At 42.3% G+C, this 72,089-nt stretch overlaps 3 protein-coding genes across 5 annotated transcripts; all 3 read right to left on the bottom strand.

Moving 5' to 3' along the window:
• Positions 1-6,360: 6,360 nt before the first annotated feature.
• On the bottom strand, positions 6,361-39,551 carry LOC137280702 (uncharacterized). The gene is made up of 14 exons (XM_067811921.1): positions 39,379-39,551; positions 33,434-33,503; positions 32,490-32,882; positions 30,927-31,271; positions 29,736-29,791; positions 29,321-29,417; positions 29,140-29,205; positions 28,748-28,804; positions 28,332-28,387; positions 27,931-28,039; positions 7,807-7,839; positions 7,514-7,563; positions 7,185-7,233; positions 6,361-6,931 (listed from the first exon to the last, which is right to left on the bottom strand). The coding sequence occupies exons 2-14, from the start codon at positions 33,495-33,497 to the stop codon at positions 6,516-6,518; spliced, it is 1,791 nt and encodes a 596-aa protein (XP_067668022.1). The 5' UTR covers positions 33,498-33,503; positions 39,379-39,551; the 3' UTR covers positions 6,361-6,515.
• A 1,906-nt stretch (positions 39,552-41,457) lies between these two features.
• On the bottom strand, positions 41,458-48,545 carry LOC137280710 (multiple epidermal growth factor-like domains protein 10). Of its 2 annotated transcripts, none has more exons than XM_067811934.1 (7): positions 48,188-48,545; positions 46,802-46,849; positions 46,067-46,345; positions 45,704-45,748; positions 45,157-45,292; positions 44,665-44,703; positions 41,458-43,330 (listed from the first exon to the last, which is right to left on the bottom strand). In XM_067811934.1, the coding sequence occupies exons 2-6, from the start codon at positions 46,833-46,835 to the stop codon at positions 44,694-44,696; spliced, it is 504 nt and encodes a 167-aa protein (XP_067668035.1). In that variant the 5' UTR covers positions 46,836-46,849; positions 48,188-48,545; the 3' UTR covers positions 41,458-43,330; positions 44,665-44,693. The 2 variants fall into 2 exon arrangements, with proteins under 2 accessions (XP_067668035.1, XP_067668036.1); XM_067811935.1 differs by having other exon boundaries at positions 46,067-46,342; positions 48,188-48,505.
• Positions 48,546-62,510: 13,965 nt separating this feature from the next.
• Positions 62,511-67,802, bottom strand: LOC137280698 (uncharacterized). 2 transcript variants are annotated; one of them, XM_067811912.1, is made up of 5 exons: positions 67,727-67,802; positions 66,150-66,208; positions 65,101-65,958; positions 64,352-64,496; positions 62,574-63,920 (listed from the first exon to the last, which is right to left on the bottom strand). In XM_067811912.1, coding segments are annotated over exons 1-5 (2,220 nt in total). In that variant the 5' UTR covers positions 67,729-67,802; the 3' UTR covers positions 62,574-62,764. The 2 variants fall into 2 exon arrangements, with proteins under 2 accessions (XP_067668014.1, XP_067668013.1); XM_067811913.1 differs by lacking the exon at positions 67,727-67,802 and having other exon boundaries at positions 62,511-63,920; positions 66,150-66,236.
• Between the last annotated feature and the right edge of the window lie 4,287 nt (positions 67,803-72,089).

The following is a 72,089-nucleotide window of genomic DNA, read 5'->3' on the forward strand; positions in this document are numbered from 1 at the left end:
ATCAGAACCACATTATTTCTACGTTTTGTTTACCCACGGAGTATCAATGGAATAAGGCAAGTGCTAGTCGGTACTATATTGACAAACTGCACTGCAAGAAAATGTCAGATACCTTCTCCTGCATGTGTAAATACCGGAGCCAATCTATTCACAGGTGAATCCTATCGGTTTCACATCTGTTTCCATGATAATTCCTTGCATCATGGCATCGTTGTAACCTATATCCTGGTACCATTGTGTGCTGGTGTCCTGGTATCGCTATAACCTGGTATCATGGTATTTTGGTATCCTCCATCCCGATACACTGGCACCTTGGTATCCTGGTATCCTGGTACCTTGGTATCTGGATTCCCTGATAAACTGTTATCCTCGTACCCTGGTGTCTTGGTATCCCGGTATCCTGTCAAACTGGTACCCTGGTATCCCTTTACTCCTGTTGTCAAGTCATGGATGTGTAGAAAATAACACAGGAGCTCATTCCACAACACACAAGTTTTACTCCATTATGTGTATTTTGTGCCGCCCCAGGATCTATACCGAATATTACTGGTCAACGGCATCGACACCGTGTATTTACGTGGTTTGGCTTGGTGAGTGATAGTACAAGTAACTTTGTCCTGACTTCACGTGTCACCGTGCTCTGGTATTCCGTGTCATTTTACACTGACAATACGTGTCACTGTGCCTTGACATTGCTTGTCACTGTGTCCTATTGTCACGTGTCCTGACATTACGTATCACTCTACACTAACTTTTCATGTTACTCTCAACATATATTGGGTATAACTGTGGCCTGACATTGTGTGTCATTCTCAGCTGACATTGCGTGACACTGTGTGAGGGCCCGTTCCACCAAGTTGTTATCGGTATATGGCTCAACGCGATCACTGCGACCAGTTCGATCTGAGCCGGAGTTTTTACGACCGATTGTGACATGTTTTGACTTTCGATTACACCAGGCCAGCTGTGCGATCCCACTACGACCAAAAAGTGTTCACGGGTCATTTCTTGGACGAGCGAGTTGAGACCGAGTTGAGAGGGATGCGATAGGTCGTCTAGTCGTCGCAATATGGTCATACTGTGGTACGTCAATATGGTCATACTATGGTACGACAGTATTGGCGATTTTCCATGCGAGCAGCCACGACTGAGTTGAGACCAACGCGACAGTTTCTTCGACTGACTTGCGACCAGAAGACTATTGACACGTCTTATTGTAAGTGCAGTCCATTGGGACAACAATCTCTTACGCAATGGTCGAATCATTAAATACACTCGCAGTACCCCCTGCGACAGAGGGCGAGCGAGTGCTGGTGAGGGAGATCGTGTCGGCGAGTATGCTGAGCTTCCTCGGAAACGACGATCTCAGTGCGAGTGTGCGTAAGTGAATGCGACCGAGAGCCATAAACCTGTCGCAGTGGGGTCGCAAGCTCGCTCGATGTAACGGTAGTATTAGTGTGGATAGGAACTCGCATCTGGAACTTAGGCTACGGAATTTCACCAGTTACGATTAAGTTGAGGAACTATGCTTAAGTTACCTGCCCTTTCTTGATGTTATGTTCCATTGTAAGACTATGGGATTTATTCCAGAGTTTTCTATAAGGTCGCAGTGTGGTCGCAGGGTGATATAATGGTCTTATTGTGTCTGGAACTGTGTGCTAGGTATATAAGCGGTGGATGGTGTGGAACTGTGTGCTAGGTATATAAGCGGTGGATGGTGTGGTGTACGGGGGACTGCTACATTGTCTGTCTACTGACATCGACATCTCAAGACCTCGTCTACATTCAACTTTCAGCCGCTGTCAACAATCGTCAGTCAATGCATGGTTTTGTTTATCGGAATACCAAGACTTTATTGAGTTTATATTTTAGATGAGTGACCCAGTATTTTAGGTTTGTATTCCAGTTTTAATCCATTCATTGTGTATAACGCTTTGGAAGTCCTTTACCTTCAGGTATTGTCTGTTGGGGTGTCACCCCGGGAAAGCCACATTTTAAAAATGACATATACCGCGAGAGCCACATTTACGGTTGATTGCATTTCACCTACTCTGGACCTTAATTACCTAATCCGATTACCGTTACCTGTAAAAGAGCGTCCCGTCTTTTTTTGTTTTTAGAGCGTCTCGGTGTGGGTGATTTCAAATGAAAATATCCTGTTGGGAGTAAGTAATGAGTTAGAGATCAAACATTTTCTTAATTGACATTGAGTCATGGGTGATTTCAAAACATCCTACTGAAAGTAAGTAACGAGTTAGAGATCAAACGTGTTCTTAATTGACAGTGAGAATATGCTGTTAGAAATAAGATATATAAGTGACATTGCGCTCACTAAGTGTCACAATCATGGGAAATGCACAAGTTGAGATCAAATTCATCGAGAGTGTTAGAGGTGGTGTACATTTGCACTATGACGGCTTCAAGTTTCGGTGCAGAAGTAGTCGCCAGGGGAAAAGGTACTGGTCTTGCGTTGTGAGGGAATGTACTGCCAGGCTCACAACTGAGGGCGAGATACTCTATGCCATAGAGATTTTTGGACACTCCCACGACCCACTTCCCTTCGAGTTTCAAGTCGACGCCTTCAAAGCATGACTGATGGAGAGAGCAAGGACAGAGAAGACTCCCATACCTACTATTTACGGCGAGGAGATCTCAAGACTGCGTCAGAACCACGACATCATCTCAGACGACATGCTGAAGCAGATCCCATCATTCAAGTCACTGAACACCATTCTGTATCGTCAGAGACACAAGACCTTGCCCCGCCTTCCTGAGATTCGACCCGAAATCAACCTTGAAGACAAGTACCCAAAGACGGAAGGGGGCGATCAGTTCCTTCATCGTGTCAACGCCGACATTCTGATCTTCACTACAGACAAGAATATCAGACAAGAAGATCATAGAATCAGCTCGCTATTATTGGCGTGTATTACAAGGGATATGCACATTAAATGAAACACCGAGCTAGAAGAGGTCAGTTTGATCCAAACACTCATCACGTACCGCGCGTGTATTTATGTTACTATTCCAACTACTGCGCTTACTCCCTTGTAATACAAACCAATAACAGATATTTCAATCTATGATTCTGTCTATGATGGTGGCCGACTTCCAGACCTCGTCTACGTCTGTCATTGAGTCTACCATCGTCCACATAATATTGTCACTTATTCTCCCATTAAACCCTTAATGTTTTTTTTTTCAGACAAATTCAGATCGGTGAATCATCCTTCAACAAAACATTCCCTTAGGTGGTAACACACACACCCACTCGCGGTGGACACCATTTCACGTTGAACACACACAAAACCACGGTAAACCACAGTAAAAGCAGTCAGCAGGGTAAGAAAAAATACCAGTTGCTTCTTGGTAGGGTCTACAAAAGAACTTTCTCGTAACGTAGTGTCTACAGGGGAGTAGCTGCCATTACAAACAATACCTGGGCTGATTGCTGCTAAAACCCTCACAATACTGTCTAAATATAAAGCTTTGCAATCTAAAGAGTTTCCACGAATCAAATTGGCTTGCTGTGCGCCTGGTCTACTCTCAACTGTTCAGGCTAATAACGTAGAAAATAACGGTCAGATTGACCGACGTCCAGACGCTCTCAGACATGCAGCCAGAATGGAGACAACACGCATGCGCGTATCTCACGTGGATACTAATGACGTCAGAGACGAAGCAGACTTACAATGCATCATGTTTCTATGTGAACATTTGGAAATAACACTAAAAAGATACAATGTTGTAATTGTTTGTAGTGTAACTTCAGAGAGTGAGTGAGATGAGTTTTACGCCGCACTCAGCAATATTCCAGCTGTATGGCGGCCGTCTGTAAATAATCCAGTCTGGACCAGACAATTCAGTGATCAACAACATGAGCATCGATCTGCGCAATTAATGCAAACTTCAATTACTGAAAATATATATGTACTACAATTGAACGAACAGTGAAACCTATTGAGAAAAATCCATTGTTTTCTATGGAACTATTTAGTCTCGCGTAATATAATGCCTGTTTAAGATAGCGGTAAAGCAATGAAATTCTGGAAATGAAGCCACATCACACGCGTTGGTATATGGGGATTCCCCACGTCACAGATTTTCTCACAGAGAAGCTGCTGTTTTCATTTTAGCGTGTTTAGATGTACAATAAAAATAACAAACTGTTTGAGAGGCATTCTAGAAGTTGCTGAGATAAAGATGACAAGAATTTTTATGGATGATCAACTTCTTTATTGCAGGGTAGCGACGTTTCGGTATAGATTCTTATAACGTTTTCAAGCGTGGTATAGATTCTTATACCGTTTTCACGCTACCCTGCAATAAAGAAGTTGATCATCCATAAAAATTCTTGTCATCTTTAATAAAAATAACAGCCAACACCATCTCTCCCATATTATATTAATTTCGTGATTTCCGAGCCTTGGCGATAACCCGCTGCGAGAGAATTACCTAATTGATATAAGATAATCTGGAAGGATAATCTGTCATTCCCCGTCTTTCGCTTTTGTCCAAATCCACACACCAATGTCGTCTTTTTCCGACGTTACTTATACACAAAACAAGCCATGACGCCAACTAACGTGGTGTCTCAGTAGCAGCAGTACACGTGATGGTGATGCTGGTACTCTGTTGATAATGGTGCAACATTGGTCAAAATACATCTTCACAGTCAAGAGAGTATGGAAGCATAAGAAATAGTTTACATGGTGAATAGAACCATCCATTTAACTCGCCACACCCTTCTCGTGCTTTCTATAATTGCTTATAATTTGTGACACTTCGTATTCGGTTACAATATGGATTTTTGTATTGGTTACTGTGAACAACACATTGCGAAAATTAAGTGTGCGTGCGTGCGTGCGTGCGTGCGTGCGTGCGTGCGTGAGTGTGGTCTTTGTGGACGTTTGACGTCGGAGAGGAAAATCGGGGCATATATGTCCTTCCTTCCTTGTACATATATACCACTCATATATAAACACTTCACAGTTTTAAATTCTGCGAAAAAAATCCCTGTTTCTTGATGCTATCCACTATTATCTCAGACCAAGCAAAAATGCTTAAAATTGCCTTTCAAAATAAGCTTCAGCGTAAATGTCGTCACTTTTCAAACTGCACAAAATTGAGATTCACAGCGTTATTTGCAGTACTATATGTTTTGAAATGTGAAAATCGGATAATTACCGGGAGTAATGATTTTCAAAAATAACATATTAATGGTCACTGATATCAAGTTTTCATGTAACCAGTAATGATAATTCTGAAACGTCGCCGATGAACCCAGAATCGGTTGGGATGTTTTCGAAAATACACTTACACGAACGCCGAAGTGCGCTTTCCACCATATTGGTTAGTGTTTACAAAATCACGTTTCGAGAAGGCCGGTATTGAGACGCCTATTGCATCACGTATATTTCATAGTCAGCTGCAACAAATGCATCATTGAATTCCCCACACATCTTAGAATCAAATCACAAATGGTCTTTGTCACCAATACCAACTGTCTAGATAAAACGAAACGAAAGATAATTGGTATGAAAACGAACGCTGTGCTCGAAAGACAGCGCTTGTTTGAAAATTAATGTAAACAAAGAAAAAATCCAATTTTACACTGCGTAGCATTTTCGGTAATATTCCAACATCCAGCCGTCTAATCATTGCTTACAATGGCTCAATACGCTTGGTATATTCAGGGGAAGAGTATCGTAGCAAAAAATAGCAAATTAAAAATAGATACAATGAAATAATTTGGTAATTCGTAAGAAACTGTCAAACTTTTAGTGCAGCGTGACGCCATGACTGACGCAGTTTCACGCAGACTTTAGGAAACGCTTTATGAGTATAGTTTTACGCCGGCCTTATTAATATCCCAACAGTATTACGGCCTTCAACATCGGTAATAGGCATCACACATCGTATCCATGGGAATCCAAACCAGGTACTCGGCGTGCTGTAACAACAAGGATACCCTGATCCGCCCAGTGCTGCTCTACACAGGTGCTACCGTAACCGTGACACTAAGCAGCACTGAAACACAAGGCACAGACAACACCTGGCCACTTCGGTGCCTTGATCACAACACCGTGACGTCATCAGTAGTGTGACGTCACTGCATTTGGCGCCGCGCCAGCTGGCTGAACCTCGGCCCAGTCTGAGGTCACAGAGTGCAGCAAGATGTAAACAAACATTTTGTTGTTGTGTATTTCACGATTAATGAGGAAATTATGACACATAATTAAAACAGAACTACATCACGAGATGCAGGGTACATATACCAACGACATATCATCAACATTTACAGTCAACAATGTCCTTACCTGATTCTGTAAAGTTCCATAAACAACAAAATGTCTGAAAATATTCTCAACAAAGTTTATTTCTCCTCAAACACAACAAATATTCTCACCTTGATACTGAATTATAAACAACGCGACGACGTGAACGGCACAAACCACGACAGCGTCAGTAACGACATGTCCTCCATCAGTGTCTACATCAACACTACCGTCACTTCACTGTGTACCACGTGACACCAGGAAATCCGACAGTTGACGATGTCCCCAGTCTCTCGCCACGTCGGCGGCGGTCTGCCCGAAGTTGTTCCTGGCGTTGACGTCCACCGCGTCCAGAGACAGCACAAACTCCACCGTCTTCATGTCTCCTCCCTTACAGGCGTAGTGAAGGATGTTGTTACCGCCATCGTCCACCAGTGACACATCAGCGCCTCGACTCACAAGCAGCTCCACCACATCTCTGTGTCTCCCAAATGCTGCCGCCATCACCGGCGTCCACCCGCCTCCATCTCTACTGTTGACGTCAGCCCGACCTGTGTCCAGGATCCGCTTCACCTCCACCAGTTTCCCCTCCAAGCAGGCGTCACGGAGGTCGGCGTCTGCCCGGGCGTCTCTACGTGAGGGAGTCGGTGTCGCTGTAACACAGAGTAAACTCTGTACACAGGTCGGACATCTTTATCTTACAGATACATTGTTCACATCTTACACTGATGATACAAAACTCTTGATACATAATCTATACATGTATCATGGCTGACAACAAACTGTCAGGGAATGACAAGAACTAGTTGATGTTTTTACACGTTAGATCATTAGAATGTTAACATCGTGAGAATGTAAACTGATAGTTCTCCCCACTACAACACACGTGACATTGTCTCCACCCACCTCGTGTGTCTTGATGGTGTCCCAGACTTCCGTGTGTCCCTGCTCGTGGCTGTGGAGACAAACATGAGGGTTAGAACAAACACCAGATTCATTACATTATATTACATTACATTGATTGCGTTGTTTCTTTATTACATGTATCATCGATGGTGTTATATTACAAATATATAACATGTATATCAATGAGCAGAATGTATGGTACAGTTTTCGAGGAGAGATGACACCGGGATTGTGTTTAGAAAGGACAAAGGTTTCTGACAGATCTGAGAGCCTGACACCATGGTATACTAGTGACTAGAATATCTGCTTCACCATACCCTCCCACCTACCAGGTACTTCGGTGTTCGTCCAGGTTTCAGTGCTTCCATCTCGCTCCAGGCTGTAACACACAATATGTCATGTAGTAGACTTCAACACAGAATATGTCATGCAGAACACACTTCAACACAGACTATATGTCCTGTACTAGATTTCAACACAGGAATCATATATTGCCCAGGAAACAACTTACACAACAATGTGGAAGCATTAACATATGTTGACTTGCAGTGGTATTATTATTTATGGTGGTTTCACCTGAATTGACATCATACATCAACTTATATATAATGCTGTACGCTACCTTGGCTGTCTGCCTTCTTCCCTGTGACTGGACCTGTAAATAACAAAACAAACATCCAATCAACTGTTATATGTTTATATGTATGACACCCAGTCTCCCCTGACAACATACATCTAGGGTTGAGTAGGTTCTATTCTGGTAGAATGGGGTCCGTCAACCCTAGTGCTTGTGTGCTTGTCAGAATATTGGCGTATTGTTTTACATACAACAGGTTCACATAGTTCACATGCATTTGCCAGGACGTTCAGTTATTGTTCATTACAAACAGTGATATAGAAAACAGAGCGACGGAGGTCAAACTGACTCTACTGTGGTATATACCGTTTAATATCTTGCCCCTGGATATAAAAGCAAAATTGTCATACCCACCATAACAGGGCATCCACATCGGAAAATAACTAAAACATGGGGTTCCTTTGTAGCCTGGGAACGTTTGTTGGTGGCAGGTTAAAGTGGAATTCAACACACTTGGCGACATCTTCACTTAACGGGTCCCTGTCTTCGTAATTATTACAGGATTACAGACAACAGGTGTATTCTACAGTGAGCTGTGTAGACTTTGACAGCTCCACACTGAAGGTGTTAAGACTGAAAACATCACCTTCTTGAAAACCCCACTAGCTAACACTACAAATTCACCGCCGTGTTTGTAAATCAGATATTGCTACGCTTTACAAAATAGCGACGCTACAGTCGCCGTCCAATGTAAAACATGGACACGCAAATTATTTTTGTCTTGTTTAGTCAATGTAAATGTAGCCTTCTAAACATATTTTATTTCTAAAGTCTATCAACAGTCTATCAAGTTACATTTATTATTTTGTAAATGCTTATGAACAGAGCAAACTGGAGAAAGGTAATGGTGGCGGCTGTTTATTGGTGTTAGGAGTTTCTCCACGACCCCATAAGTTTCACAGCATTTTCTACTCATGAAGCTACCGTGCACACGAACACTCAATCCAGGGTTCCCACGGTCAGGGCAGACCAAAATTATCTGACTTTGCCCTGACCTTTTCCTGATAACTACAGATTTTCTTCTGACAATATATGCAAGTGTCAAAAACTATCCTCCTTCGGCCCTTACAGCAAGTCCCAAACACTTATCCCGTCATGCGTGTTATAAGTTCACGCAGTAGATTGTACTTGTTTTGTTAATTTATTACATTAACCATGGTATCCAGTCACATTTTAACATGCAAGTACCTGTTGCCTATATCCCACAGTAGTATTGTCCACTCAGCTCTGTTCATGGCTGCACCTGTTTAACTAATGGTTGAAAATACAGTGATAACAAACTTACCCCGCTTCCGTCCTCACACAACAGACACCTCTCATTGTCAGCCTGGAAATGCCCAGACCAGCGACACTGGTCGCGCTAAGGTGCGAGTTATGACGTCATTGTGACGTTTCATGTGAGGAGCAGCACCGAGTTTGGCGCTCGATTGCATGTGGTGCCCGGTAATCCTTGCAGCACGCCACGCTAATGAACGACAACCCCCGCCCCCTTCCCCACACCGCCACACCTGAATCTGCCCGATATACAACAGTCAACATTTACTGTGCTGCTTCAGCATGTATTGCAGATGTTGGTGACATTGATGATAAGTTGCGAGATCTAAGGCACGGCTGACTTAAATTTATGTTTTACATTCACTAGACAGGTGCACACATCAATGGACTGAATAACGAAAGTAGCGTGGATTTGTCTGCTGAAGTCTACGTGTTACCCGAGATATGTGCTTATATGTATCTCTGTAGCAATTATTACCAACACCTACACTCAGTAATTACTACCGCAATTTTAAGACAGCAGGTAATGTAACTTTGATGTCAGAACCGCTTATCCTTGTGTAATACGAGTTTAAGGAATTTTTAGTACAAACGCCTCCGCGAAAAAAAATGATAGCTCTGCCTTCAAAATACTATGGACATTTTCACCCGAATCGCATGGGGCAAACAAAGGTTATGTTGCGTTCTATGTCTTAGTTATCTGGTTGTACAGATTCCATATGGGGTAAAACTGATCATTGTCTCTACAACATGCCCAGTGTAACGGAAACACAGATGCAAAGGTATAAAACACATCAAATGTCGTAAATATTTATCACCAGGTGTAACTGACTTCACGTTTTGTGACGTACATTCTCTTACATTCAACACATGCTGACGCGAGGTGCACACACCAAACAATTACAGAAAACATAGTAACAACAATACAACAACATATATGTATTTGGTGCTCTCGACGGTGTTCCTGACATCAATCACAGGATTGTCTGATCAAGTCACCATTATTTACGCATTCAAAAGCGTTATCAATGAAGATCCAGATTAGAAATGATCTTCAGTAACCCATGTTTGTGGTTAGGGGCAACTAACCTGATCGAGTTGTCAGGCCGGCTGACTTAGTTGACACATATCATTATTAAACTATTTGCGGCGAACGAAGCTCATGCTTTTGTTCACTGGATTGTTTGGTCCCGACTCCACTATTTTTAGGTCGAAGCCTGGAAAATATTGATCAGTGCGGCGTTAAGCAACAGCCAATACCAAGTGATGGATACGTCATTGAGGCTATACCTAACTGAACCGCAACACCAGCATCGTGTACTAGCACTGTCTCCAGTAATTTGGTTGACAGATAATATTCTGAAACTGTTTTGGCTGTAATCAAAACTCAAACGAGCATATCAAAACGTTTTTCTTTTAATTGTTTCCTTGTACGCGTATTTCTCTGGGTGTTAACAGTGAGAGAGATACCTTCCCTTCCCACCTTAACGTTTTCTTAACCACCAGACGAGTGCAATAGTTTGACCAGCGCCCGGCAGTTACATATATGCACAAACTACGCCTTGTGTAAACACACATTCAGGAAAAATACGTGTTATGGTGTTGCGGCTATCACAACCTTTTCCCGAGAAGGGGAGTTAACTCGTGACAGACCACATTGAATTTACAAGATCAGATAATGTGCCGTCAGATCATTCTTTACTATCCCGAGAAAAAATGTTTTGCATCATCAGCAGTTCTCCAGTTTTTCTTTCACAAAGTACTCACACATTGCTAATGGTAATCATAAAACTATTGTTTTACAATCTTCAGGATATTCATACATCAATAGAGTACACAAACATAGATATTGACTACAATACTGTCAATTTAAAGACAAGTCATTCCGTGAATTGTGTGTGGCTATAAAGCTGTTCTGTATTGGGGGTCTGGTGAGGTACACAGTATCATGAGGCTTTAAAGCTGTTCTGTATTGGGGGTGGGGTGAGGTACACAGTATCATGAGGCTTTAAAGCTCTTCTGTTTTGGGGGTCTGGTGAGGTACACAGTATCATGAGGCTTTAAAGCTGTTCTGTTTTGGGGGTGGGGTGAGGTGAGGTATACAGTATCATGTGGCTATGCAGCTGTTCTGTGTGAGGGGTTGGGTGAGGGGGTGTGAGCTACACAGTATCATGTACCTATAGAGTTATTCTCTGTGGCGTATGTGTTTTGAGGTGGGTGGAGGTAGGCAACTATCATCCGCCTATAAAACTGTTCTTTGCGTGGTGGTGGTGGTGGTAGGGAGAGGGTTAGGAGGGGTGAGGTACACAGCATCATATACGAGTATCCTAGGTGTTTAACCCCCCGGATGCCACATGGCATATATGTCCTTCCTCTGCAACCCTCACTTTGAAGTCCAGGAAAATTCTAAATATTCCACGGATACAAATACACCTCACACTTTTGAATTTTGGGGGAAATTCCCTGTTTCTTGACACCATCCACTAATATCTCAGACAAAGCTAATGTGCTTAAAATTACATTTCCAAATAGGCCTCATCGTAAATGTCGTCAAGTTTTACACAACACGAAATCGCGGGTCAGTTCAATTACTGGGTCAGTTGAACTTCAAATATGGCATCTTAGTGATATCTGATATCGGTTGGACATAATCCCACAAATAATAAATCTGAAACGTCGCCGATAACTCTAGAATCGTCTGGGATGATACAAAAATACACGTACAGGAACGCCGAAGATCGAGCGCTTTCCGCCATGTTAGAAAGTGTTTACAAAATTACTTTTCGCGAAGGACGGTATTGCGACGCCTATTTCATCATGTATATTTCATATTCAGCTGCAACAAATGCATCATTCAATTCCCCATAAATTTTAGAATCAAATTACAACTGGTCTCTGTCACCAAAACCAACTGTCAAGATAAAACGAAACGATATCCACTGGGTGTGAAAGCGAAAGGCTGCCCTTGTTTCAAATGTAAACAAAAACATCCGATTTTAGACTTGAACATTTTCAGAATTTTTCTGACATCCAGCCGTGTATTCATTGCTTTGAATAGCTCAGTATCTTTGGAATGTCCATGGGAAGAGTATCGTAGCAAGATATAGTAGATTAAATGTAGATATAACTCACTGATTTGATAATTCAACTAAATTGTGAAAGTTTCCGAGCAGCGTGATGTCATGGGAGATGCAAAGCCACGCAGAATGATAATGGCAGATCTATATAACAATGCAAAAATAGTCAAAATCATTTATATTACTTACATCTCATAGTTATCCACAAACGATCGTTGAATCAAAGGAAAAGGGCTCGCAAAATCCTGTTTACCCTTGCTAGCAAAGCCGCCATTTTGTAAGAAATCGGTCAGCGGTAGTGATGTCAACATTGTTGTACATGCTAGGCAATTTCTTTGAGGTGAAGGTCGGTGGAACCATCATTCAAGCATTGTTTTCATGAAACTACGGCCGTGGGAGCCGTGCCAATTTACACTCATCAGAGGGGTACACAAAGTACGCAGTCTAGACTACCAGTTGTCCGACTTTCAGTTTTGTGGAAGTCGCGGTGGCTGAGCGGGCTAGGCGGCTGACTTTGTGTGCTGGCGATTAGGTGCCTGACTCTGAGGGTGCGGGTTCGAATCCCGGATGGGACTCAACCGAAAAAAAGTACTAGAATTCGTACTTTACTAAGAAAGTGAAATTCCAAACATGACATATGTTGCAAACTACCTTCAGTATCTACATTTACCCTTGTTCAGTATCATCGCATACCTGGATATATGTATTGCATACGTTGTTATTATTTGAACGTTTTGGATTGTTTGAATAATATTTATATAGGAAATTCACACAGTTGGAGAAGTACACCACATTTAGACTTTTTACACAAGTGTTATAGGCAGCCATGACTGCAACTTGTACTTTAGTTCTTATCATGTACAATATTCAATAATACATTGAAACTAATGTTCAGTTTCATACGCACAGGATAATGAACAACGATTTAGTTCAACCTTATAAGTAAAAGTGATAATATTAATAGAAATTGTTTATACAGTTTTACTATCACGGTTTTAGATAATATAATCCCATTCATATTCGATTAAAACAATTGTGATGACAGTATATCAAACTCTAAAGATATTCATATAAACAGGTATTCATATATATTCATATATCAAGGTGTTCTGTACGTGGGGTGGTGTGAGGTACACAGTTTGTACATATCAAGGTGTTATGTGTGTAGAGTAGGGGGGAGGTACACAGCATGTACCTATGAAGGTGTGTGTGTGATGTGGGGTGAGGTACACAGTATGTGCGTATCTAGCTGCTCTGTGTGTGCGTGTGTGTGTGTGTGTGTGTGTGTGTGTGTGTGTTTATGTGTATGTGTGTGTGTGTGTGTGTGTGTGTGTGTGTGTGTGCTGTGGGGAGTGGAAGGTGGGGAGGTACACAGTATGTACCTCTCAAGGTCTTATGGGGTAGGGGAGGTACACAGTATGTACCTTTCAAGGTGTTCTCTGTGTGGGGTGGGGTGAGGTATACAGTATGTACATATCAAGGTGTTCTCTGTGTGGGGTGGGGTGAGGTACACAGTATGTACCTATCAAGGTGTTCTGTGTGTGGGGTGGAGTGAGGTACACAGTATGTACACATCAAGGTGTTCAGTGTGTGGTGTGGGGTGAGATACACAGTATGTACCTATCAAGGTGTTCTGTGTGTGAGGTGGGGTGAGGTACACAGTATGTACCTTTCAAGGTGTTCTGTGTGTGGGGTGGGGTGAGGTACACAGTATGTACAAATCAAGGTGTTCTCTGTGTTGTGTGGGGTGAGATACACAGTGTGTACATATAAAGGTGTTCAGTGTGTTGGGTGGGGTGAGATACACAGTATGTACCTATCAAGGTGTTCAGTGTGTGGGGTGGGGAAAGGTACACAGTATGTACCTATCAAGGTGTTCTGTGTGTGGGTTGGTGAGAGGGACACAGTATGTACCTATCAAGGTATTCTGTGTGTGAGGTGGGGGGAGATACACAGTATGTACCTATCAAGGTGTTCTGTGTGTTGGGTGGGGGGAGATACACAGTATGTACATATCAAGGTGTTCTGTGTGTGGTGTGGGGTGAGATACACAGTATGTACATATAAAGGTGTTCAGTGTGTTGGGTGGGGTGAGATACACAGTATGTAACTATCAAGGTGTTCAGTGTGTGGGGTGGGGTAAGGTACACAGTATGTACCTATCAAGGTGTTCTGTGTGTGGGGTGGTGTGAGGTACACAGTATGTACATATCAAGGTGTTCAGTGTGTGGGGTGGGGTGAGATACACAGTATGTACATATCAAGGTGTTCTGTGTGTTGGGTGGGGTGAGATACACAGTATGTACCTTTCAAGGTCTTCTGTGTGTGGGGTGGGGTGAGGTACACAGTATGTACCTATCAAGGTGTTCTGTGTGTGAGGTGGGGTGAGATACACAGTATGTACCTATCAAGGTGTTCTGTGTGTGGTGTAGGCTGAGATAGACTGGATGTACCTATCAAGGTGTTCAGTGTGTGGGGTGGGGTGAGATACGCAGTATGTACCCGTCAAGATGTTCCGTGTGTTGAGTGGGATGAGGTACACTGTATGTATATATCAAGGTTTTTAGTGTGTGGGGTGGAGTGAGATACACAGTATGTACCTTTCAAGGTGTTCAGTGTTTGGGGTGGTTTGAGATACACAGTATGTACCTATCAAGGTGTTCTGTGTGTTGGGTTTGGGAGATACACAGTATGTACATATCTAGGTGTTCTGTGTGTGGGGTGAGGTACACAGTATGTACATATCAAGGTGTTCAGTGTGTGGGGTGGGGTGAGATTCACAGTATGTACCTGTCAAGGTGTTCTCTGTGTGGGGTGAGGTACACAGTATGTATAAATCAAGGTGTTCTGTGTGTGGGGTGGGGTGTGATAAACAGTATGTACCTATCAAGGTGTTCTCTGTGTGGGGTAGGGTGAGATACACGGTGTGCACATATCAAGGTGTTCTCTGTGTGGGACGGGGTGAGGTACACAGTATGTACACATCAAGGTGTTCTCTGTGTGTGTGGGGTGAGATACACAGTATGCACTTATCAAGGTGTTCAGTGTGTTGGGTGGGGGGAGATACACAGTATGTACCTATCAAGGTGTTCTGTGTGTTGGGTGGGGGGAGATACACAGTATCTACATATCAAGGTGGTCTGTGTGTGGGGTGGGGTGAGATACACAGTATGTACCTATCAAGGTGTTCTCTGTGTGGGGTGGAGTGATATACACAGTATGTACCTATCAAGGTGTTCTCTGTGTTGTGTGGGGTGAGATACACAGTGTGTACATATAAAGGTGTTCAGTGTGTTGGGTGGGGTGAGATACACAGTATGTACCTTTCAAGGTCTTCTGTGTGTGGGGTGGGGTGAGGTACACAGTATGTACCTATCAAGGTGTTCTGTGTGTGAGGTGGGGTGAGATACACAGTATGTACCTATCAAGGTGTTCTGTGTGTGGTGTAGGCTGAGATAGACTGGATGTACCTATCAAGGTGTTCTGTGTGTTGGGTGGGGGGAGATACACAGTATGTACATATCAAGGTGTTCTGTGTGTGGTGTGGGGTGAGATACACAGTATGTACATATAAAGGTGTTCAGTGTGTTGGGTGGGGTGAGATACACAGTATGTACCTATCAAGGTGTTCAGTGTGTGGGGTGGGGTAAGGTACACAGTATGTACCTATCAAGGTGTTCTGTGTGTGGGGTGGTGTGAGGTACACAGTATGTACATATCAAGGTGTTCAGTGTGTGGGGTGGGGTGAGATACACAGTATGTACATATCAAGGTGTTCTGTGTGTTGGGTGGGGTGAGATACACAGTATGTACATTTCAAGGTCTTCTGTGTGTGGGGTGGGGTGAGGTACACAGTATGTACCTATCAAGGTGTTCTGTGTGTGAGGTGGGGTGAGATACACAGTATGTACATATCAAGGTGTTCTGTGTGTGGTGTGGGCTGAGATAGACTGGATGTACCTATCAAGGTGTTCAGTGTGTGGGGTGGGGTGAGATACGTAGTATGTACCCGTCAAGATGTTCCGTGTGTTGGGTGGGATGAGGTACACTGTATGTATATATCAAGGTTTTTAGTGTGTGGGGTGGAGTGAGATACACAGTATGTACCTTTCAAGGTGTTCAGTGTGTGGGGTGGTTTGAGATACACAGTATGTACCTATCAAGGTGTTCTGTGTGTTGGGTTTGGGAGATACACAGTATGTACATATCTAGGTGTTCTGTGTGTGGGGTGAGGTACACAGTATGTACATATCAAGGTGTTCAGTGTGTGGGGTGGGGTGAGATTCACAGTATGTACCTGTCAAGGTGTTCTATGTGTGGGGTGAGGTACACAGTATGTATAAATCAAGGTGTTCAGTGTGTGGGGTGGGGTGTGATAAACAGTATGTACCTATCAAGGTGTTCTCTGTGTGGGGTAGGGTGAGATACACGGTGTGCACATATCAAGGTGTTCTCTGTGTGGGATGGGGTGAGGTACACAGTATGTACACATCAAGGTGTTCTGTGTGTGTGTGGGGTGAGATACACAGTATGCATTTATCAAGGTGTTCAGTGTGTTGGGTGGGGGGAGATACACAGTATGTACATATCAAGGTGTTCTGCGTGTTGGGTGGGGTGAGATACACAGTATGTACCTATCAAGGTGTTTAGTGTGTGGGGTGGGGAAAGGTACACAGTATGTACCTATCAAGGTGTTCTGTGTGTGGGTTGGTGAGAGGGACACAGTATGTACCTATCAAGGTATTCTGTGTGTGAGGTGGGGGGAGATACACAGTATGTACCTATCAAGGTGTTCTGTGTTTGGGGTGGGGGGAGATACACAGTATATACATATCAAGGTGTTCTGTGTGTGGGGTGGGGTGAGATACACAGTATGTACCTATCAAGGTGTTCTCTGTGTGGGGTAGAGTGATATACACAGTATGTACCTATCAAGATGTTCTCTGTGTTGTGTGGGGTGAGATACACAGTATGTACATATAAAGGTGTTCAGTGTGTTGGGTGGGGTGAGATACACAGTATGTACCTATCAAGGTGTTCTGTGTGTAGGGTGGTGTGAGGTACACAGTATGTACCTATCAAGGTGTTTTGTGTGTGGGGTGGGGTGAGGTACACAGTATGTACATATCAAGGTGTTCTGTACGTGGGGTGGTGTGAGGTACACAGTATGTACATATCAAGGTGTTCTGTACGTGGGGTGGTGTGAGGTACACAGTATGTACATATAAAGGTGTTCAGTGTGTTGGGTGGGGGGAGATGCACAGTATGTACCTATCAAGGTGTTCTCTGTGTGGGGTGGGGTGAGATACACAGTATGTTCATATCAAGGTGTTCAGTGTGTTGGGTTGGGTGAGATACACAGTATATACTTATCAACGTGTTCTGTGTGTGGGGTGGGGTGAGGTACACAGTATATACCTATCAAGGTGTTCTGTGTGTGAGGTGGGGTGAGATACAGAGTATGTACCTATCAAGGTGTTCAGTGTGTGGGGTTGGTATGAGATACACAGTATGTACCTATCAAGGTGTTCTGTGTGTTGGGTGGGGGGAGATACACAGTATGTACATATCAAGGTGTTCTGTGTGTGGGGTGGGGTGAGATACACAGTATGTACCTATCAAGGTGTTCTCTGTGTGGGGTAGAGTGAGATACACAGTATGTACATATCAAGGTGTTGTCTGTGTTGTGTGGGGTGAGATACACTGTGTGTACATATCAAGGTGTTCAGTGTGTTGGGTGGGGTGAGATACACAGTATGTACCTAGCAAGGTGTTCAGTGTGTGGGGTGGGGTAAGGTACACAGTATGTACATATCAAGGTGTTCAGTGTGTGGGGTGGGGTGAGATACACAGTATGTACATATATCAAGGTGTTCTGTGTGTTGGGTGGGTTGAGATACACAGTATGTACCTTTCAAGGTGTTCTGTGTGTGGTGTGGTGTGAGGTACACAGTATGTACCTATCAAGGTGTTGTGTGTGTTGGGTGGGGGGAGATACACAGTATGTACATATCAAGGTGTTCTGTGTGTGGGGTGGGGTGAGATACACAGGATTTACATATGAAGGTGTTCAGTGTGTTAGGTGGGTTGAGATACACAGTATGTACTTATCAAGGTGTTCTGTGTGTGGGGTGGGGTGAGGTACACAGTATGTACCTATCAAGGTGTTCTGTGTGTGAGGTGGGGTGAGATACACAGTATGTACCTATCAACGTGTTCTGTGTGTGGTGTGGGCTGAGATAGACTGTATGTACCTATCAAGGTGTTATGTGTGTTGGGTGGGGGGAGATACACAGTATGTACATATCAAGGTGTTCTGTGTGTTGGGTGGGGGGAGATACACAGTATGTACATATCAAGGTGTTCTGTGTGTGGGGTGGGGGGAGACACACAGTATGTACCTATCAAGGTGTTCCGTGTGTTGGGTGGGGGGAGATACACAGTATGTACATATCTAGGTGTTCTGTGTGTGGGGTGAGGTACACAGTATGTACATATCAAGCTGTTCTGTGTGTGGGGTGGGGGGAGATACACAGTATGTACATATCAAGCTGTTTTGTGTGTGGGGTGGGGTAAGGTACACAGTATGTACATATCAAGGTGTTCTGTGTGTTGGGTGGGGGGAGACACACAGTATGTACATATCAAGGTGTTCTCTGTGTGGGGTGGGGTGAGATACACAGTATGTACATATCAAGGTGTTCTGTGTGTGGGGTGGGGTGAGATACACAGGCTGTACATATCAAGGTGTTCAGTGTGTGGGGTGGGGTGAGGTACACAGTATGTACCTATCAAGGTGTTCTCTGTGTGGGGTGGGGTGAGATACACAGTATGTACATATCAAGGTGTTCTCTGTGTGGGGTGGGGTGAGATACACAGTATGTACATATCAAGGTGTTCTGTGTGTGGGGTGGGGTGAGATACACAGGCTGTACATATCAAGGTGTTCAGTGTGTGGGGTGGGGTGAGGTACACAGTATGTACCTATCAAGGTGTTCTCTGTGTGGGGTGGGGTGAGATACACAGTATGTACATATCAAGGTGTTCTGTGTGTGGGGTGGGGTGAGATACACAGGCTGTACATATCAAGGTGTTCAGTGTGTGGGGTGGGGTGAGGTACACAGTATGTACCTATCAAGGTGTTCTCTGTGTGGGGTGGGGTGAGATACACAGTATGTACATATGAAGGTGTTCTGTGTGTGGGGTGGGGTGAGATACACAGGATGTACATGTCAAGGTGTTCAGTGTGTGGGGTGGGGTGAGGTACACAGTATGTACCTATCAAGGTGTTCTGTGTGTTGGGTGGGGGGAGATACACAGTATGTACCTATCAAGGTGTTCTCTGTGTGGGGTGGGGTGAGATACACAGTATGTACCTATCAAGGTGTTCTGTGTGTTGGGTGGGGGGAGATACACAGTATGTACATATCTAGGTGTTCTGTGTGTGGGGTGGGGGGAGATACACAGTATGTACCTATCAAGGTGTTCTGTGTGTTGGGTGGGGGGAGATACACAGTATGTACATATCTAGGTGTTCTGTGTGTGGGGTGGGGGGAGATACACAGTATGTACATATCAAGGTGTTCTGTGTGTTGGGTGGGGGGAGATACACAGTATGTACCTATTAAGGTGTTCTGTGTGTGAGGTGGGGGGAGATACACAGTATGTACATATCTAGGTGTTCTGTGTGTGGGGTGGGTTGAGATACACAGTATGTACCTATCAAGGTGTTCTGTGTGTGAGGTGGGGGGAGATACACAGTATGTACATATCAAGGTGTTCTCTGTGTGGGGTGGGGTGAGATACACAGTATGTACCTATCAAGGTGTTCTGTGTGTGAGGTGGGGTGAGATACACAGTATGTACCTATCAAGGTGTTCTGTGTGTGGTGTAGGCTGAGATAGACTGGATGTACCTATCAAGGTGTTCTGTGTGTTGGGTGGGGGGAGATACACAGTATGTACATATCAAGGTGTTCTGTGTGTGGTGTGGGGTGAGATACACAGTATGTACATATAAAGGTGTTCAGTGTGTTGGGTGGGGTGAGATACACAGTATGTACCTATCAAGGTGTTCAGTGTGTGGGGTGGGGTAAGGTACACAGTATGTACCTATCAAGGTGTTCTGTGTGTGGGGTGGTGTGAGGTACACAGTATGTACATATCAAGGTGTTCAGTGTGTGGGGTGGGGTGAGATACACAGTATGTACATATCAAGGTGTTCTGTGTGTTGGGTGGGGTGAGATACACAGTATGTACATTTCAAGGTCTTCTGTGTGTGGGGTGGGGTGAGGTACACAGTATGTACCTATCAAGGTGTTCTGTGTGTGAGGTGGGGTGAGATACACAGTATGTACATATCAAGGTGTTCTGTGTGTGGTGTGGGCTGAGATAGACTGGATGTACCTATCAAGGTGTTCAGTGTGTGGGGTGGGGTGAGATACGTAGTATGTACCCGTCAAGATGTTCCGTGTGTTGGGTGGGATGAGGTACACTGTATGTATATATCAAGGTTTTTAGTGTGTGGGGTGGGGTGAGATACACAGTATGTACCTTTCAAGGTGTTCAGTGTTTGGGGTGGTTTGAGATACACAGTATGTACCTATCAAGGTGTTCTGTGTGTTGGGTTTGGGAGATACACAGTATGTACATATCTAGGTGTTCTGTGTGTGGGGTGAGGTACACAGTATGTACATATCAAGGTGTTCAGTGTGTGGGGTGGGGTGAGATTCACAGTATGTACCTGTCAAGGTGTTCTCTGTGTGGGGTGAGGTACACAGTATGTATAAATCAAGGTGTTCAGTGTGTGGGGTGGGGTGTGATAAACAGTATGTACCTATCAAGGTGTTCTCTGTGTGGGGTAGGGTGAGATACACGGTGTGCACATATCAAGGTGTTCTCTGTGTGGGATGGGGTGAGGTACACAGTATGTACACATCAAGGTGTTCTGTGTGTGTGTGGGGTGAGATACACAGTATGCACTTATCAAGGTGTTCAGTGTGTTGGGTGGGGGGAGATACACAGTATGTACATATCAAGGTGTTCTCTGTGTGGGGTGGGGTGAGATACACAGTATGTACCTATCAAGGTGTTCTGTGTGTGAGGTGGGGTGAGATACACAGTATGTACCTATCAAGGTGTTCTGTGTGTGGTGTAGGCTGAGATAGACTGGATGTACCTATCAAGGTGTTCTGTGTGTTGGGTGGGGGGAGATACACAGTATGTACATATCAAGGTGTTCTGTGTGTGGTGTGGGGTGAGATACACAGTATGTACATATAAAGGTGTTCAGTGTGTTGGGTGGGGTGAGATACACAGTATGTACCTATCAAGGTGTTCAGTGTGTGGGGTGGGGTAAGGTACACAGTATGTACCTATCAAGGTGTTCTGTGTGTGGGGTGGTGTGAGGTACACAGTATGTACATATCAAGGTGTTCAGTGTGTGGGGTGGGGTGAGATACACAGTATGTACATATCAAGGTGTTCTGTGTGTTGGGTGGGGTGAGATACACAGTATGTACATTTCAAGGTCTTCTGTGTGTGGGGTGGGGTGAGGTACACAGTATGTACCTATCAAGGTGTTCTGTGTGTGAGGTGGGGTGAGATACACAGTATGTACATATCAAGGTGTTCTGTGTGTGGTGTGGGCTGAGATAGACTGGATGTACCTATCAAGGTGTTCAGTGTGTGGGGTGGGGTGAGATACGTAGTATGTACCCGTCAAGATGTTCCGTGTGTTGGGTGGGATGAGGTACACTGTATGTATATATCAAGGTTTTTAGTGTGTGGGGTGGAGTGAGATACACAGTATGTACCTTTCAAGGTGTTCAGTGTTTGGGGTGGTTTGAGATACACAGTATGTACCTATCAAGGTGTTCTGTGTGTTGGGTTTGGGAGATACACAGTATGTACATATCTAGGTGTTCTGTGTGTGGGGTGAGGTACACAGTATGTACATATCAAGGTGTTCAGTGTGTGGGGTGGGGTGAGATTCACAGTATGTACCTGTCAAGGTGTTCTCTGTGTGGGGTGAGGTACACAGTATGTATAAATCAAGGTGTTCAGTGTGTGGGGTGGGGTGTGATAAACAGTATGTACCTATCAAGGTGTTCTCTGTGTGGGGTAGGGTGAGATACACGGTGTGCACATATCAAGGTGTTCTCTGTGTGGGATGGGGTGAGGTACACAGTATGTACACATCAAGGTGTTCTGTGTGTGTGTGGGGTGAGATATACAGTATGCACTTATCAAGGTGTTCAGTGTGTTGGGTGGGGGGAGATACACAGTATGTACATATCAAGGTGTTCTGCGTGTTGGGTGGGGTGAGATACACAGTATGTACCTATCAAGGTGTTTAGTGTGTGGGGTGGGGAAAGGTACACAGTATGTACCTATCAAGGTGTTCTGTGTGTGGGTTGGTGAGAGGGACACAGTATGTACCTATCAAGGTATTCTGTGTGTGAGGTGGGGGGAGATACACAGTATGTACCTATCAAGGTGTTCTGTGTTTGGGGTGGGGGGAGATACACAGTATATACATATCAAGGTGTTCTGTGTGTGGGGTGGGGTGAGATACACAGTATGTACCTATCAAGGTGTTCTCTGTGTGGGGTAGAGTGATATACACAGTATGTACCTATCAAGATGTTCTCTGTGTTGTGTGGGGTGAGATACACAGTATGTACATATAAAGGTGTTCAGTGTGTTGGGTGGGGTGAGATACACAGTATGTACCTATCAAGGTGTTCTGTGTGTAGGGTGGTGTGAGGTACACAGTATGTACCTATCAAGGTGTTTTGTGTGTGGGGTGGGGTGAGGTACACAGTATGTACATATCAAGGTGTTCTGTACGTGGGGTGGTGTGAGGTACACAGTATGTACATATCAAGGTGTTCTGTACGTGGGGTGGTGTGAGGTACACAGTATGTACATATAAAGGTGTTCAGTGTGTTGGGTGGGGGGAGATGCACAGTATGTACCTATCAAGGTGTTCTCTGTGTGGGGTGGGGTGAGATACACAGTATGTTCATATCAAGGTGTTCAGTGTGTTGGGTTGGGTGAGATACACAGTATATACTTATCAACGTGTTCTGTGTGTGGGGTGGGGTGAGGTACACAGTATATACCTATCAAGGTGTTCTGTGTGTGAGGTGGGGTGAGATACAGAGTATGTACCTATCAAGGTGTTCAGTGTGTGGGGTTGGTATGAGATACACAGTATGTACCTATCAAGGTGTTCTGTGTGTTGGGTGGGGGGAGATACACAGTATGTACATATCAAGGTGTTCTGTGTGTGGGGTGGGGTGAGATACACAGTATGTACCTATCAAGGTGTTCTCTGTGTGGGGTAGAGTGAGATACACAGTATGTACATATCAAGGTGTTGTCTGTGTTGTGTGGGGTGAGATACACTGTGTGTACATATCAAGGTGTTCAGTGTGTTGGGTGGGGTGAGATACACAGTATGTACCTAGCAAGGTGTTCAGTGTGTGGGGTGGGGTAAGGTACACAGTATGTACATATCAAGGTGTTCAGTGTGTGGGGTGGGGTGAGATACACAGTATGTACATATATCAAGGTGTTCTGTGTGTTGGGTGGGTTGAGATACACAGTATGTACCTTTCAATGTGTTCTGTGTGTGGTGTGGTGTGAGGTACACAGTATGTACCTATCAAGGTGTTGTGTGTGTTGGGTGGGGGGAGATACACAGTATGTACATATCAAGGTGTTCTGTGTGTGGGGTGGGGTGAGATACGCAGTGTGTACCTATCAAGGTGTTCTGTGTGTGGGGTGGAGTGAGATACACAGTATGTACATATCAAGGTGTTCTCTGTGTGGGGTGGGGTGAGATACACAGGATTTACATATGAAGGTGTTCAGTGTGTTAGGTGGGTTGAGATACACAGTATGTACTTATCAAGGTGTTCTGTGTGTGGGGTGGGGTGAGGTACACAGTATGTACCTATCAAGGTGTTCTGTGTGTGAGGTGGGGTGAGATACACAGTATGTACCTATCAACGTGTTCTGTGTGTGGTGTGGGCTGAGATAGACTGTATGTACCTATCAAGGTGTTATGTGTGTTGGGTGGGGGGAGATACACAGTATGTACATATCAAGGTGTTCTGTGTGTTGGGTGGGGGGAGATACACAGTATGTACATATCAAGGTGTTCTGTGTGTGGGGTGGGGGGAGACACACAGTATGTACCTATCAAGGTGTTCCGTGTGTTGGGTGGGGGGAGATACACAGTATGTACATATCTAGGTGTTCTGTGTGTGGGGTGAGGTACACAGTATGTACATATCAAGCTGTTCTGTGTGTGGGGTGGGGGGAGATACACAGTATGTACATATCAAGCTGTTTTGTGTGTGGGGTGGGGTAAGGTACACAGTATGTACATATCAAGGTGTTCTGTGTGTTGGGTGGGGGGAGACACACAGTATGTACATATCAAGGTGTTCTCTGTGTGGGGTGGGGTGAGATACACAGTATGTACATATCAAGGTGTTCTGTGTGTGGGGTGGGGTGAGATACACAGGCTGTACATATCAAGGTGTTCAGTGTGTGGGGTGGGGTGAGGTACACAGTATGTACCTATCAAGGTGTTCTCTGTGTGGGGTGGGGTGAGATACACAGTATGTACATATCAAGGTGTTCTCTGTGTGGGGTGGGGTGAGATACACAGTATGTACATATCAAGGTGTTCTGTGTGTGGGGTGGGGTGAGATACACAGGCTGTACATATCAAGGTGTTCAGTGTGTGGGGTGGGGTGAGGTACACAGTATGTACCTATCAAGGTGTTCTCTGTGTGGGGTGGGGTGAGATACACAGTATGTACATATCAAGGTGTTCTGTGTGTGGGGTGGGGTGAGATACACAGGCTGTACATATCAAGGTGTTCAGTGTGTGGGGTGGGGTGAGGTACACAGTATGTACCTATCAAGGTGTTCTCTGTGTGGGGTGGGGTGAGATACACAGTATGTACATATCAAGGTGTTCTGTGTGTGGGGTGGGGTGAGATACACAGGATGTACATGTCAAGGTGTTCAGTGTGTGGGGTGGGGTGAGGTACACAGTATGTACCTATCAAGGTGTTCTGTGTGTTGGGTGGGGGGAGATACACAGTATGTACCTATCAAGGTGTTCTCTGTGTGGGGTGGGGTGAGATACACAGTATGTACCTATCAAGGTGTTCTGTGTGTTGGGTGGGGGGAGATACACAGTATGTACATATCTAGGTGTTCTGTGTGTGGGGTGGGGGGAGATACACAGTATGTACCTATCAAGGTGTTCTGTGTGTTGGGTGGGGGGAGATACACAGTATGTACATATCTAGGTGTTCTGTGTGTGGGGTGGGGGGAGATACACAGTATGTACATATCAAGGTGTTCTGTGTGTTGGGTGGGGGGAGATACACAGTATGTACCTATTAAGGTGTTCTGTGTGTGAGGTGGGGGGAGATACACAGTATGTACATATCTAGGTGTTCTGTGTGTGGGGTGGGTTGAGATACACAGTATGTACCTATCAAGGTGTTCTGTGTGTGAGGTGGGGGGAGATACACAGTATGTACCTATCAAGGTGTTCTGTGTGTGGGGTGGGGGGAGATACACAGTATGTACCTATCAAGGTGTTCTGTGTGTGAGGTGGGGGGAGATACACAGCGTGTACATATCTAGGTGTTCTGTGTGTGGGGTGGGGGGAGATACACAGTATGTACCTATCAAGGTGTTGTCTGTGTGGTGTAGGGTGAGATACACAGTATGTACCTATCAAGGTGTTCTCTGTGTGGGGTGGGGTGAGATACACAGTATGTACATATCAAGGTGTTGTCTGTGTGGTGTAGGGTGAGATACACAGTATGTACCTATCAAGGTGTTCTCTGTGTGGGGTGGGGTGAGATACACAGTATGTACATATCAAGGTGTTCTGTGTATGGGGTGGGGTGAGATACACAGTATGTACCTATCAAGGTGTTGTCTGTGTGGGGTAGGGTGAGATACACAGTATGTACCTATCAAGGTGTTCTCTGTGTGGGGTGGGGTGAGATACACAGTATGTACATATCAAGGTGTTCTGTGTGTGGGGTGGGGTGAGATACACAGGCTGTACATATCAAGGTGTTCAGTGTGTTGGGTGGGGTGAGGTACACAGTATGTACCTATCAAGGTGTTCTCTGTGTGGGGTGGGGTGAGATACACAGTATGTACATATCAAGGTGTTCTGTGTGTGGGGTGGGGTGAGATACACAGGATGTACATGTCAAGGTGTTCAGTGTGTGGGGTGGGGTGAGGTACACAGTATGTACCTATCAAGGTGTTCTCTGTGTGGGGTGGGGTGAGATACACAGTATGTACCTATCAAGGTGTTGTCTGTGTGGGGTGGGGTGAGGTACACAGTATGTACCTATCAAGGTGTTCTCTGTGAGGGGTGGGGTGAGATACACAGTATGTACATATCAAGGTGTTCTGTGTGTGGGGTGGGGTGAGGTACACAGTATGTACCTATCAAGGTGTTCTCTGTGTGGGGTGGGGTGAGATACACAGGATGTACATATCAAGGTGTTCTGTGTGTGGGGTGGGGTGAGGTACACAGTATGTACCTATCAAGGTGTTGTCTGTGTGGGGTAGGGTGAGATACACAGTATGTACCTATCAAGGTGTTCTCTGTGTGGGGTGGGGTGAGATACACAGTATGTACATATCAAGGTGTTCAGTGTGTGGGGTGGGGTGAGATACACAGTATGTACATATCAAGGTGTTCAGTGTGTGGGGTGGGGTGAGGTACACAGTATGTACCTATTAAGGTGTTCTGTGTGTGGGGTGGTGTGAGGTACACAGTATGTACATATAATCATGACATGACAGGACTCTCCACGAACTCTTCACTGTTTTCTACTTCTTACTTCTTTTTGTCTAAGTGAACTGTATGTCTAATTGTGATAAGACGATCCTCTCTGTTATTATTTTTAGGCATCCTAACCCAGGAAATATATGTAGAACTGCTGGGAACAATTACGTTAGGACCCTCAACAAATGATCATCACCATCATAATAAAAATTATTGTTTAAAAGCAGGTCAATACTTTAAAAGGAAGACCGATGCTTAATACTGATGGATTTGAACAGAAATAGAGTTGTATTGTTTCAGTTAAAGCACTGTCGGGAATAGGGAAAACTGTTTTTTTTTCTTTACATCTCTACAACTTCTTACAGTGACAGCCCTCTAAGCCTGCTTGCGTGGATATGCCGACATAGGTGGCGTGGCGGTTACGTGTCCTGTTGTGCAGTTGTGCGAATATTTAGGAATACATAGTAACAGACCAAGAACACTTTTTAGGTTTCCTATCTCCGACAGTACTTTAGTTCTGATGTGGGGTAGTGGACTTGTCCCGGAATGACACAAGTTGTCACGAATGGAAGTGGTCCTTTCCCATTCTTTCTGTGACATACGGTCACGGTAGTATTTCCTTGTATCGTTTATTGCACATACACACCCTAGGAAAGGCTAAGTTGTAGGTCTTGTTTCAGATGTTGCTGTGTATATTTCTTAGATGATGACGATACAGACACTTGGCCGCAGCACTTGGATTCAGGGGAAGTAACTCTAATCTGTTCTACATTTCCGAACAGGAAACTAAATATTATGGCATTGATGTTTAATAAAAATGTAGTGCGCTCTTTTGCAGTGGTTTCAATTTGTCGTTGCATAATGACTGTCAGTAGCGGGTTATGTAGTGATTGTCGTCCAGGGTTACCTTTCTTGTGTGTGATCTCAAGTCTGTGCATCCTCTCTTTGGTGGCTTTCAACTCCTGTGTCGTGTCTGCAAGTTGTTTTCTCAGATCAGTGACGACTCTATACACGTGCTGCAAGACATGGGTTATAAACATTGGTAACTGAATGTGAAAGACAAACATTAACAGCCTTGTGCATGTACTTATACTTTCTAACAATGATGGCTGAACGAGTAGCACTGATCAGACGTACGAAATACAGGTGCTTATTTGTTTCAGCTGATTTACAGTTTACGTGTATTTGAGAGATATATGTCAGATCCTGATCTCGTAATGTCACATTTCCAACAACCCTCAATAAGAATGTCACAAGAGAGTGTCGGAGTAACTGTAATGGTTGTCAAACGTGTCAAATAGACAATACCTCTTGTTTACTGGCGCCTCCTGTTTGTCTGTGGCCGCCTCCAGGTTCTGGTAGATCTGTAATTTAAAGATATATATTTATAACAACTCACCTACTTACAGAAACAAATAACTGAGTGACAACACAGGACGACATTAAATTAGTTTATGTTATTCCAAAGGAACGTGGGGATTAACAGTGATTGGATTAAGTTTATTATCAGTCATCAACTTTAGCATCGTGTTCATCTGACTACATAACCACTATCTGTCATAGGTTTCTCCTCAAAGTGAGGATACATCATTCAGAGGGCATCCATGTATATATTATCCTTGTCTGTGTCGTTATGTATCCCTCGCTTGTTGACAGTGTTAGCATCTGCTGCAACACAGGAGTTGTCCATACATAAAACAAACACCAATCTTGTTTCAGCTTACATGTGATATCCTGAATCTCCTCGTCACCAACTTCTGTCATTGTATCTGTTGCCGTAACTGAAACAGTAAAGTCTGCAGCTATAGGAATTACAATTTTACTGTTATCGTTTGAGTAAGAAGTTCACATTACATAGACACAAATTCTGATGTTTTGTGGACTGAAGTGAAGAATGGAAACTGCCTTCCAACTGTTCAAGATTTATGTTTGTGCATGTATTTGATGAGATAAATAAACTGGAATGTCTTTGCCATCTGATGTACCCCTAACACGTCCATAACTCTAGCGTCCATGGACGGCACGACCAATCTAAGGACAGGACTTGTCTTACGATGTGGGGCAGTTAAGTACGGATTGTTTTGAGTAATTCTTCCTGGTCACAGGTTGTACTCACAGAATCCGCTGCTTTCTGAGGGCTGAGGAGAACCTGGCCTCGTCTCCCACATTGACAGCCGTATGCCTGAGGCAAACCGAATAGCACGTGAGGATCAATATATAATACTCCAACATAATTTATCTGGGAACCTATTTAACTTTACTGTATATCATAACATACACATATCTGCAACACGTACCTGCCAGTTGTGCTCGTTCCTTCTCTTTCACCTCTTGTAATTGCTGCTGCAATGTTTCCACTTGTTCTGACAGTTCTTGTACCACTTTTTCGTGTTCCTACATTGATTATATATTTTGTGTATGTTATCAGGACACATGTAGACTGTTTAAGACAATTATTGTTTAAGCAGTATTTAGTTAACATACATTAGGACATTACTGCGGGTAGTCTTTCAACTCCAAACAGATGTGGTTAAAATATCACAAGCATTGCAACATTAAACTTAGAACACTTCAATCGTTAACACGTGTAAAACTCGGTCCAATCGATTAGGTTGGCCACGGGGAGTTATGGTCAAAACTATTCATAAATCTATTGCTTGTTGGCAAGATGCCATAAACTAGATGAGTGACAGGCGAGCTGATTACAGATACCTGCTTGTCCACGTATCTTCTATCTAGGTCGCCATGTCCAGGCAGTGAACGTGGATCTGAAGCAGAGTTCCGAGTCAGCAGTTTGTTTTGACTTTTTTAGCGATTTGTACGTATATAACAATTTTGAAAAGCACGTGCAATGAATACTACAGTGATCCTAAACTTGGGTCCTTTCTGTTTGCAACATCACCTATACAGATGATGAAACAGGCTTGCAAAATCAGAAAGGCAGCTACACAGTTTCCACAAGCCAAACTTTTTAACAAGTGCATTAGTAAGGAATGAAAATGCATCGTACAACCCTGCTTGCCTCCTTGAGGATATGGAGAATCCTGCATTTTCCAGGACTCATAGGACATGACTATAGCCAATAGAAATGAGGCATGCAGAAGTTGCTTTGAATACTATATAGTCATCAATCTTATTGGTGAATTACTCAGCTTTGTTACAGCTGTTATATAATCGACCTTGGACAAGAAAATGACATGTATGAAGATTACGAGCATCTGATCCAGTTCTCGTGTCAAGCATGTGATACTGAAGGGCAATAACTGATCTTCATAGAAGATATCACTATATATCACACGTGCTGCTGCTTGTACTAGCCCTACCAACTGAGATCCTGAGATTTCCTTCAGCAGAGTTACAGCTGTATGATATTTCTAAACAAATCGAGTTTGGATCATACATCCTAGGAAGTAGAACAAAGGCTCTTCGAAGCAAAGATGTCAAAGAAGAATCTAATAATTTCTAAATAGGGGCTTTGCAAGTGATTGTGCTCAAATTCGATATAGCGTAGATAGTGTTATGTGCTTTCTTTTTAAATAACACGACGTGAGCTAGACAAACTGTAAACTGTCTCAGATGTATCTCTCACATCACAATATTCCACATTAACACATGATAATAGAATAACATCCAGATTTGATTAACACCAAATAATTATTGACTATGCTTTAAGACTCATAATTTTGAAAACAATTGTTCTATGATCAGTATCATATAGAATTTTATAATATTCCAAACATTTAATTGTGCCTAATGCAGATAATATGTTTCATATATTAAGCGACGAAAGTAAGTGACACAAAAGTAAATGAGAGTCTGTCTCATTACACAAAAGTAGCAAGTATATTTTCCTGAAGATAAGTGTTTCTTGTTCCGTGTCAAGCGCCTAAATGTATCCCTTACCTATAAAGTCCTGCAGTTGGACGTCCATCTGGATGTCCTTCACTGTAGAATCTATCTCCCGGAGACACTCCAGGATCATTGCTCTCACTTCTTCATGTTTGCGGATCATCCCCAGGGCGTCTTCTGTGCTTCTGTGGTGAAAAGTAAATATCACAGAACCAGTTGTAACTCTCCCTAGACAAGCATCAAAAGAACGTGTGATATTTTCTTTAAATCGATTAAAATGACTGTTGCTGGTCTCGTTGTCGACCTCAAAGTTGCGGGTGTCCGGGTTGGAGAACCACTTTGTTTCTGATTTATCCGTCTCAGAATAATCTGCCGTCGAATCAAATACACAGCTGTATCCTGAAATGAAAGAAAATGTTCGACAAAATACCACCGTTCAATATGAAAGATCTAAATTGAAATTGGCTTGAAATGTATGCCATTTTTCACAACAGCAGATTCTCCAGTGTAACACATTACTTTCTTTTGATTGTTACATCTGGTAGTTTGCACGTTAATTCACTACCTTGAACATTAACCTTTCGAAGATACACCACAAAATTACTCTCATGATGACACGTAAAGAAACGATGCTTTTTGATTTGAGAATGCCTTTTGCGAATTCAATAGTTTACGTATCACGGTTTAGAGTACTACTTTAAATATCCCACTCAATCAGTCCATAAGTAAAACACTGTACCAGAGATGCCAAATTATCAGTAAGCTTACTGAAAATAATAACCACACATTTCTTGCAGTCCTGTTGTTCTTATCTCATGTGTAGTCTCCCGTGTGTATATATGATTTCCCTTATATGTTATGAGATCCCACAAACTATACATTTGACGGTTGTTTAGTCAGCAACACATGTCAATGTTTGCAAATACGACACGTTTTGTGGAATACAACGTCTTTATTGTGAAGGGTCACGACGTTTCAACGAATGTTCTTACTTCTTCATCGGGTGAATCAGGAGATGTTTTTGTGAATGTGTTGTGATGACGTGACAGGTGTATTACATTTTCACTGATTGTTGTTGACTAACCGAGGCTGATTCATTGATGTGTTGGTAATGTGAATGCTACAATTGTGAAAGAAGTACCCTGTGTCTATTTGACAAGTAAAACTATAAGGTATTCTTGTAGTTTTGAACATTCATGAATTGTAGGTGTATACATGTACAGAGGAACCATGTGACTTAGATTTAGTATCTGTTGTATTAGGTTGGTCTTGTCATGTCGTGCCTGAATGGCAATAGACTGATATTTCATGTAAATAATATTTTGACATCATGTATATTCCTGAACAGTATCTGAAATTTGCATCAATTGTGCTCTTGCTTTTTCCACAACACTCGTTTAAATATAGTACTTCCTCCAAAACAAATCGTCCACCAAATCGAGGGTAGATGTCGTTACTTTTTCCTTACGGTTGCAAATTAATGAGTCTGGTTCATGTTTCATATATGGAAGTATGCATTGGTGGACATTTATTAGGAAACAGTGGCCATTAATTGGAACAAATATGTGGTTTAGTAGAAGCCAGTACAGACATTGTCAAAATAAAGCTGTTGTTTACCTTGGTCTTGATGCCTTGCTGCCTGCCTCGTTCCCGTGAGTCGTACTCTAACTTTGATATCATCCACGGGTAATTTTACTTCGCGCAGAAATGATACGACAGTGCTTCTCACATCAGTGAATTTGTTAAACATGTTGAAAGCGCTAGCCTCTGTGTCATGTCCGAAGAGAAGTATGACCTTTTGTTCAGGATTCCGTAGACTCGCCAGCTTCACACCAGGAGGTCTGTCAAAGTGCTGCATCATGGTACACAAGTGTTCATTAATTCTTCGTGTGAATGTGATTTCATGGTCCCCTGATGGTAGCATACATGTCCATTCTGTAAAATGTATCCAGGAGCATTCTTCCTTGCCAGTGAAATCAACAGTGAAGACGTCATCGTCATCAACAAACACTGGAAATAGGACATACAATTAGTTAGACATTAATGTTAATGTAAGAAAAAAAATAGTTCATTTCGTATTGCATAAATATGTTCATTAATTCTTCGTGTCAGTGTGGTCTGACATTCACCAGATTTTCGGAATGCATGTCCATTTTTAAAACATGTCCAAGACCTGTCCTCGTTGTCCGTGAAATTAACTGTAAATACCTTACTGTCATCATTAGTGTCTATCAATTAACATTGCAGAGTATTTAATCCAGTGTTTTCACACGGAAATCATAAATAAGTCTCCACAAATATTTTATGTTGGTTGTTTCGATTTTCTTTTGATAATTTTGAGCAAATTTATGTTTCCAAATGCCGAAAGAAACTACCATGAGTAGGACGAACAAAGAGAAAACATTCTACATTGATAACATTCTAAAAACAGCACGTTTGCACTATAAATCTTTCTAAAAGAAACTAAAAGAAAATGCCCCACACTCCAGACTCAATATGTTCATTATGATTTCCACAGCGTGCTTAACCTAGGTGTTTCAGTATATACAGTTAAAGCCTACCTTTAGGGTTTACAGTGTTAGATGAACCAGGTGTTGGTGTATTTTCCTTCCTGCTTGCCATCATTCATAACTGAAAACGATGGTAGAAAGAAATTATGTGAACAATGCACATACTTGCAGAACCTCTTCGACGTCATCTGGTCTGGTTTATTCAAACACATGTGAAAGATTAAGATGAACTTGAAATGGTTTTAATATTCAGAAGCAGTGTATCTATAATGAGTCCTCCTGGGGAGTGCTCAGGGGTCCTTCCGGAATGTGGACATGGCCCATCAGGGTTAACCTCATTTTCAGAATATGTTCTCGGGGAACACCTGAACTTAAAATCAGATTCATCACCGTCACGTGACTAACCTTCGCCACCCGAAAGAGTAAACATCATATTTACAATTATATATACCATACATCCGAGGTTAGGACTCACTAGTGTAAATGTAGCTATTTACTGTAGTTAACTTTCTAAACAAGATTTAGCAAAATATTCTATGTTGATTGATGGTATTGTTTCAACATGAAATGATGTATTGTAAACCAAATTTGTAGCGTTGAAAAGATCATTGTCATGAGTTGTTTCAAAGGCATTTGTCATGAGTTCAGTAATTGTGGGAAAGCTAAGATAATTGGCGAATTCTTAGCATTACACCAAAACGCATTCACGTGCACGACATTTGCACATGATTTACAGCAATCAGATGCATGATCACCGTACAATGTTCATCCAAGTTAGTGAATAAAATCGTCTCTTGTGCAACCACCCCCACCCCCCACCCCCCTCTCTTATATATATCTTTGGGATCAGATCACGACGTCCTGCCACACGACCTATCCTGACACAACATCATCGACAAGACCGCCGAATATGGTACTGAAATCATGTCGGCAGACCCTTGTGTTGGTGGAGAAATGTTGTTTTCACAGATGAGTCCAGGTGTAACATTTCCCTCGCCGACGTATATATATGCTCGTGGGAGAACGTTATGCAAAGGCCTGTGTCTTGGAGAGGAATCGCTTGGGTGGTGATTCCTTGATGAGTTGGTGTGAAAAGAATAGCACGCCACACAACTCGTTTGGTGATTGATCGTGCCAACTTGACAGTTGTGTGCTACAGGGATCAGATTCTTCGACCTTTGGTAATTCCTTTTCTGCAATGTCATGGCTCAGGGTTAACATTCCAACAGGACAATGACCGACTTCATACGTCAAGGGTTGCTATGGATTTCGTCCAACACCACAACGTTGACTTACTGCCTTGGCCTGCAAACTCACCGGATCTCTCCCCGATAGGGCATGTTTGCGACGAGATGGATCGACGACTACGCCGTCTTGATCATCCACCAGATAACGGCCTTGACCTTGCAACAGAACTGGAGAGAATGTGTCGTGACATCCCACAAGCCTACCTAGCACATTTGATAGGTTCCGTGCGTCACCGATGCACTGCTGTTCTCAATGCCGATGGCGGACGTACCCGTTATTGAGCTTGTGACATGGTCGTTTGACCCCTGTCCCGCCTGTGGATTCGTGGCGCCATTGTGATTGACGTTTGTCAGTTGAAATTTCCCCGTCTTGTTATGGTCTCATGATCGCTTCACTAAAGTTTATATGTACCTCTGACATTCCTGTCGTACTTATCAACTTGGATAATAATTTGACAATGCACAGTCTTTTTTTTATGTGGCTAGTATGTGTTGTCATAAAAATGTCGTTTCAGAGAAAAACATGGTGCACCTGTTTTCTGTTCAACAAACACTCCGTAGTAATCAGAGCACAGTTTCAGTAAGCAGAAAGTACAATTATCACAAACTGACTTGAGGGCCTCATCAGAACTGATTTTGTTTTTAATGTTGAGATATACTGGTTTCATTTTACACACTGTTTCTCAATCGCTGAGACGTTCACACAGACGATGTATGTGAAGTATCCATCACTGCAAGTAGAGTCGTCATCAGACCTAGTCTGTCAGAGGAATTCACAGCCCGTGGCCAGTTCAGCTTAGTCGACATGCAGTCCCTACCCTAGTCTGTCAGAGGAACTCACAGCCCCTAGCCAGTTCAGCTTAATCGACTTGCAGTCCCTACCCCAAGTTTTTTTCACGTGGTTTCTAGTGTACCAGGACAATTTGACCAGGTCTTGTGTGCTACGGCCGTTAATAATAAAGAGAACAGCTGAAATTGCTTACGGACATATTCATGCTGTTTGGCGCCCCACAAATACTGCAAAGTCTGAACTCAGGTAATCACTAAAGTAACAGAACTCAAATAGATCTGATCATTCTGCACAGTAAACCAAGAGTCAAGGATCGGTTGAACGAGTGAATTATGATATCAAAGACATGATTTGAGCTTGGATGAGTGAAAACACCACCATTGATTGGACTGTTGGTATTATGTTTATTCACTTCAGAAAGAATTGTATATAGCTTTTCATCGAATATCAACCCATCACCAACTTCAGCTCTCTTTGAAATTGAGGCCAGAGTTAACATTGGATTGTGACCAACATCAGTGATATCCTCCACAACATGCAGAAAGAGGACGACCTACTTGCAGCGATCAGTTCCCAAACATAGCAGACCAGCATCCGGGAGACAGACCCTGCTGAAGAAGACATTGCTGAAGAAGACGGCATTGTTGGCCATGATGTTGAACATCTGATGGAGGCAATCAACAGGAATATGACATTAGCACACGGACCTATTTGCAAAAGAAATGAGCGGATGGTGAAGCAAAGTAAGATTGTCACAGAAGCTGTCCCTCTGTTTTCGAGGAGCCAGTTCGATTTGTAACCCATAGGAACTCTTAACTGTACCAGAAGTCAGCGCTGAAACTTCAGTATCCGTCGTACTGCTGTCTTTAACAGGAGGCCAGGGTTTCGTGAAGTGTAACGAGCTGGTAGCAAGAGATGTGAAACCAAGAAATATAAATAGTACAAGAACAATCTGTGCAACAGCCGGCCCCATTCAAGTCTCACTTGTCAAAACAACTAATACAAACTCTTTGTTAAAACTGAATCGAGAGGTGTTCACTTCCTTTTTTTGTGTTTCATTTTATCACCTAAACGTTTCAGTCATTTGGTCAAATGACTGGTCACAAGTTTTAATCATTTCAAATGTCAGCGTGGTAGTCCTTCAAACCACGTTGATTACTTGTACTGACCTGGTCATGGTAGCGTATGAACTCACCCTGGTCATGGTAGCGTATGAACTCACCCTGGTCATGGTAGCGTATGAACTCTCCCTGGTCATGGTAGCGTATGAACTCATCCTGGTCATGGTAGCATATGAACTCACCCTGGTCATGGTAGCGTATGAACTCACCCTGGTCATGGTAGCGTATGAACTCACCCTGGTCATGGTAGCATATGAATTCGCCCTGGTAATGGTAGCGTATGAACTCACCCTGGTCATGGTAGCGTATGAACTCACCCTGGTCATGGTAGCGTATGAACTCATCCTGGTCATGGTAGCATATGAACTCACCCTGGTCATGGTAGCGTATGAACTCACCCTGGTCATGGTAGCGTATGAACTCACCCTGGTCATGGTAGCATATGAATTCACCCTGGTCATGGTAGCGTATGAACTCACCCTGGTCATGGTAGCATATGAGCTCACCCTGGTCGTATTCTCCAATCTCAGTTTGATCAGCTTTTAAAATTCTGTGTTCAACGCCACTGTGTAAAGCAAAGTTGAGACCAAAGTTAAGTATGGCATTGTATCAAGCAGTGTGTAGGGAGATGAATCGCCAAGAATAGCTTTATCCCACAGTACTTCCTCCTGATTTACAGTGATGACATTTGCCTGTCTTGGATGCATTCCAAGCGCTTCTCGTGCTCTCACTTCCATGACATTGTCCAGTGTGATTTTCAGTTCTGTGTAGACCAGGTCAGAGAAGAAATGCACATGTCTGTTCAAATTCACCAGCTTCATTTGGATAAGGAAAACCAAGTGCCCTAAAGTTTTTGGAACATAGTTTTCCCCTTTCTCACTTCCATGAGAAATCCACTCAGACAATAATTAAGTTTATCATCATTGAGATCATCTAGACCAAGCGGAATCACACTAACTCGATGGCCGGATGTATCACCATTAGTATTTTTCCGTTCCTCGAAATTAGCCCAGATTTAGAACAGACGACATGCGCATTCTATACACGTCCATGTTTTCTGTGACACTACCTTCTTGCTCATTTCTGTAACTTCCCGATCAGGTAAGGGTTCACTGAAGCGGGTAGTAGTTTATTTCCTTGCATATTGCATTTCCATCTCATATCACATATCATGTCATTATCACGCGGAAAGAAAGCCAAAAAATTCACCTTTATGTTTTTTTGTCACTGATATCACTGTACAGAGTAGGATCATTTGTCGGAGTAACTGCATTACTATGAACATTTCAGCTCAAATACATTTGTGAGCACGGAATAAAATCCTCTTCAGACATTCTGCACCAATTTGTTGCTGACGCCTGCAATGGTGGTGAATGTGAAATCATGTTTCTTAGTGAACGTTTGCGCGTACGTGAAAATCATTCATTAGTAACTCATTATATCGTACAGGGCAAACTTAAATTCAAACCGAGAATAACATAGTTATCAATTACTACAATTACTCTGCTCATTGAGGGCCACATTGCATTACCAAAACAGCCCTTATCGTGGTCAGATGTATCAGATGACACGTGCTGTACGTGACATAGAAGCAATACGAAATTTTCAAAGACCTAAAGTGTCAAAATAAAACTTTTACTACGTGAAAGCGCAACAATGATTTTTTTATCACTATTTTAATTTATTTTTCATGTACATGCAGCCATTTAATTATGTAATGCTATTTATGATGCAAAGTGGTTTGTGCCTAGAATCCATCGTGATGTTGCCCTCGGGCATTACATGATCACCCAGACGGAATTAAACTTTTAAGGATGCCACTAAGCACTAAGCGCGACCACGACCGCGACAGTTTGGGTCCGATCATTCGCTTTTCAGGTACCCATTGTAAACAGCTGGGTGGACTGAGTGCAATGTGCACGGAATGCCTAGGTGATCTAACCTATACATAAACCTTACCAGAAAATCTTCATAAAGGGAACTTCCATAAAATCGTCAGTTTAAAGAACAGAAAAAAACAGACTAGTTGTTGTGAAGACTCATTTTCCGGAATATGATTTTGAAAAACAAAGTTGTTCATCAGTCCCTATTAATGGCTTTCTAGGGCTTAGAAATTATGTTTCGAGACTAGTCTTTGTCTTTCATATTTTAGACTTGTCTTTGCTCTGTTTTGCTGGTTCACAAGTGGTCTCTTACATCATTTTGTCATGGTAAATTCTTATCCATAACAATAAACCTTACTAGACAATCTTCTTAAACAGATGTTCCATAAGATCTGCAGACTGGTTGTTGTCAAGACTCATTTTCCGGAATATAATTTTGAAAAGTAAAATTGTTCATCATTCCCTATTAATGCCTTTCTAGGACTTACAAATTGTGTTTCGGAACTAATCTTTGTCTGTCATAATCGTGTTTGATATTAATCTTACTCAACTGACTAAACAAAAGTAAGCATATATTGAGAAGAATACAAGAGTTCACTATTCAGACGAATGGATATCTGACAATATAGTGTGCAGTATATACATATATCTAGTATGCTGGTGCATGCACGTCTAGAAATATGAACAATAAATATATACATGCACTTATAACATAAAGGTAAAGGACAGGGACACTAATAAAGTTTCACAGGAAGCTCGCTCCTCTATCTATATTTGCACCAAGTTTGTGTAAATTTACTGAAGTGAACGTTTACAGTCCCTGCTATTTAAAATCAGAAATCAGACATGAACATCTTACCTTTGTTGTACATCCAATTGAAAACCTGAAGACATGTGAACAGTTTACCGTTGTTATACATGCAATGTGAAATCTGAAGACATGTGAACAACTTACCTTTGTTGTACATGCAAGGTAAAATCTGGAGACATGAGAACAGCTTAACTTTGCTACACATGCAATGCTGGTAACACCGCCTAGTCCGCCTGCTCGCTATCTGAAGTACAAGGTACAACGGCCCAACCTGTGTCCTGGCGCGTGTGTAATCAACAAAGAGGGCTGCATACGCTGAATTGAATGTGTTTTTTTTAATGCAGGTCAGGTGCGCTCTCTATATTTAGGTCGCCTCCGTTATCATCTGACTGAACGATGACTCACAACAGGTCCAAAACTGCCAAGAATTAAGTACAGTCGAACCTCGCTTACTCGGACCCCCCATATCCCGGTCCTCCTGCCTATTTTTGAGTTAAACGAAACTTACGTTAAGTAACTGTACTGGCTCAATCAGATACCACGCTTCCGGTCCTGTACGGATAATTTTCAAACTATTGCCATACATTTCCAGTGTAAAGATGATCCGGTTATCCGGAGGGACAGATCTGCACACATGTGCATGTATGTGTATGTGTCACGTCGATACCGTTTACCGAACAACTAGGTGTATTTATTCTTAATTACTCGGAAGACATTGGATGTACTTGAAACACCAGGGACACGTGTCAGTCAGGTTGTTAGTTATTATTGGGGGCGTGTGAGAACATCCCATCAGTAGCGAAGACACATGTTATGTAGGATTGTGGGTAACTACACTAGAATTGTCGTATATTTATGACGCTTATAAATCGACCCCTACTATATATCACGATGCAAGTTAAAATAGGCTGCCACGTGATCTAAGTCCTCTAAACCTGTCCGGAAGTTTAGGCAGAATAAATTCACTGTCATATGTTTCCAGGGCAAGAATGCATCCGGTAATATTAAAGATGTAGAGGTCTAGTAAATACAACACAGTTACGCATATGCAACTCTTAATTATATTTTGATGGAATGACTTCAGATTGTTCTGTGGTGACGGTTAGCCAACAGTATCCAGCATAATCCAGTTGAAATCGCTAAGCAGACGCGCTGATATTCCTGATGCATGTCATCAACATATCCCAGCTCTGTAATCTGATGCTCATGATGTCAATCACGCGATTGTCAAGTCCAGACTGGATTACATAGATGTCAAACAGGTGCGATTGCATTTGACACTAATCATTTATATCACTGACTGCCATTTATGGAAAAGCTTTTACATGTCTATCATAAAACAAACTTTTACCAGGTTCCAGATTCTTTCATCTTGTATCAAACATTTTGAGCAAGAGTGTTGTGACCGCTTGTTGTCACGCTAGGGAGAGAATGGTCGACTGCACCTCAACGTGCCTGAAATACCAAAGGCTGGAAGTGCAGGAATATTTCTGCACACAAAGGGAAAGACGACCGGTGGAAAGCTGATACCACATCTCTTGTCATGTATTTTTTGTGGATTCCTACAAACATAACACAGACTGCGTGTTACGCTTGTGTTCAGTGCTGAAGGCAAAATGTTGGATAGGACCAGGCTATTTGACCGTTCTCGATCTACATCAGATCACCAGTATAGCTGACATTTATGTTAATGATATATTGTTTTATGCGTCATTATTAGCTGTAGATCCTGCACTTGGATTAAAATAATCATCAAAAAGGGTCCGCAGAGACGTCTTTGTATCAGTTGTATGCCTCACAGACGTTACCAATGGCGAGGTTCAACAATTCATGGGTTGTTGTCGCCAAACTGCGATCCCTAAATAATTTGTAACAGTTCCGTTAATTGTTAGGGTATGTAGACAGATTCGGGCTATAAAATTCTGACTTTCATATTCTGTCTCCAACTGTCTGTGGCATTTAAAGTGAAATATTTCCTGAAGTTGTCACGTGGAAGTATGGTGCCAAAAACTGAGAAATGGGATTAAATATCCATTTTTCTGAGTGTTCAAAATGCTGTAAAACATCAGTCGAAACCAATTGACAATATACACGTGTTGGAATATACTACGATCGTAACTACATTTTTAACTTCCTGCAACATGACTGATGTACTTGGATGACCTGGTGTCTCCTGAAGTTTCAAAGGTCCTGGGACACAGTGACTGAATTCACATTTCCAAATCAAATGCATACAGGTTTTAATAGCCTTTGTTGAAATACATAAACACATACCAGTTTGTCTTCTAAACCCATGCATTGTGATAAATTCTTATCGTGCTAATATTCCAGAACATGTCAATAACACATTGCTTACATAATCATTCTCAAGTACTCAAATATGAGTGACAAGTACTCATATATGTGTGACAAGTACTCATATATGTGTAATTGATGGATTGATGCTTTCTGTAAGTCGTGTTTGATATATGAGTATATCAAACAGTGTTATACTGTAAACTAACAACTTCGAGTATCACCATGTGCCCAAAGTACTGTAACATCTACATATCGGTTACACGATATAATGAAATCGAATTGCTCACACAACTAACGAGAATGCATCACACATGTTGTGGATTAAATGCATTATAAGATCATTGGTAGGAAGCATGTAACTTCTTCTGCCTGTTCGTGCATCTGTATTAAAGTACATCACTGTCAGGAACACCAATAATGTTCTGAATATGTTCTACCATTGACAAGTGTCCACCCATACAAGCCAGATGATAGACACCAAAACCATCACGGTCAGCTAGTGTCAGGTCCGCCCCTCTGTTTACGAGTAGGTCAAACACTTCCTGGCGTCCACATACTGCTGCCATCATTGCCGGTGTCCTCTGAGACTGTCCTCTACTATTGATGTCAACATGTTCCTTTGACAGAATGTCTTCAACAATGTCTTTGTTTCCTCCGATACAGGCCATGTGAAGTACGGTGTTTCCGTCTTTGTCCTGTTTTTTCATGTCACATTTGTTATTCGTAAATACATCAAATATATCCCTTTGTCCATTCTTTGCTGCACACATTACAGGTGTCATTTGGTTTTGTCCAGGACTGTCGATATTAATGAGACCCTCTGTCACAATGCACTTTACTATGTCAATGTGACCCCGAGAACAGCTTGTATGAAGGATATTGTTTCCATCGCGACAGGTCTTGTGTATGTCACACTGTTTACTCACTAGCAGCTGAAATACGTGTGTATGGCCAGACTCAGCAGCTAGCATCACTGGAGTCTTCCCCATACTGTCCTCTCCATCCACAGAAACAATGTTTTTCTTGAGGATGTGTTGCACCATGTCAACATTTCCTTTAACACATGCCATTTCTCCCGTTCTCCTGCACTATTGGCAAGATGCAGTCCTTACTCACAAGCAGTTCAAAGACTTTTACATGACCAAAGTTGATTGCAAACATCAGTGGAGTCTTTCCGTTAAGTCCCCTGCTGTTAATATCAACATTGACGTTGGAGAGGATATGCTTCACAATCTCCACATTTCCTCCGATACAGGCAATGTGAAGGATGTTGTTTCCATCTGAATCAACAGTTGTAAGATCACTTCCGTTCTTCACAAGTAAGTCAAACACTTTCCGATGTCAAACACTTTCCGATGTCCAAATGTCAACAGTTCTAAGATCACTTCCGTTCTTCACAAGTTAGTCAAACACTTTCCGATGTCAAACACTTTCCGATGTCCAAATCTTGCTGCCGCCATCACTGCTGTCCTGTTACAGTGACCTGCTATGTTGACATCAACTGTTTCCCTAGACAGAATATATCTCACTATCTTGACAGAAGCCACGTGAAGGACAGTGTAACCGTCATCATTTGTTAGTGACAGGTCACCACCTCGTTTCACAAGGAGGTGAACTAGTTTTCGGCGTCCACACTCAGCAGCTATCATGACTGGTGTCCAGCCACACTTTCCTCTGCTGTTTATGTCCACCAGTTCGTGAGATAAAATTTGTCTGACTTGAGCAAGGGTCCCCCTTCTGCAGGCATCATGCAACATTGTGTCCTCTCGGCGGCTATCATCTAGATTTGCGGCTGAAACTACACAGAAATTAAAGAACCTTACCTGTAACCTTATAGTCATAGAGGAGCAATTGCTTCGTTCATTGTAACTGACACTACATCTACTAACGTTTCAGTTCAGTATCACAACGCCCAGACTAAGAGAGAGTGGACAGCTGCAGCCATAGAAGAATATATCCAAACTCTACTGACACAAACAGAAATACGAAAAGCATGAACATCTTTTCTGTTCTTTTTCACCATCCAAGGTTATATCCTGAGGGTATATGATTTTGTTGGAATTGGTTTCAGTGAAGTGATAGCACATCTTGCATGAACGTAATAATTGTGCACGTTTACAAGATACTAATTGAACTAGCCCGCTATGCTTTTGTTATCAGGATTACTGAGTGCCAGTAACATGTCTTGAATGTTGGCCTCATTACATGTGTTTTTGTCCGTTTATGAGAAAAGTTTCCTGTCCACTAGAACAATCAGTATAAAACATGTTAGGATTATTCTACACAAGCATGAAATTTATGTTACTGCTGTTTAAGAAATACAGTTCGTTCTACCACCATGTATAGTGTAATAAAGCACACTTTCGCCCTGAACTATTATAGTTAAAGCATAAAGTTTCTTTCTAAGATGCCCTATTTAATAATGTCTTAGCCTAATTTCGATTACTGTATGACATAAAACAAACGACGGTGTCTGTGACCTAAATTAAGAATCCTCGCACAGGGCTAACTGACGCGCTGTTCTCTTGGCGTGAAACAAATGATGAACAGTTTGGTGACGGTTTATGTTCGGGTTAAATATCTCATCTAGGTCATTTTAATTACATATGTGAGTCCCTTAAACCATACAAGGCAATATGACCGTCTCATTTCTACTAACAACGAAAGTTTAGATCAGTACAATTAGCCGAAGGTGACTAGTCATGCGACATTCTTCGACTGCATTGTGGGAATGTAAACACTGAAAACATTACCGTGTCTTTGTACAATTTTGAGTCGAACTATAAGAAATTTTATCCTTCGGAAAACATAAACGTAATGTTTCCACCAGTGATGTTAGCTGTGTGATGCAACTGCAAACCAAGAACTGGCATCTATCTTGATGTGTGACGTAATGCAAAAAAAAGTTCGATTACGAGGGGGCAGACTGGAATGGCGCAGTGACGTCAACACATTGTGACGTAATGCAAAAAGAGCACATTATCTTCTGATAAAGTATTGTCGGCGCCTTTGATCGCCTTTCAGACCTTCGTATTATAATTTTGGTCATGTGACAAGGATTGTTTACCTTACAATACTATTGCGCTATGGGCCATATAGCCTGAAATATGGAAGAAACCTTACTGATCGTACCTGGAAGTAGTGTCTGGCCAACCTCAGGGTCAGGCTGACCTGAAAACATCAATAATAACAAGGAAAATATATTATATGCTGCAGTTCTACACCGTCCATGCAGACACACATATTCTGTGTTCAAACGTTCCATTAGTATAATACTGAACATATCCAAGCACGTGTATGATGAAAGATGGCGCTACTGCTGTTAATATATGATTGTAAGCTGTATTTACTCATCCCTCTTTTTATGTCTGAAAACAAAATTGGAGACAATCTCATAAAATGAATATATTATTTATGTTAAGTGAAGCATAGATCTGAAATGTAATTAATGTTCTTACTACAATGCTGAATTAATGTACCAATTGATGATCTTTACTTCATGAAAACGTAAAACGTATCGCTACCTTGATTTTATATTGAGTTTTTCTTAATGAAACAACGTTTTCGGAATGATTTTGTTTTCATGAAATATTTCACCTTTGTCAAGTGCTATATCTTACTTACCTCAGGTAGACACTTACTGCAATCACAATGACGACACTTGCTGTGACAGCTATTGACAAGGACATAGCTAGCACTGATTTATCTGATGGAGGTTGTGTGGTGGGAGTCTTCCTTCGCTGGGTGCTGGGAGTACCTGCTGTGGATACAAAGTAGCGTGATTTATCATGACACCAAAAGGGACATACTGTGGTCTATCATTACACTAATACGAACACACTGTGATGTACCATGACACTAATACGGACAGGCTGTGATTTTTGATGATATCAATAACAACACACTGTGATCTGTCATGGCACTAATAAGAATACACTGCTACAACATCTTCATTCTATATCAACAGTGCAAATGTTGAAGCCATTACACATCCACTATCATGATGTGACATACCGTGATTCGTTATGACACCAATAATTGCTTCCTGCTAATATCTTAAAAACTAGTAAGGACATTATGCCATTCAGCATGACAACTAAAAACAACACTGCAACAAAATCTTCATTTTATGACAACATTGCGAATGTTGAACCTATGACATATCCTCTACCTGACGTTGTGTCTTCTTTGGGAGTCACAGTTGTTTTGTCGGGAACTGAGGCAAGAAAAGAATGAAAATTAACATGAGACAAAGTGAACAATGGTCTGAGTGTTTGTCAAGAAGTGAGCACCTCATTTGGACACACTTTGCAAACAGAACCAGTCAAGAAATACTTTTCCAATATTGCAAAAAACGTCCCAAGTGTGACAGCTAGGACAATAACATATGACTTGTTGACACAATGATATGTTCTTATATATATCAGTCAGGTCGAATATATCTCAGATGTATCAACTGCTAACACATACGCTTTGGCTCGAACCTATAAACAAGAAGAGAAACTATGACCACATTCCATGGTGTTATGCTCACCAGTGTCACAGAAAGGGCCAACAAAGTTGTCAATACAGCCGAGGGTGCAGTGCCCATTTTGCTGATTACAGACATTTTTCGAGCAGCTAGTGCTGCAAGTGTAATTGCAATATTTGCCGTGCCAGCCTCTGCCACATCCCTCAGGACACGTTCCGGTGTTTAAGTCACAGAATCTGTCAAATGTATTCCGTGGAACAGCGCATTGTGAAGGACAGGACTTGTCACACAGTTCTCCAAATGAACGAATGTCGCATTCGGCAACGGTGAACGTCCTAACTGCTAAGCAAATAAAAACACACAGAGAATGATCACACCGAAACCAAATGAAGGTTTTCGTACAAATAAGAACATTTACATGAAACATTTGCCTATTTTGTAACGCTACACGATAATAATATTGTTTGGAAAGAGAAACTTCAAACATCTCAAACTCGCCGGACATCAGATCACAGAATAGATATAAGGATTTGCCTACATATTGCAACGCCTCGAGTGTACTCTAACACATATGTTATTATTAGAGAAACAGCTATCACCAGTTAATGACTGTGATGATATATTGTGTCAAGAAACGGGTACGTGACCATGTTTACACATGTCGGTGTGTCACAATCGTTTAGAAAGTGATTACAAAGCGAGAGGAGAACAAATACAACAGAAGAACGTGTAGGACTGGATTCCAGTAAATGGAGAGTCATTGGAGAGCTACTGTCATGTGATGACATAGTTACTCACAGGATAATATGATGACAATGATGGTAAGGAACATGGTGACCTTCTACACTGTAACAGAGGAAACGATAATCTGGTAAGAATATACGTGTCCTGCTGAGTACTGTAGGACATTGGAAAGTGGTAACGAGGAAGCTAACTTATCTGCAGTGCAATGGCAAAGTTTGTTAGCAGATGTTTTCCTTACTTGAAGTTATCTCTTCAGAGTCATTTGTCTTCTGTGAGCATGTTCATTACCATGCAAGTATATGTTCAATTCAGGGATTGAGGAGGCTTGCAGTTTAACCATAGACACCCTGTTACTCGCCACGAGAGTTGCCTAAGCTTGAAGAAACATAGCCGTGATATCCTGTGCTAGTCGTAACAGGTAATAAGGTGGATTTGCCGATCTGACTGATCCCGCTGCACGGCTTACTGGTGGACGTTTAAGTGTGGACCAATTAAGATCAATTATGGAGCTCCTGTCAGAATTCCTTGAATCAGAGGAAGCAGTCAAAAAGCAACTCTTCATTCCACCCGGCGAATGAAGGAACGTGTAAGTTGAGATTGTTTGCATGAACTGTCTCTCTAATGTTGATGTTAGGTATCCTACGACAAAACATGACATTTTTGTGGTTGATAATGCAATACCGGCTCTGATCCCAGGTGTCGAACAGGCACTCAGTGATGTATAGAGTCCAGCTTGGCGTGTATTTAAGTGTTATTAGTTGTAGCAAGGGTCTTGATATATTTGCCTGGTGCATCAGTATACACTGGTGTGAAGGTCTTCATCGCTGATAAGTGTATATGAAAAGCCTTTGTAACAGAAAAGTACGATCACAAAGTACGGAATTTGTAATTCAGGAGAGTGATGTGGCGACTGTGGATTTGAAAACACGAGAGGAAGTCATGTGATCTTATTAGGCTGTAACCAAAGACTGTTCTGGAAGATGACGGATAATTAATACTGATTGTACACTAAGACTAGGACTTTATTTGTAAAATGCCTCACAAACCAAGCATAAGATGGAAATAAGGAAGTCATATGACGTCATAAGTTGAACACCAACTACTTGGCTTAATACACCAAAAATGAAACGGCTCAAGGCTTGGCAGGAAATATATGGGCAGTTACATAGATACCCCAAATCACTACTTACAAGTACAAGCATAAATCATTCTGAGCTCGAAAGACTCATTGTCTAGAACCTGTTTTGAAAGAGGACATAGGCAGTACAGACATTTTTCAAAAGACACATGACAGCATATGTTCGTCATCTTAGTAGTAGCTATAGATTCTCTCAAACAGGAACACATGCACAGGGGCTGCCCTGATACTTCCTCGTTAGGTGGGAAACGTAGACGTGTAATATGAACAATACGCCACTCAGTAGCAGTAGGTGGACTTACCGAGCACTAGAGTACTGCACAAATTACACACATTCCAGTTTGTACTCCATAGTGTGACAGTCAGACTAGATGAATATGTATCAGGATACATGCCATCTCTGTTTTACTTCGCGGCTTCCCAGGTGGGCAAGGACGGGTATTGTTGACAATCAAGGAAGAAAGCGTCTGGTATCCATACAACTGTGCACCCTGGATTTTGTTGCTGCATTGCAACTATTTTTATCTATGACTCATGCTTTGAATATCTTGACCTGACTAAGGTACAGCTGAACTGCACACACCTTCCTCATACTGTAGCATGTGTATAGAGCTATTCACATAGACGTGTACAAGATACAAACAGCTAGATAATATATGTGCATACACCACGTGGGTTGACTATGGGGTCAATATCTAGGGTTGGTCAATCTTCCATAGAGGCTGGTTATCAGATAACAACCAAGGGCGGTTATCTACATAACTCTCGATGCGATACTGGAAATGGGACTCAACTTCGCCTCACCTTATTCCCAGTATCGCACCTCGAGAAGGACTTTTGTCTTTTCAGACCGGGTTTGACAATCCTATTCCTCTGCCTCAATGTTTTTGTTGAAAACATCATAAACAAGTACATAAAAAATACAGAATTATTCAAACAAGTTTATTGTCTACAATATCCGCACATTGCAGTTGATTAATTTGACCCGGCGGGACCTTCCCCTTCCGTTCGCCTCACGGTCACTGGAATCATCTGAAACATGAAATAGCTAGTTTGACATGATTGCTTATAGGTATTCTTGTAATGAATGTTATTTAAGAAAACAGCTAATTTTATGAATCATAAATTCTTTTAACGAGCAAATGACAGTTAACAACAAATGGCTCAACGTGAATACCCATATCATAATATCTTGGAAGGAACCGTGAAGATGTGGTAATAGGTATCGTATTCTGACAGCCACAAGTGAGCAAGACATCAGAAATGGGCCTCACACGTTGTGCCCATGTGGGCAATCGAACACGAACCACGAAGCTACCTCACCGCCCCGAGTACAGAAATGACAAATGCTACATCAAGCATGCCACTTACCAGATACTCAGTGACGACCACTTTCCTTTCTAATCAGCTGTTTATCCACACCGGCCAGGAAGAGAGTTGTAGCAGCTGTAGAGCACAGCAAGTGGTAGGTGTCATGTCCCTGCAGACCAGCGGCCTCAGCAATGTCAGGAACCATTCACTATAAGATGTTGTCTCCCACGGCTTGACGGATGTACCAAACTTGTTGCAGGGGTTTCTGAAGGAAAGTCATGTAGAAAGTGTCGTCCCTCCCTTAAATGATAAATGAAAGCAAATTTTAATGAAATTTCAGTACATCCATTATCAGTTTCTTCGTTAACATATTTTAAGAAGCATTTCAATCCAGAAATTATCAGGTCGGCATAAACGTGTGATGTGTTTTTGTCCTTGCAATTTTGAAATCATGGTATAAATGTAATGTAACTGGTCCGAGGTTAACAGTTTCGCTTGAGCCAAACGTTTCTGTCTTGCATATGTACAAAAACCCTTTCTCTTAATAATTGCGAAAATAGTTCAATCATGAGTTTCCAATTGAAAAAAAAATACATGAAAACTTACCACTTTCGGGCTCCTCTTCATCTACAGCTTGCAGAGGTGAATGTGACATCGATCTCGGTCTTCACTTGGGTAGATCCTCAGACATTTGGGCTTCACTGTGAGATGTTTCAACCCACCCTGGTTAGTCCTAGACATGACTTCCATATATTACACATACTCCTCTCCGTCCTTCTCTTGAAGTGTGACTGATTGTTAATGTATCACTGGCCACAGTGCTCGTCGCCGCTTCTCAGTGCAAAATGTTTCCCGTTTAGGTAAATAATAGTTCTCAGCAAGGTACCAGCGTCGTGGTCCCCCAAATCCTCTTCTTCCAGAACATATTTTCTTCTTCCGGAATAAATGGTTGAGCTTGGCGTGTGCTGTTCAATCAACACCCTCACGAGTCTGCCATCGAGTACTTCCAGAAAATCTTTAAAACCGGGGCTTCGTAGAATATTGAGAATGACCTTTGTGTTTACTCGTAGGTATCCTTATATCACCATACATAGTTTTAATAGGGATGTCTCCAGAGCTGGAATAACTTCCTTGTTTGCCGTAGTGTATTGGCTGTGACGTGTTATTGCGCATGCATTAAAAATAACAGTAAAATACATATACTGCCCATTTGTTGTGTTTCAGAACGGATATCTTGAAAGTAGAAATCTGTAATTGGTAACTGGTTCACGTAAACGCTTGGTTGCTTTCTCCATCTGTACCAGATCTTCTAGCTCGATCGGCACAAAGACCATGAACACGGAGTCGTCTGGTCACAGTCTGCTGACTGCATGACGTCACCGTGACGTATCAGTTCCCTAAGTGAAACACCTGCAAATACCGGTCCTCTTTTTGAGTACTGACCTTCAGTCTACCACACTTTGGCCTGTTTACAATCTGTAGTACATTAGACGTGTGACATTTGCAGCATCCCATCCCGCTCATCCATGATGCACACATTTGTATCAGCCTAAAGGATTCAGACTGACAAAAAATGGGATAGAAACCATCACAGTGTATTAGAATCTGTACCCGCTGACGAACGAGCCAAGGATGTCAGAAACTTAAAACTGTCGTGTGAAGATCTGCCTTCTGAGTGTACATTGCGGGTGCATTGGTCAGTCATTGGTCAGAGTTTAGACTCACTAGTGTACATGTAGCCACTTATTTCAGTCAACAGCTCTAGGCCAGATTTTGCAACATATTACATTCCGTTTAAAGGTGCTCTTTACACGTGAACTGACGAATTTTAATTAAAAAATCATAACGTTGAAAAGATTATTGTAATGTGTTCATTAAATGATAAAATTCAGCGAAAATCTGCCAATTCTTAGCAAAAATTTACTTCAAAACACAGCTGTTCACGTACATGATATCTGCACATGCTTTTTACCAATCTGATGCATGATCCTCGTGCAATTCATCTGCCTGAAGTTTGCAGTTGGTTTCCCAAAGCCAGTAGAGAAATGTATTTTCTATTTAACCATATATACACATCGCATATAGTGAGTGTTTTAAGTGAGGCTAAACTTTTCACGGGTAGTATATATGTCAGTTGCCAGAAGTTACAAACCAACAGATGTGGGATATTTAACACAATATGAATTACATTGGGTCTTCTCGGATGCCCATGAACATTGATATGGGGCTTGTAGCTTACCTTTGGCTTTGCAGCCCAAAGGATGAAACACTTTGTACTCTTATCACTTCAAGACCCGTGAAGGTCCCAGGGTAGAATAGGCCTTCAGCAACCCACGCTTGACATAAAAGGCGACAATGCTTGTCGTAAGAGGCGGGTGCCGCTCCTAACTTGCAACTGCAGATATTGATGATTCAGTGTCATCTTGACTGAAAGAGATTCTCTGAACTACGGCCCTGTCCCGAAATAACCATACGCATTTGAGCTTAGAACAGTTGATTGCATGAATAATGTTTTTCATTTGGGTCAGAGGTAGTCAGTTTAGCTGTAGTCATTTCATCATTAAATACTTGATGCAAACACATGTTAAAGACTATACTAATACTAACTGCAAATGTGTCGTGTCACGTCATTGTTATCTGCAGAATGTCCTGGATTGTGCAGTGAAGTTTCACGTTGAGATACTATGAGTGGCTGTGGAGCCACACAGCCTGTGATCAATCACACAAGCTTTCTTTCCTTGTAATCTAACTGTAGTACATCGCGACCTGTTCCGGGTAACGCTGACATCGTTGTCACGCAGCGTCGAGGCATGCGAAATACGACCCGTCCCTGCATACATTCTTTTATATCTGGTGATCTTTGTCCTTTGCTGATAAATCTCTAGTGACGTGTGCTGTCACTGATATCTGCACACCACTCTGTTTTGTATTGACCTTCTCGTGATAAACATTCACACTGATGTGAATAGTTAAAGGGAACTGTAACTTGCAGTAACGTTTATTTGTTATTTGTTGTTTTCACAGGGACTTGTGTTGTAGTGAAACATGTTTTAACCATTACCTGCCCCACGAATTGGAGAATAACAATTATGAGACCATACCTTTCTCATGGTTAGAGCTACTATGTGTATGAGCCATGTTCGTCGTGAATATGTTCTGGTCAGAACCAGGTTTCAGATGAGTGAAGACGACGTTTCTGTGCCTTTCATGTCAGTCTTATATCATTTTTTTTGACAAATACGTTACATGCAGCAAACTTTACATTATCGTTCAACATTTCCTGCACGCTTGTATACGTCCTTTGCTAGTGTTTATGATTTGAACTGAGTGACAATAAACATGTGACTTAACACCATATGGTATGGCTTTACATCTCTGGCCTACCTCTTGAAACGTCGTGTTGTCAACAATAGAGAAGTTATAAATCCATACCATATCTTGTCACGTTACGTTCCAACTTCTAAATGGTCACCAAGCACTTGAGTGACAATGGTCATGCATTGTGATGACGATTTCCAAGTCCCACCTCATTCCCCAGAAATTGTAAATGTTTTGTAAAGGGAGCGCTAATACAGCTGTCAGATATCTATACTGATCGAAATCATCACGAACCTGATATCTGTCTATAGAAGAAACTATGTGACTTTTGTTAAACGATTTTGAAACACCTTCCATTATTTCTGTATAACATAATGTCCGCTACACCTACATAATACTCTACAGACCGTCTCATACTGACACATACTGACCCTAAACATGAGTGTCTCTGACACCTCCATCTCTAGCAGGAGACGGTCCTGCTCTATGTCAGTGTAACCTCCTTCTTAGGTAGGACAAGGTCCCTCTGCATGTCAATCTAAGCTTCAAATCAAAACGATTTAAAGGCCTAAGAACACAGTTACTCCCCCTCCCCCCTCCCCCCACCCCCATCCCCCCCTACACACACACACGCACACACCTCACCCCTCAGTTATACACCACTGTGAATTAAGGAGAATATAGTGCCTTGTTAAATGGGCTGTTTTATCTGTGCTACTGTGGTAATGTTTCCTGGATGACGAATGATAGCACATGCCTTCCATGATGTGATCCCAAGTTCCAGGTTAGCGTGTTTCGGCTTCGGCTTCCTCTTCGACTTCGGTTTCGGCTTCCGGTGACCATTGTTCACACTGGATACAGGGAAATGGAGCTGGTCATCCCATGGTAATATTTTGTGGTTAAGTGACAAAAGGCAGAATAGTCAGCATGAAACACTAGAGCAGCCTATGAGCGATAGTAATTATGATAGAGTGACATGTGACTGTAGACAGCAAAGAAGGAAAATATTTGTGGTCTGAGGCCTGATGGGATGGCGACAATGGAAGACTTTGCATATTAATTGACAGGAACATTTGAAATATGTTTACAGTCGTGCCCCGTTTATCCGAACACTTGTGTTTTTATTGAAATTGTGTGGATAAGCGAATTTTCGGACATCTGAATCACGGGCCATATGTATAAGAAACGTACAAAGAAACGAACATAGCAGGCATCAGACACAATCTTTATTGATTACGGTACATATAAACAAATATCAGTGCATATAATCTATCATACCTGTTCATACAGTTATGCTCGCTTGAAGAAATCAGTCATAGCCTTTTGCACTGGCTGTATAGAAAAGCGACAGGACTTTCGTCGGTCAGTTCGTCGCTGTCGACATTCACAGTTTGCAACTTGTACACAGGATCGTAGTAAATCGCGAAGTTCCGACAAGGCCATGTCTACTTGTGGGTCCTCGTTTGATTGGATAATATCCACATGACGAAAGCGGTTAGCAATTGTCTTTTCGCTTACAGCTGTCCAGGCATGCTTGATCATCCGGATTAATTAATTATAGTGACAACAAAATTGACACGCCTCAAAATTAACTCAATGTCAATGTGCTCAGCCATCCGGAAATACGAGACAAAAATGCACATAATTTAATGTTTTGTTTGTGAGAATGACACGTTGCGGATGTCCGGATATGTCAGTAATTTTACAACGTTGTTTGAACTTTTAACATAACACTGTTTTTCATTTTTTCATGAATCTATTTCAATTTTCTGATTACATATTGTTTTTTTTGTGAGTGAATGGAAGCATGATATTTAGTCATATTGTTTGTATTGTGGTGAATGTATGTATCACTACACCGCAAGTGACTTGTTCATGTGTGTATTACCTAAGATGGCTAATACTGAAGCCTTTTTAGAAAGGTACGGGACTACGTTTGTGAAGGGTTCGGTCCTCGGTGTGCACAATGGGGTACGTCATATCAGAACTGGAGCTACTGGCCCAGTGAGTGCGGCGTTGTGACGTATGTTTGCCTTATAGGCCACCAGTGGTGCACTACACATGCCCACTGGCTTAGCTTCATAGTCCACGGGGAACACTTCGACATAAGTCATTACGACATCAGCCATTTGTGTCAGAACCGTAAATGCACTTATGTTGAGGGCCAATCTGCTGAACCAGATTCAAATAAAGGACATTGACCTGTTTAAACAGAGCTATGTATAGAGACCATACATTTTCTCCAGACTGACTTTTGGTATTGAAGTTGTAGATGAATAAACCAAAAATAAAAGAATAAACGCAGGATACGTGAAAGATGCTATATAAGACAGTGACAATTGGTTGTTACTTAGTGGGTATTCACAGGACATAGTGTACAGCAATAATGATTTCATTTTAACATAACGTTACCCAGTGTGAGTCATTAGCAAGCAATCCACGTATAATTCTCCAGTATCAGTGCACAATTTCAATATTTTGAATAGGAATGCTCATGTTTTTGCTAAAACATGACTCGGGGTCTAACTGATCCTTTCTGTAGTCCCCACTCTGTTTGTCAGTCAGTTTAGACTTCAAATGTTCACAGATTTTGCTCCCATGCTGAATAAGTTTTCTCTTGACAATACCGGTGCTTTTATATAGTCATTTTGATAGGCAGCTTCCTTGGTCATTTGTTCAAGTGACTGCACAGCCCGACTTGAAAGTTTGATTCCAGCCGGACTGGTCGCACTTGTCGACTGTTGATGTCCCTGGGCTATTGTTTGAGACTGTGAAATGTCGAGAAAGCTTTCCCAATCATGTCCCTTAAAACGTTTACGTTCCTTGGCACAGAAACACTTGATGACCGATTGGCAACTTCACATTTCTGTGTGTCTGTATACAGTTTCATTTGTTCCACAACTTCCACACTTAGCTTGAGTTTGAGAATTTAATTAAGTGTTTATCATTGTCATCCATGTTGAATGTGATACTGTTGCAGCCGAGGAACATGGACCGTCACCTTCAGCTGATGGTAACACCACCGCCACAAGCAACTGAGTACCGGGCACACTTGGAACACGAACGTGGCTTTGCGGACTCTGAGTAAAATACAACGAAGTGTTTTCATGTCACCTGTGTAATCAGGCATCAGTTCTTCAAATATCAGACTGCACCGCGCTTTGACATCCTGACTCTGTGCCCTCGTTGCTTCCATTTTACGTGTACTAGTAGACCCAGGCAACATATCCGGATTGAAATGTGCTCTCTAACATTGTCGGAACTGTCCTTGAGCCAAATGGGTGGGGTCATCTAGCCATTGCATCTTCCACATCGGATCCAACACTTTCAGAGCTTGGTCTATACCATCAACAGACTCTCGACTCTACGAATCTCCATCAGTCGTGGCATACTGTATCAGCACACCGTGTAGTGCTAACTGATTTCCAATGTACTCTCCCATATTGAACTCGGAGAATGGAGTGAAGACTTACATGTTCGCAGTATAGTCTGGGTGTCGCCCAGGATATTTCACATCTACGCCTATTCCTCTCAGCCAGGAACCAGTCGAGCAGAGCTAATTCTGAAATGATACAGTAATGAAGACCTTCTTCAGTAACAATTTCGCAGGCGATGCCGATGTATTCTGCTTTGGCCTCTTCCTGCTTGCCAGTGTCTTCGAGTTGTATTGGCCGTCCATAGCAATATTCATCTCGTATGGCTCAGTACATCTCTTTCGATTAACGTCCTTCACTTATTCCACCTTTTCTGCCATATCCTTAGTGCTAGGTTACAGCCTTAACTACCTTGTTGGCGGTCAGCTGTATAATGCTCTTACATAGGGGTGGACTGTCCATGTTGGCCATGAGTAACCTTGCCCTTGTATTTCCTATAGGTGTGTCCTGTAGACCTAAAGGAAGTCCAACATTAGGTGCTGCTGGGTTTGGCCCGGGTTTACTAGTCTCAATTTCTTTGTACAACTTTATTTCAGGTGCGACAAATTCACACATCACACATTTTAGTGTTAGTTTACAGCATGCTCCCCTTTTTCGCTCCTGGGTTATCTGCAGCTGAGGGTCAGTGGACGCTGAATGATGCAGCCGCAGTGCTGTGTTCCAAGCTTTGGTCACCTTTTCATTTTCAACTAGTCGCGTACCCTCCAAGTCACCTTTGCTGGAAACAGTGCGAAAACGTTCCAGGATTGACAGCTAGGACAATAAAATGTCTTGCTGATATAATGATATGCTACTACCAGCACACGTCAAAAACATTTCAGATGTACAGTACAGTACAGTCAACACATACACCTTTGCTCGCACCTTTAATCAACAACAGAAGCTATGACCTCACTCAAAGTGTGTGGTGCTTACCAGTGTCACAGAAAGGCCTAGTTGGACACAGAGAATGATTACACCGAAACAAAAATAAGGTTTTTGTACAGATAGCCCCATTTACATGAAGTATTAAATTGTTTAAATTGGTTGCTACACATTATGTTTTAATTTCAATCTGTGCATTTGGTTATTTTGTGACACTACACGATAATTATATTGCATGGAAAGAAAACAAAATTCAATCATCTCAAAGTCATCAGATGTATAACACAACAGTGTCATGTTAAAAGCCTGTTCCATCACGGTATTATTAGAGAAACAGTTCAATAACATGCTCTTGCTTATACAGACCCGTTCTGGAAACCTTTAACCTATATCATCTCAATCATTTTCGAGACATCAGTTCACATCATAGTTACCAGGATTTGATTTCAGATTGCTACGTCTCGAGTGCACTCAAAGACATCTGTTAACGTTAAAACTGAAAATAAATAACATCGCTGGAATCACAAGGTTAATGACAATTATATATTGTCATAAAAAACAGATACGGGACCGTGTGTTCAAAGGGAAGAACTCGGATGACTGGATTCATGCAAGTATAGAGCTACTGTCAAGGTGATTGCACAGCTACTCACAGGATAGTATGGGGGCAAGGAACACAGTGATCTTCAAAAGATAAGAACACTATTTGTCTTGCAGCGTACTATAGGGTATTGGGAAGTGGTAAAGAAAAACAAACCTTTCTATAGTGCAATAGCAAAGGTTACTGGCAGCTTGATTCCTTACTTGCATATACCGCTTCAGTATGGCTTGTTTGCCATGAGCCTGTTCATTACCATTCACGCACATGTTCAATGCAGGGAGTAGGGAGACTTGCAATTGAAGACATTTATGAGAAATGAGCTGGATGTGGGAAAGTGTTTTTTTAAACAGAATTTTGTGACTTGTTTAAGGCCATGAAAATATTGTTCCGCAGCTTTCCCATAGTCTGTCATACAGACCTTGAAGCTACTATACAAAAGAAAACCCATGCACGTCTATAGAATGTAGCAAGTCTAGATTTCCACGGCTTCTGAAAATGAAGAACATCTCTAGGCTCATTTTCATCATATGTTATTACTATTGTTTTTTTCGTGTGTGTAAAATATATTCAGTGACAAATTGGTAATCTAAGCTTTCCATGTCCCAGAACTGCTGTGAACAAGCAACTATATTGACTCCGAAAAAAAACTTCACTAAATGTATTTTTAAAAATAATTAATAATTTTTCTCTCATGATTCATCCATGTATCCGAAATGGGATCCACATCTTTCGTATCTAGAAAAACGTTAGCAAAACCCACTCAAACCTATCCATTCGTCCTGCAAATAACGCTAGTGCCATATCAGGTTTTGCACGCGCATTCGATCACCTGATCTTCGCATGGAAGTTTTTTTTTCATTTACACATGTTTCCATTGGCCTCAAGAATTCGAAAATACCTTTAAACCACAGTTCTAACGGTACTTTAAATGCCACGATTGTCAAATGTGCAAAGTGAACGTGCCGTGGGCATGTTGCAAGCTCGAAGATTGTGTTATAAGGTGAAAATTGCATTCATATACAAGAAACGATTTATACATCTATCATTGAGATTTGCGGTTAGTTCGGCATAGCACCAATGCTATTACTATTGGGTAATATATTAAGGGATGGAAAAAGGGAATAAATGTCAAACAACAGAACAGAATAGATTCGTCAAGTAGCAATTAAAGCTGAGTCACTGATTAGAATTAAGGGAGATTTCCAATCACGAGGTACGACATGAGGCCAGGGAATGATGTAACTTCTAACGAATCAGAGAGATTGTAGAGGGTCATGTGATAAGGGTGGAGCAGGCTCGAACACCTTAAAAAGATACCGCAGCACCATAAAGGTGCAAGGTGCGGTGCGGGTTGAAGAGACAGCAGAACGTTCACATCCCGAGAGCTTGCCCTACCCTGTCCAGGCCAAGACCAATTGTTATGAAGAGAGGGATCGAGTAAACCAATGTGAGTATAGAAACTTGTGTTGAGTTATTCATTGTATACCACAGTGCCAGTACATGAATGATTTGTGTTAGTTAGGAATCCCGGTCGTCAGAACACTTATTCCTAGATGTAGCCCCCCGGACAGACCAAGCGAGTATGCCACCAGAGCTGGCAGCACCCCCAATAAGGTAGAACGGTCATCGTAACAGGTAACTGGTAAGAGGGTTTACTAACACCCAAATCCCAGTTACGACAATTGCGAGGTCGTCTACAACAGACTGGCACCAGGTCTGATTGCCTAAGGTCGAGTCGTCCTCGTCTGACGTCACGAGCAGAAAACCGTCAAATCCCCAAGATGACAGATTTCTAGCGACTACACGAACCAGGGCTGAGATGTATAGAGATCGAAATTCGAAAGCGGTTGCGGGCTGCCAATCTCCATTCTCGACGTCCATATCCTGGGCCAATATTTACCCCGTTTCATCAATGTCAACGTCTGCTGTGGGCCCAACGTGACCTCCTATGGACACAAAGAGACTGGAATCGAGTCGTCTTTAGCGATGAATCCAGGTTTTCCCTCAGATTCGCCGACGGCAAGCACATAGTCTGCAGACGAAGTCGTGAACGGTATGCCCAATGTTGTGTACAGGAATTCGACAGATTTGGGGACGGAAGTTGCGAGGTTTGGGGTGCTTTCTGTGGGAACAGCCGTTCCCGACTTCAGGTCATCGGTGGAAACCTCACAACTGCTGCTTACTGCAACCATGTGCTCACCTCCTTTCATGGCGGCTCATGGCTCAGGTTTACAGTTCCAGCCTGATAATGCTCGGTCACATATCGCGATGTTGACATGAAATTTCCTTCAAAACGCTGGAATCAACGTCATGGACAGACTATCGAGTTCCCTTGACCTTAATCGATGAGCACGTTCGGGATGTACTTGGGAGAAGGCTTCGTATTCTTAGGAGACAACCTCAGAATTTGTAGGAACTTGGCGTTGTCTTGCAAGAGCAATGGCACAGAATCCCCAAGCACGTGTTCACAAGTATCAGGAATTTGATGAGGAGACGGTGTTTGACAATGTTGAATGCGCGGGACGGTCTTGCACAATTTTGAAATCAGAAATATCGAATTTTTATGCTTGTGGCACTGTTAGTGTATCGAGTATATCACACCGATTTCAGCAATGAAATAATACAAATTTAACCATCTTACCATCTCTTGTTCTTTTATAGTTCCTTGGAGAAAGAATGTGAAATTTCTTTTTTGACTCAGTACACATTTAGCAGACATCAATTAGGGGTCTGAGATATCACTCATAGAGACATTCTGTTCAACTTGTGCTAGTCGGAAAAGGTAATAAGATGGATTTGCCGATCTGACCGGTGCCGCTGCACGACTTACTGGTGGACGTTTAAGTGTAGTCCCTTGCACTTAAGATCAGTTGTGGAGCCTCAGGCACAGTTCCTTCCATGATAGGAAAAAATCAAACAGCAGTTTGGTACACCTCTTCACTTCAATACTGAAAACAAATATAAACGAAAGTGTATGAAGGCAAAATTGAGATTGTGTGCATGAATATTGATTGTCTATCTCTCTAGTATTTGATGTTACATAGCCTGCCAAATAAATCCCCCTGGTCCTTAGTATTGTGATCTACCTTTCCGCTGTTGGCAACCTATAGCCCATTTTTATATTGTACTGTCCTCCATAAATAAATTGTTGTAGATCCAATCACTACTTTTACATTCTTGTCTGTGATATTTTAGTTAGTTTTACTGGATTCTTGTTGACAGGATTTTACAATGTATGTGTGGACTTAATGAGCATCAAAGTTCTGAATCCTCTACACAAATTCACGTGTAATTTTGTGCCTTGTAGTCAGACCAGATAAAAATGTGTCAGGAGACAATTTACCTCTGTTTTCCGACGCGTCTTGTCCAGGTGGACGAACACGGGTATTACTGGTAGTCACGGGAATGTGGTTGTGTATCCATACACAGGTGGACCCTATGTTTCGTTGTTGCATGGATACTCGATCTTTTGGCTAGGATTCATGCTTTGAATCTGTCGACCTGACTAAGGTACAACTGAACTGCTCGTTCCGCCTTCATACTGTAGTATAGGTGTAGAGCTTTTCACATGGACGTATACAAGATACATGTAAGTGGAAAATATACTCTCCCAAAAAGAAACGCCTAATGACGATTGCAATTTCATGGAGAAATGACTTAAAACGTGATTCAGTTTACATGAGGTTTTGCTCTGTTTATCAGTCCTATGGTGTTTATGTCTTGAAACATCACAACAAAAGGCACCATCCGTAAAATACCCTTATTTATCAGCATGATTTTCAGTTTCGGCGTGTAGTGTCACAGAATACACAATTCACGTGTAATGCATGTTACAGTTGAGGATCAGATAGTTTCATTGATGGGTGTGAAAGGCTGATCGATGTCTGTCGGTTACACAAATATTAGCAACACAAATATATTTTTTTTATTTCTTGGAACAAGGAGAGAAAGGACTAGTGTGAGCCACAATGTTTTGTAGTCATTTGGGAGCGGGAGAAAATCTATATGTATTAAATAGTATTTTATGGCCTAAAGTAGAGAATATGGTGTCGAGTAAACAACAGATGCTCTCATTTTAGGAGACTGCTAAACACTACTAGCCTAGACTAACGTTTTGTCTCTAAATATATAATTCTGATTGTGACAGACAGACTCATGGTCTCTGATTATTTCTATAACTGACAGTGTAGCCGCGAATAGCTGCGAATTGATGCGGCTTTAACCAGTTGTTTATCACTGACTGACGTTAATAATTTTTTTTCAGGACGGACACTTTCATGTTTTCACTTATGTTAGACATTCATGTTTACTATTTCGTTTGTTAAATTATGTTGAGGATTATTAAGTACATAGGAATTTCTAACAACGGGAGCGGACTTATATCACTACTCTACACTTCGTAAATTACAAAGGATTTTAAAGCTATGTCGTAAATTTGTTAAAGGCTACTTGGGAAATGAAAAGCAACAAAGAAGCATGACCACACCACTACTAACATGCGCGTGTGCCTTGAACTCCTGATCATACGCATGCGCAACGACAGCGAGATCTTCTCGCGACTGCGATTTTGTGTTTTTTGTGGGCTTGCGTTCCCCAGTTAGACAGATTCGGCCAGGCAGCGTTATTATCTGAGGAGCGATCATCTGCCGAAGAAGAAGAAGTGATTTGGTTATGATCCAAAGGCAACATGACAGATCAACAGTACAATCCCACGCCAACATCACCTTCCAATCATTGATCAAGAGAGCCAGGTCCCACACAGCACGTCACACTAGACACTTCCTCCAGAACCACAACATCAGTGGGCTCCCCTGGTCATCAAGATAACGGGACTTACACCCAATCGAAGACCTGTGACAGATGGGTGCTATGCCATAACCCTCAGCCCAAGACACTTCACTCGCACAGGCACTACAGACAGAGTGGGCTGCGATTGGGCAACACGAGATTCTGATACTTGTTCGTTCGATGCAGAGGCGATGCCGTGCAGTTCTGGATGCCCACGCTAGTCACACAAGGTATTGACTTCAGCGCCAGCACACGTCTCCACGTGACGCTCAAACGGACTTTCCTCGCACTGGTGCCACAGACTCCCAGTTTGCGATTTCGCTATATCTCATAAAGCCTGTTTATTTCAAAAATAAACATAAACATGCAGTCGAAATTTCCATTTGTGTTTCATTTTAGGGGATAGTATTCATATAGAGCCCAACTGCAATATAACACTTGAAGTTAAGATGTGCCATGGCAGAGGGAACTGTTTACATCAACAAGAACTAAGTATATTCCGATGGTTCAGAGTAGTTTCAGAAAACACACTGGGTAGTTTGAACATATTAAGCTGGACTGAATTAAATATATTCATAAATTTCGCTTTCGGTTGGTGTAATGTAGTCTGCTTGGTTGTCAACAGGGACGCTCGTCATCAGGCTCGTGTATGTGTGCGAGTCTCTGGTGGAACTGCCAGGTGCTGCATCAGCTCTGTCATCTGCGTCAGCTGTTGTTTGAAAGATGTCAGCCAAGACACCCATGTTTCCTATGCCGCCTTCAGGGCTTTCTGGTCTCTGAGGTGGAGCCACACACTCCAGTCTGTCCGGGTCTTCTTCAGGGTCTGTCCGTCTCCTTGGTGCAGTCACACATTTCAGTTTGACCAGGCCTAGTCCGGGATCTGCCGGTCTCTCAGGTGGAGCCACACACTCCACTCTGTCCATACCTCCTCCAAGATCTGCCAGTCTCTGAGGTGGAACCACACGCTCCTCTCTGTCTATACCTCCTCCAAGATCTGCCGGTCTCAGAGTTGGAGCCACACACTCCACTCTGTCCATACCTCCTCCGGGATCTGCCGGTCTCAGAGATGGAGCCACACACTCCACTCTGTCTATACCTCCTCCGGGATCTGCCGGTCTCAGAGATCGAGCCACACACTCCACTCTGTCCATACCTCCTCCGGGATCTGCCGGTCTCAGTGTTGGAGCCACACACTCCACTCTGTCCATACCTCCTCCGGGATCTGCCAGTCTCTGAGGTGGAGCCACACACTCCACTCTGTCTATACCTCCTCCAAGATCTGCCGGTCTCAGAGTTGGAGCCACACACTCCACTCTGTCCATACCTCCTCCGGGATCTGCCGGTCTCACAGTTGGAGCCACACACTCCACTCTGTCCATACCTCCTCCGGGATCTGCCGGTCTCACAGTTGGAGCCACACACTCCACTCTGTCCATACCACCTCCGGGATCTGCCAGTCTTTGAGGTGGAGCCACACACTCCACTCTGTCCATACCTCCTCCAAGATCTGCCGGTCTCAGAGTTGGAGCCACACACTCAGGTCTGTCCATGCCTCCTTCTGGATCTGTCGGTCGACGAGGTGGAGCCAGAGACTCAACTGTGTCTATGTCCTCCTCCCTGATCTCACAGTATCTGTGCAACGGCTGGTAGTCCACGGCAGGGGTGTCAGGTTCCTGAGACGATATTGTAGCAAGGCGAATGGTGTTTGTTCGACTTTCTCTGTTAAAGAAATTATGGAGTCAAGTCAATGACATACATGTACGTAGCGTTTCTCAAGCCACATATAACAAGATAAGAACTCAATATCACAACGGTCACTGCACAAATTAGTTTTCTGAAACTTTAATTCTTACCTGCCACAACACTCAAGTACGTTATGTAAATTACCAAATCCGAGTTCGCTTCAGTGACGATTAGCTTTGTTTGAAACGTTTTACCACATTTAGAAAGGTGCCACCTACAATCTGTATCAAGGCATACAACAGTCATTTTCATGTGATTTCACCAGAATTTCAGTTCCAATGTTTTGTTGTTTTCGTAGGAAGAAAATATTTTTTGGTAAAGAGTGGGGTTTTTTTCACCAAAGGAACAAAATGAATGAAAGGTTATAATGGTCTGAGTTTCTGTTATTTGTCCTGCATTTTCATCACCTTCGAGCTGACATCCTCTTGCGGTAACAGAAGTAACACACACACACTGACACCATGACGGTTTGTACAATCAGTATAGGGATGATAAGGTACACCAAATATCCTGATGACTTTTCCTCTGGTTTGGTGCTGTTGATTCCATCCTCTGTCAAAGAGAAAAGGTTCATGACATTGGTAAACTTTACACGTGACACTATCAAGTTTGAGTACCATTTAGTGAACCATTTGCTGTTTTATGTTATACTGTGAAAATGTGTTACGGATCTCCTGTCTGACTGAGCGAGTTTAGTTTTACGCCCCACTCAGCCATAGAGCAACTATATGGCGGCGGTCTGTAAATGATCGAATCTGGACCAGACTATTACGAGACAAACAGCACGAGTATCGATCTGGGCAATTGAGAACCGAAGACATGTGTCAACTAAGCCAACGAGCCTGTCCACCTGATCTCGCTAGTCGCCTCTTAACGACAAGTACAGTCGCCTTTGTGACAAGCATGTGTTGCTGAAGACCTATTCTATCCCAGATCTTCATGTGCCATCTCTTGCCTGGATACGTATAAAACAGTATTTATATTATTACTTACACACTTTGACAATCAATGCGTGCTGTCTTGTAATGGACGCAAAAATACGACCAACTTGGACTTTGTATTAGTTAAAAAAAATATGACCTCGGTCACGCCCTGAGCTAGTTTCTATTTTGAACTGAACTAACAATCTGGTTCAGATATACACGTATTAACACACCTGTAGTTATCACACCTGTAGTACATGGCTCTGAGATGCATATCTCTGGGCAGTCTCCAGATTGGTCACAGGCACCATCGGTGCAGGTGTCGCAGGTGTGGCCACACTTATCGCCATAATATCCTGTGATACATCCATGGACACAAGATCCACTCTGCGAGTCGCAAGTACCACCTGCACAGTTGATGGGGCATGATGTGCAGTAAGGTCCAAAGTATCCAGGATTACAACCATCTAAACATGCACCCGTATTACTGCATCTTGTCCCATGACACTGAGTACACTGAGACGAACACTCGGCGCCATAAAAGCCATGAATGCAACCGTTGATGCAGAATTTGCTGAGATCGTTGCACTCTTTTCCACAGATGCTCTGATTCAGGCTTGACGGACATTCCTTTACACATTCCGCCTCACATGGACCTAAGCAGTGTTTACACAAGTCCTCACATTTCAGATACGATGGCAGACATTCTTCACACGTCCCTGTTTTCCTGTTGCAAGTCTTACACGTGCTGGAACAGTTCCTGCAGGACGAGCCGTAGTAAGAGTCAAAGCATCCTGACACACAGGAGGATCCCTGGTAGCAGTATCCCCCTTCACATCGGCCTTGACATCGTCTACAGGTACTTCCGGGTTCTGTACAGGGACGATTACAGTTATCACCTCGATAGCCCGGTATACAACCCCTCGTGCATCTCCCAATCCCAGTACTTGTTGGTTTACACGTGTGATTTTGGCAGTTCCTGCTGCATCTGCTGCTACAGTATTTATCAAAGTATCCCTGCTCACACTCTGTGCGGCATATGCCGTGGTCTGTACAGTCTGAACAGTGCTGGTTACTCTTACACGGTGAAGCTGAAAAGATCGTAAAGGCCATTCCGTTATTCACTATGATATGCTTCTGTTGTTCATGTACCCTCAACATCTTTATATATATCTAAAGCATCAATTGAGACAATACGTATTATGTAGGACTGGAGCCATTATATTATGATATATATGAAATTATTTTCCTTTGATAGAAAGAAAAAATGATTTGACTGTACCTTTGGTGGACGTTGCTATATGTGCCATACATATTATCTGCGTAATGATCTTGATATTCCTGAAACGATCCCAAGGTTGTTACATGTCTGAGGAAGTACAGAGACTTTGGATGGAGATATAGTGTATATAACATGAACGTCACATTTGACAGTTGCACAGTGCATACAAACTACTATGACTGTGTACATTTACAATGGTAACATTTAAAACCGAACACCTATATTTTACTTTCACAGACGACTGAAATCATGTCATGAAGTCATTACTAGCCAATCGGAGATCATTCGTGATGCTTTCATTTCTGCAAAGGCCTTGAGTTTAAAGGACGAGCAAACAAATGAAAACATGTTTCGATTTGGTTACAAGAATACAAACATGTTCATTATATTAAGTGAATATATCAAACTGGTATTGTAAATGATCTATATAGGGTGTCGGTATCACAGTGTGTCGGCAAAAAGTAGTTCACATCATTTCAAATGTACACATAGTTCGTGACTGTCATAAAAAAAACAACTCCATCACATGAAAAGGAGGTAAAAATATTGTTCAATGTCATTTAAATATGATAAGTCCAAAAAGAAACTTCGCAAAGTGTAATTTTTAAAAATACTGAACATTTTTTCACTGCTGATACTATCTATGTATCCGAAGTGGGATCCTTATTAGTATTTTTCAACTCTAGAAAAATGTTAGTGAACCTACTCAAATCCATGCACTCGTACAAAAGTTTTCTTGATGTACATGCGTTTGCATTGGCCTCAAGAACTGAAGAAGACACACCTGTAAATAACAGTTCTAACGGCACTTTAAATGCCACGATTGTCAAATGTGCAACGTTAACGTGCCGTTGGCATGTTACAGTCGGGAATATCAGTTATTGACGTCACAAGAGCAATGGGCTTCAGCCGTCGTGCTGTGTATGACTTGCGAGGTCGTCTACAACAAACTGGCACCACTTCTGATCGCCCAAGGTCGGGTGGTCCACGTGTGACGTCACGCGCAGAAGACCGTCAAATCCTCCTACGTCACCTACGTGACAGATTTCTGCCGACTACATGAACCAGGGCTGAGATGTATAGAGGTCGACTGTCAACGCCTGACTGACTGACTGATTTCTCGTCGATGGCAAGGTTAATGTAAATTCACAAACGCTAAGCCTGTAAGAGTGTATACATGAGCGAGTGAGTGAGTTAAAAGATATCATCACATCGGCCATATCGTGGCGACAAGTAATTATATGCATATTTAATAATGGTAAATTGTAAAATCCTGCCGACGAAGGACAGTAAAAGAAATTATTTCAATCTAGTAAGCAAATATGTGTAAAAACTAGTAAAAACTAGTATATATATATAATATATATATATATATATATATATATATATATATATATATATATGTATGTGTGTGTGTGTGTGTGTGTGTGTGTGTGTGTGTGTGTGTGTGTGTGTGTGTGTGTGTGTGTATAAAGCGCAGTCTAAGAATATAAGAATATCGAGGCGAACTGCGCATCAAACACCGGAAATGCTTTGCAACTACTGAGAAACTAATAAAAAGACATACATGTACTTACATTTGTATCCAAACAGATGTATGTGGGAGTATGTCCTAGCTTCGCACCTGGCACATATGTCCGACTGTTATTTAGTGACCACTGATTTAGTTTCTGTTTCCTTCTAATGAAAAGGGACCGGGAATAACATAGATACGTGTGTTTAAAAAAGTGTCGACATAAATGCAATTACAAACTATTTCAGATTCAGTTTCATTTTCCTGAAACCCAGAGCCATGTGTATAAGTGAGACCAGATGTTTATTTCATGATACACTGACATTTTGCTTTTTGTTTCACATCTGAAATTGCAGGAATCATTTTTCACTGAGGTGACGCTCATCACATTCCACATCTTAGACTCATGGTCCATGTTGAACTTTGATCAGGACGTTTGACCCTATTTACAACATGGTGAGAACTTTGCGCTTCGTGAAAATGTACTGGTAGTCAAAACTGAGAACGCCATTGCAAAATAATAGGCTGAATATCTTCTTAAACATATTATGTTTGTGAAAATTATATGAACCGATTACTGAAAATCAGTGATGGCACCAGGTGTTCGTAGAAAGGGAAAACATGTCCTGCCCTAACGGTAGCAATCACACATTCACAAACTGTGACTGAAAATGGAAGGATATTTGTGTGACGCTGCACTACCCTGTCATATGTAAGGGCAGCTTGTCAACAGTGACTCAAGGTGTCAGATCGTCAGTTCATATCTCCACTGATTGCACGGATATCTGAGGACACCCACACTCTGTTGAAGTATCGCCCTCCATAAAGTGTGACCAAGTCTGCAGATGCTGGTCATCGAAATATTGTCTTAACTAGTCTAGTTAACTAGTTAACTTGTCTTAGTGATGTACCGTTGACCATTCGGATTCTGTCTGATCTTCACACTGTCAAGTTTACAGTCATGGGAGAGTCACCCCTATATCATCAATGAGTCTCCGCCTAACATTAGTGCCACAAAGATATTCCATTGGACATAATTATGCATTGTTTCTGTGACACTACCCTGAAGATCGTTTGTCAGTCATGAACAAAGAAAATCCGACCACTTGGCCCTTCCCATGACCTTAAATTCCAGTTACGTCGAATGTGGCACCAGGCAAGCCATTCTGCCTTGTTCTCAGGGGACAACCATTACAGCTGCTGCCTGACATGTCCAGCTAACGATACTGCCATCTGAATGAGAATAACCATTCCAACTGCTGCCTGACATGTATCGTATTGTTCTATATATACGATAACACGGTGGCATGTAGCTTCGTGTTTACTCCATGGCCAGAGCCCAACTGCCGAACTTCGTTCGGACCTCCCGGGATATCCCTCGCTGCTTACCCTCGCGGGTCATCAGCCGGTCATCCCGGGGGTCAGGAGAGCTCAGGGCAGCTCAGCCTTCCTTATAAGGACATACATTGTACAGTAATATAATCTGTCTAGTCTACACATGCACTAAGTTCTTAATTCTACGTTCCCTACTTTCTTCCACTACGTTTCATGTATATTTATACCAAGTACATAATAATTCATATATCTAAAAAATCACTACGACATATATATATATATCTATATATATCTATAACATCTATATAACATATATCTATAACATCTATAACACATGTATATCTGTAACGTCTAAGTCATCACTACGATATTTGCCCCTTGGTAAAAGACATTGTAACGTCTTCGTGACGAACGGTATTCGCAATACAGTCTGTGGGCACACGAAAGTTTGTTTGCACACAAAACTGTTCCGGCACAACACACACAATTGTCCAGGCACAATTTCCAGTGAGGCATAAAATAATAAACACTGTATATATCTATATGAAAAAACCCAACTAAATATGATCACACCTCCTGTAACTATGTTATAGTGTCTAATTCAGGACAGTCATGTCCAAATATTTCTGCAGACCAAAAACTATGTAGCCATGTCAGCTACTATGTCAGCTACCTTGTTCCTCTTTGTCACTTCCATTAATTACTGTATGTGACATTTATGGCCTTTATTGGTTATCCCCCTTGGCTGTGTATGTCATCATATCAACTGTAGAAGGAAGTGCTATTAGTTTCGCTATCTGTCCATTGTTGAATCTTTGCCTGTCTATTGTTGTTAAAAACTATATATATATATGTATGCTCACATCTATACTGGACGTGAGATGTGAGTGTGGAGACCGGCATTCCGACTATCTTTGTAGGGACGACCGCGAGCAGGATTATGCCGCTCGCAGGAAGGGCCCTGGGGTTGAGCTGGAAGTCCGCACACCTCATTCATGTATACTTGTTTGTCATGTCTTGTGAAACCAACTAAAGAAGTGTGAACAACTAAACTATGTCTTCGTTTTCATCAACGTATTCACTTATCCTCGTCAACGTAAGGGTCATAGAAATCATCAGCTAATTCACCACGAGCCGATGGCAACGGGACCCCGCGTTGACAACTAGTACGAGAAGATAGATGGTGAGCATCGGCGCATCACGCTGCACTTGATGCACACACAAACACACACAGTTGTCCGTTTCCTTTCTGTCCGCTGTTCCCAGAAATAAACATGAAGGGTAAGACGTTTCCACACATTCTGAAGTACAATCGTGCCAATATCTCAATTGTCTCAGGCATACTACAGCAATAAGGGTAATAGATAAGCAACCGTATAAACAACAAGTGGGCACATAGTTATAACACATTTTGTTAGATCATTCCCTTAAGGAATGACGGGAATGATGACTGTGGAGCTGAGACTTGGTTGTCATTACAAACGGTACGTGATTGATGAATATATTGTGTCGTGCGGTCATGACGTAATAGAAGGTAAGCACAGTATTCACCAGCTAAGATAGACTGTAATTTGTAATACTTAACAAGTGAAATTTTGTATCGCGTTGGAACAGTCAGAATTTCAACATCAGGATCAGAAAAGCTAATTTGCCAATCAAACGGTATCATAGCGGGAAAGTAACTTTTTGAAAGCCGAACATTTCGCACCTCTTCAGTGTAAGTGACTTTAAGGAGGACATGCTGCTGAGTTCACCAATGCAATGTGGCAACAATTATTTGTTGTGGTAAGTTCTAATTCCAATTATGTACCAGTTTTCGGCATTTGAACACCAGTAAGATTGCAATTAAAGTTATGGCAATCAATAGAAGACCGTTGTCTATAGTAACGACGTTACATAAACTAACAAAGTTGTTAAGAATATGTGCAGATTGGATCGTACTTGTAGGTTGCACCGTAGTAGGGGGTTTCCATTCCAAATTAATCATTTGAGCCTTGGCCGAACTGTGACCTGAGATGAGCGCTAGAGTAACTAAAATAGATCTGAGTTTCAGGAACTCTAGAAGAGTGAAACAAAGGGCAAGGTTGGCGACAGTGAGTGATATGTATGCGATAATGCTAGGGCCATGAGCCCATGCTGATGCAGAAGAGTCGTCATTATCTTCAAGAATTCTGTTATGGGTATTTACGGCTTGCTTGGCTAGTTGAGTTGCTTGTTTCAAGAATTGAGATAGCGCACGGTCGGCAACTGAGTCTGAGAAGTTATGAATGTTAATGGGGATAGGTGGAATTTTGAAAACGGGAACCATATAAGGCAGTCCTGTTTTAAATAAGGGCTCTAATCTCTCCGTTTCAAAGAAATGTCTCAATAATGGTAAATTGTGGGGGAATTTGACCACACCTACTGACTCGGTATGGCAGTGTGTGATTCGAGGCGGTACGTGAAAATGATCTGCAAACAAACTACATTTACAAGGAAGATCAATAATGCACAAATTACACGGATCCTTCTTAGTAATCTTGCGATCACAATGCAATACTATAGATGTGATGTTTGAGAGTACTACGCTACCGGTATTTAATTCCATGACATTGGATTTTACTCCATAAAGAACGATATTATAATTGCATAAACTATGGACACTGTCCGGTTTTTCAAGGAAAAAAGCCGATAAACAAGTAAGAATGAATCATGTAAGCTTATTAATATGTCATCACGCAGCGATTTTGGCACTACTAGTTGTTTGATCAAACGTTCTGTTTTGTCACCCTTACCGCGTGGGTAATAGAGATGATACAACACATTGTCATCAAGGATATAATCCTGTGCTTCTAGAATCAAACGTCTAGCCACGTTGTCCTCAGACGGAAGTGTACCATTGTGTAGGTATGAAATAAATTTGAGAACCTCTGGATCTGATCTCTACAATGTTTTGATTAGGGATGTATCCACAGTGACTTCGGATTGTGCTTCTGGTATCTCATCAGTTTCCTGATTGGAAGTGTTGGAATCTGTGTCTAAAATGTCTGTGTTGAAAATGTCTGGAAGCTGTTCATCTACCGTAGAATCTGGATAACCAATTTCATATGACC

This window comes from Haliotis asinina, chromosome 4, assembly GCF_037392515.1.
Source record: "Haliotis asinina isolate JCU_RB_2024 chromosome 4, JCU_Hal_asi_v2, whole genome shotgun sequence".
Classification (NCBI taxonomy): Eukaryota; Metazoa; Mollusca; class Gastropoda; order Lepetellida; family Haliotidae; genus Haliotis; species Haliotis asinina.

Excerpts from the sequence above, each read along its gene's own strand:
- LOC137280702 (XM_067811921.1), bottom strand. The coding sequence starts at position 33,497 with ATGATGGCAAGCAGGAAGGAAAATACACCAACACCTGGTTCATCTAAC. Across the intron at positions 32,883-33,433 it reads TAACACTGTAAACCCTAAAG|TGTTTGTTGATGACGATGAC; the intron begins GTAGGCTTTAAC and ends TCCTATTTCCAG. Across the intron at positions 6,932-7,184 it reads ACACCATCAAGACACACGAG|CGACACCGACTCCCTCACGT; the intron begins GTGGGTGGAGAC and ends TCTGTGTTACAG.
- LOC137280710 (XM_067811934.1), bottom strand. The coding sequence starts at position 46,835 with ATGTTCCTTACCATCATTGTCATCATATTATCCT. Across the intron at positions 45,749-46,066 it reads TGGCCCTTTCTGTGACACTG|TTCCCGACAAAACAACTGTG; the intron begins GTGAGCATAACA and ends TTCTTGCCTCAG. Across the intron at positions 45,293-45,703 it reads CAAAGAAGACACAACGTCAG|CAGGTACTCCCAGCACCCAG; the intron begins GTAGAGGATATG and ends TTGTATCCACAG.
- LOC137280698 (XM_067811912.1), bottom strand. Across the intron at positions 64,497-65,100 it reads TACAGGTGTGATAACTACAG|AGGATGGAATCAACAGCACC; the intron begins GTGTGTTAATAC and ends TCTCTTTGACAG. Across the intron at positions 63,921-64,351 it reads AAGAGGATGTCAGCTCGAAG|AGAAAGTCGAACAAACACCA; the intron begins GTGATGAAAATG and ends TTTCTTTAACAG.